At 44.8% G+C, this 53,914-nt stretch overlaps 3 protein-coding genes across 3 annotated transcripts; 1 reads left to right on the forward strand and 2 right to left on the reverse strand.

Moving 5' to 3' along the window:
* Positions 1–3,760: 3,760 nt before the first annotated feature.
* SNIP1 (Smad nuclear interacting protein 1) lies at positions 3,761–11,144 on the reverse strand. The gene is made up of 4 exons (XM_008151141.3): positions 10,640–11,144; positions 8,962–9,061; positions 7,001–7,602; positions 3,761–5,218 (listed from the first exon to the last, which is right to left on the reverse strand). The coding sequence occupies exons 1-4, from the start codon at positions 10,858–10,860 to the stop codon at positions 4,954–4,956; spliced, it is 1,188 nt and encodes a 395-aa protein (XP_008149363.2). The 5' UTR covers positions 10,861–11,144; the 3' UTR covers positions 3,761–4,953.
* A 228-nt stretch (positions 11,145–11,372) lies between these two features.
* Positions 11,373–19,508, forward strand: DNALI1 (dynein axonemal light intermediate chain 1). Its single transcript, XM_008151142.3, has 6 exons — positions 11,373–11,876; positions 12,374–12,516; positions 14,840–15,009; positions 16,031–16,209; positions 16,530–16,694; positions 18,969–19,508. The coding sequence occupies exons 1-6, from the start codon at positions 11,796–11,798 to the stop codon at positions 19,002–19,004; spliced, it is 774 nt and encodes a 257-aa protein (XP_008149364.2). The 5' UTR covers positions 11,373–11,795; the 3' UTR covers positions 19,005–19,508.
* Positions 19,509–20,638: 1,130 nt separating this feature from the next.
* GNL2 (G protein nucleolar 2) lies at positions 20,639–43,157 on the reverse strand. The gene is made up of 16 exons (XM_008151143.3): positions 42,986–43,157; positions 41,225–41,309; positions 39,899–39,993; positions 37,645–37,784; positions 34,572–34,756; positions 31,882–31,948; positions 30,837–30,995; positions 30,209–30,322; positions 26,835–26,963; positions 26,010–26,114; positions 25,068–25,226; positions 24,738–24,863; positions 22,577–23,034; positions 22,139–22,221; positions 21,477–21,562; positions 20,639–20,827 (listed from the first exon to the last, which is right to left on the reverse strand). Exons 1-16 carry the CDS (start codon positions 43,047–43,049, stop codon positions 20,675–20,677), a joined length of 2,208 nt encoding a protein of 735 aa, XP_008149365.2. The 5' UTR covers positions 43,050–43,157; the 3' UTR covers positions 20,639–20,674.
* Positions 43,158–53,914: the final 10,757 nt, after the last annotated feature.

Here is a 53,914-nt window from a genome sequence, read left to right on the forward strand (position 1 = left end):
TGGAAATAACTGGAGGGGAATTAAAAAGTCCCTCTAAAGAGTAATTTCACCTATTTCTGACAGACACCTGAAGGCACTACTAGTACAGGGTCATCTTAAATGGAGTTCAAGGCTTTATGTTTCCTGAGCTCCCAGGCTACAAATACCTGGGAGGATTCTATTCCTGATCCCCTCTTTTATTCTGAAAATTACAGCCCTTTGGCATGCCAGCTTTTCATAGGAAACATCTATTATACTTACCCATTGTATGTGGATTTTGACTTCTATCTCATGCAACCTAGAATAAGGTCTGATTTGCTAGTATCAAATGTGGTTTGCCTTTAGATCAAATGTGGTTTCAAAAATAACAGTCCCTCATTATCAGAATCCAGAAGTCACACTCACCCTCTTCTCCCTAACTTAACTTTAAGTACTTCCAAAGCCTCATTAATTTACCACCTCAGGTATTTCCTAGTGCTAGTCTCTCCGCCTAGAAATAGTGTTCCTTTCTTTTTGCATCCCTACTGGCCTCTTAACTGCTCACTCTTCCATGTCTACTGAGGCTTCGTTGAATACTATTTCTGAGCTTCCGTAACTCCCAATGCTTCTCCTATCTAGCACTGTGTGTAGCTCCTGGTTATATTGTTCTGTGAGGGCCAGACCTTATGCATCTCATAACTATAAACGGCAATATAGCCCTAGTCGGTTTGGCTCAGTGATTAGAGCATCGGTCCAGGGACTTAAGGGTCTCGGGCTCAATTCTGGTCAAGGGCACATACCTCGGGTTGCAGGCTCAATTTTAGGAGGCAACCAATCAATGTTTCTCTCTCTCTCTCTCTCTTTTTAAATATTTTTATTGATTTCAGAGGGAGAGGGATAGAAACATCAATGATGAGAGAGAATCATTGATCAGCTGCCTCCTGCACACCCCCTACTGGGGATCAAGCCAAAAACCTGGTCATGTGCCCTGACCGAGAATCAAACCTTGACCTCCTGGTTCATAGTCAATGCTCAACCACTGAGCCACACTGGCCAGGCCACTCTACCTTTAAAAAGGGGGGTGGGGGTGTCAATATATCATAGTAGTTAAGAATGTGGCATCTGCAACCAGAGTGACTAGGTTTGAATCCATTTTACCTACCACTGTGAACATAACCTCTCTGTTCCCGTTTTCCAATCTGCAAAGTGGAACAATGAAAGAAGCCTGCCTCACAGGATTATGAAGAAATGAGTTAACTGTGCTCATACATAGAAAGTGCTCCTAAATGTTGGCCATTTTTATTACTGAGGTCTCAGTTCATAGCACTTCTTAGGCACCCAATTATTGAATATTTATCTATTTTTATTAATCAACATGATCATTTCCAAGCAGCCCTGGCTATGACTTGGTGGAGTGAGGATTTGCCCTGAGCCACTCTCTACCCTTGAAAATCCCACCCACTGTGATTTCCTTGAACACTCTATGAATAGGACAGCCTATTTCTCTCAGGTCTCCCCACTAAGCTCTACTAGGGTGGTGAAAAGCAAGGGTCCAGAGGAAAGACCACTGAACCTGGACTGAGGTCCCTAGCTCTGCCAACTTGCTGTGGGTCTTCAGCTAAACAGCTAAATTTTATAGGATCCTTTCCACATCCTCACTCCAGTCCTGCTGTCCCCTGGACTGCTCGGTGTATAACAATGCCCTCCTCTACTGGTTCAAAATCCACTTAGTCTCTAAGACATACCTTAAATGCCATCTCTTGCCCACGGTGCAGCCCGCCTCCATATTATTGCTCCCTGCTTGTAACTTACAGTTGTAAACCAAATGCTAGCATAGCAAGCTTATGCAACTATTGCTTTAGTGAATTACTTAAACTTTAGAGTACATGTGAACAAATCAACTGTCATAAAATTGTTTACCATTTAATAAGTATACTGGAAACTTCACCCAAGGGATTGAATGAAGCTTTCAATTCCAAAGCTTTAATTTAAATCAAGTAGCCCTTTCAGTTCATATAAACTCACATGGCCAAGAACATTGTGGGCTCACAAGTAGGCACTGCTGGCATGTTGAGTGTGTCACCCTTTGATTAACGTCGTATCTTCTTTCTTCACATCCATAAATTTCCCCAAAGGGAAAGATGTTAAAAAATATTACCATTTGGGCAACATATTGAATGATAATCAACTCAAAATATGTAAGTTCTAAGCCTTTTGAAACCAAGCCATGTTGGATACTAATATACTCGATACAGTAACATAATTTTTTAAATGTTTCAGTTATCTGAATTGATAGCTTTCACTTATCACCAGGATACAATAAAAGTATTTTAAAGTTACCAGCTACGCCTGGCCAGTGGCTCAGTGGTTGAGTGTCGAACTACGAACAAGGGGGTCATGGTTTGATTTCCAGTCAGGGCACATGCCTGGGTTGCAGGATCAATCCCCAGTGGGTCAACCCTCAGTAAGGGGTGTGCAGGAGGCAGCTGATCAATAATTCTCTCATCATTGATGTTTCTTTCTCTCTCCCTCTCCCTTCCTCTCTGAAATCAATAAAAATATATTTTTTAAAAACAGTTACGAGCTGCACTTAATGAGCTGTCCTAGGTCAATGTTAGAATGAGGGAATGAGAAGACTAGGAAAAGGCTTGATGGGGAAAATCTGAAGATCCTGTCCCATACCTCTGCAGAAATGAAGAACCACCACAGAGGTTTTGGGGAAGGGTCCTAGAAGCAAAGGGCTGTTTTACATATTACTTGATTTTGACAGTGATTTACAGACAAACCAACCAGAGTGGAGAAAAGATAGGGAATGAAGAAGTTGCAAATAGCTTAGATGAACATGAGTTTCTAAGCAATAAATGTACTAAAAAAGAAAGCTTTAGGATTATGTCAACTTCAAATGAGAAGCCTGCTGGTGATATCTGGCTCTGGAGATGGATAATGTCTTTCCTTTAACCCTCTTTCTTAAAAAAAAAAAAAAAAAAAAGAGGGAGAGCACCTTCCTAGATATTTGGCATGAGGAGTCTCTTAATCCAGGAAGCAAAAGTTTACTACACAATTGGGACCTCTTATTGAAAATGCAGGCAAAAGTGGTCATCACAGTGCCCACCAGGAGGGCATCTGAAGCAAAGCCCAAGGCCTCCAGGAAGTAGTAGGAGTAGCACAAACTGAACAAGGAGGCCCTGAGGTGAGATGCCAGATTAGTGCCTAAAACCCTGAAAGACAAAACCATCAGTCTGGATCAACATAATAATCCAAAATCCATCACAATAAAACACACCTTTTAGACATGCACATATGTAGTTTGTGATCTATGGCACATATAAAAATTAGAAAAATAGCCATTACAGAAGCCCATGTAGAACACAGTGGGGATATGTTAATTGCTCTTACATGGTTATAGCTTCCCTTCATCTAACCTTCCATCTTACTAACCTTAAGTGTTCACTCTTCAAAGAGGATCTTTTCATTTCTTTTGAGTAAACATTAGTCAGCTGCTCCCCCGAGTACACATGGGTGAGACCTTAATGGAAAAACAATATAAAGACAATCTAATAGTATCGTAAGTTTCAACCCAAGAGGAATAGTTAGCAGCAATGATTGAGTTATATGATCTCTCCTTTCTCTCCATCCCACACCCCCATCACCACCTGAGGGTGAATTAGTGAGGGCAGGGATAAACTGGTACAAGGCCCGCTATGTATAACCTGCCCCAACTCTATTCTGGGAAAGAAAACCCCTTAACTGCCAATACAGAAAGCACTGCTGCTTCAACAGGACCAATACTCACTTGCCAAGATATGGGGCTATATTTACAAATTTTATTATTTTTTTATCCCAAAAATACATATAAATGAAAACCTGCTCTTCAAATGCAGGGAGACTTTACCTATAATGTAGCATTACATTTACATCACAAAACATCCTCATATGAAAATCAGTTGCAGCTCTTTCACACACAATTAGATATATATTCACACTATATATATGTAAGTAGTTATGAATTATCTACTTACACAGATTCCTTTAGTGGAAAATTAGGAAATTCCCATGCTTTCCAGCCTTGGGAAGGTAAATACAACCTCTCTAGATGTTTTTAAAAAGATGAAACATGTAAACTACACAACCTCCTTTAGACATGTACACAAGTTGTTAGAAGAAAGGACCCTGCCACATAAATAATAGTGTGTTTCTCAAAAGAGAGATTAACATTTGAATAAAAATGCGAAGTTGAAGAACAAATAAGATGGTCAAAATTGTTCTGTACATGCTCCATGGAGAAATCAGAATTCTCTCACAGGAAACAGATCCTCGATGCATCTCAGCCTCTCGTGACATTAAATCGGCCCCCACTGGCAGTAGTCATGATCTTCCTGTACAGTCAAATGCTTAATCAGGCTCCTTAAAGCATCTGTTTAAGTCCAACAGTCAATAATGAGGTCATGTGGTAAATTCCCACCCCCCAAAAAAGAAGTGCAAAATCAATTTCTGTGACTCAAGAGCTCAACCAAGTCAAAGCTTTGGTATATACAGGAGGCTGTTTTGGTGATAACCAAAGCTGAGAAAGATTCTGTTAAGGGATTTGCCCCAGGGGAAAAAAAAAAAAAAAAAAACCCAGTCCACAAAGCCTATAAATAAAGTAACTGTACAAAGAGAACAAGCCACAATTCCCCGTTAGATAAGGGTTTATAGTTTCCTAGGCAGCAGTTCTGAAAGCACCAACTAAAGCCACGATGCTTCTACGAGAACACGATGTGTTGGTGAGACTGCTCTGAAAACATATGCCCACAGGCAAGTGGGTGATGTGCCACAGAAAAAAGTTCAAACAAACACGTCAGTTTTCTTACATTATAACATAAGCTGGTCAGCAACCGAGGAGAGACTTAAGGCAATAAGAGGCATTACAAAGAGCGCCCCGGTGCTCTTGAGTCAATCACAAAGCCTTCTCAGAAAGGAAAGGTCTCTCAAGAGTTTGGGTTGTTTATTAGTTTGCTAGCTGTCAGATACTTCTTCCTCTTCCTCCTCATCCTCGTCTTCTTTCCTGTCTACTTCAGAGGTGTCAGAGGACTCATGAAGCAGAACATACTCTCTGCTGCTGAACCCAAATTTAAGTACATCCTTTTCCTTCAGTTCGTAGTATCTCTGTGGCTCAATGCGCTTGTTATTCAAGAATGTTCCATTGCCTGAGCCAAGGTCAATGATGTAGGGCTTCACCCTGCGGCCAACTGTCCCATCAGCACGGGTGTATTCCACAAGCCTAGAAGAGGTAAGAGAGAGAAACCTAAGGGGGGTGATGGTAGGTAGAGGAGGACATAGGGGGGATAATGATGATGGAAGACTTGACATATGGTGGTGAATACACAATACAATATATAGATGATGTATTATAGAATTGTACACCTGAAAACTATAATTTTATTAACCAACTAGAGGCCCAAGACAGGAAATTCATGGAGGAGGGGTGGGGGTATCCCTCAGCCCGGCCTGCACCCTCTCGCAGTCAGGGAACCCTTGGGGATGTCTGACTGCCAACTTAGGGCGGCTCCCCACCGCTGCACTCACCAGCCATGAGCCTGGCTTCTGGATGAGCAGAGCTCTCCCTGTGGGAGTGCACTAACCACCAGGGGGGCAGCTCCTGAGTTGAGTGTCTGCCCCTGGTGGTGAGTGCACATCATAGTGACCCGTCGTTCTGCCGTTGGGTCGATTTGCATATTAGCCTTTTATTATATAGGATGTCACCCCAATAAGTTCAACATAAAAAAAGAACAAGAGAGAGAAAACTGTGGGCCAAATCTTGCCTCAGATCATCCAGCTTTTTGTTAACACTGCCTACATGTGGTAAATACCTGGCTTCAATACAGGTCAAGTTCAAACTCTAAGAAACAAGGAGAAGATGCGCCCTTAAATCTAGAAATTAGGAGCAAGTTAAATAATACTTAGTAAAAAGGTGAGACCTGGTACTTGGTGGACAGGAAATTCATGGTGGTAGATCAAAAGCTTAAAATGCAGTCCCTGCCAGGTAGCTTAGTTGGTTAGAGCATTGTCCTGATATGTGAAGGTCATGTGTTCCATCCCCAATCAGGTTACATATATAAGAATTAACCAATGAATGCATAAATAAATGGAACAAATAAATGTTTCTCTCGTTCTCCCTTCCTCTCTCTAAAATCAATCAATAGCCCTAACGGGTTTGGCTCAGTGGATAGAGCGTCGTCCTGCAGACTCAAAGGGGGTCGCAGGTTCGATTCCAGTCAAGGGCATGTACCTTGATTGCAGGCTCATACCCAGTTGAGAGTGTGCAGGAGGCAGCTGATCAATGTTTCTCTCTCATCAATGTGTCTAACTCTCTATCCCTCTCCCTTCCTCTCTGTAAAAAGTCAATAAAATATATTTTAAAATAAATGAATAAATATCAATAAATTTGCCATAATTACAAAAATTTTTTGTGTTTATAATTAATATTATGTTTCTTTCAACTATATTTCAACATATTTTATCTCCCATCCCAAAGGGAATAAAGCAGATTTAGACTTCAAAGTTAAGGGCACTAGATTTGAGCCAAATTTCTATTATGGGGACCACTTACTAGACAAGTCACTTGGCTTTGCTGAACATTAATCTTCTCACCTATCAGATGGGGACATTAGTACCTATGCTATCCGCCTCACAGGATTGATGGGAGGATCAAATAATAGCAGATATACTACGCAAACGGTCAAGAAAGACACAGCCAACACATTCTCAATTATATTTCCATAACAACCCTGTGAGGTAGGTAGAAACTGAGGCCCAGAGAATGGCTTGTCCCAGGTCAAACACCTGGCAAGTGGCAGTGGCAGGATTCCCAACACCAAGTTCAATGCTCTTATACAAACATAAGTAATTATTTAAAGGGTAATTAGATTAATACTCCTTAAGACGAATATTAGATATGAGAGGTATGGGTTCTTTTGCATATACATGCACACAAAACTTAGTAATCCTAACTGAGACACTAGCTTCTGCTCACACTTGAGTTCCTGTCTGCAAATGTACTTACCTATACTGAAAGACCGCGTGCTGCTTTGAACAAGAGGGATGATCGATTGGAATGTCTGCAATACGGCGGTGTCGCCCCAGGAGGTAAGCGCTTTGTCGATGAATGTACATGATTGGAAGCACCTCATCATTTTTAAATGGGTAGAGACGCCACCGTTTTTTAGGGATACGTGCTTCGGGGGGCTCGCTGTATTTAATGACTACACCTCGGAAGGTGTTCGTGTCCTCAAGAAGTGCCCCAGAAAGTTCAAAGCTTGGCTTTTCCTTGACGGGCACCTCTTTGTTCTTGTTGTTGCCACCAGGCGGAGGAACCAACTCCTGAGACTCGTTACCACTGGTACTGCCTTCATTCTTTTGGCGATGCTCCCGCCTTCGGGCATTATAAAACTCCCGCTCTGCTTCCTGAGCGGGCAGGTTCTGAAGGTCTCGATCACGTCCCTGAGCCGGCCCACTCCCAGGTCTCTCGTTAGAGGTTCTCCTCTGGTGGGAGTGGCCCCTGTGCCTGCCTCGGTCACTACTCCTAGCTCGCCTGTGTTCCTGTCCTGATGCTTCCCGGTGCTGCCGATCTTCCCGTTCTCTCCGGGGTGGATGATCCTCACGTTCCTGAAATTTGAGCAGACTCAGTAAATTCAAGGCAGTCCAAAATCTATGAACAAGCTACATTCAAAAAGTCATTTGTGATTTGGACTTTGGCATTCAAGAGCAAAATGCCGCCCAGCCAGCCTGCCTCTGTGGTTGAGCTTCGGCCTATGAACTAGGACAGTGGTCGGCAAACTCATTAGTCAACAGAGCCAAATATCAACAGTATAACAATTGAAATTTCTTTTGAGGGCCGAAAACCGACTTCTGCACATGGGCGACGAAGTTTCAATCGCACTGTACGTGCGCGCCCACACGTGGTATTTTGTAGAAGAGCCACACTCAAGGGGCCGAAGAGCCGCATGTGGCTCGCAAGCCACAGTTTGTCGACCACTGAACTAGGAGGTCATGGTTCAATTCCCAGTCAGGGCATATACCCAGGCTGCAGACTCAATCCCCAGCTGATCAATGATTCTCATCATTGATGTTTCTATCTCCCACTCTCCCTTCCTCTCTGAAATAAAAAAATATATATATATTTTAATGCAAAATGCCCCACAGAAATAAGGTTATCAGTGGTGATTATGTTTCCATGCAAGGCCACACTGACTGTGTATCCCATGCTGTTGCCCAATTATAGCTCTAACAGTGCCAGCCCATGTTCAGAGACCTAGAAACAAGAGTATCTGCAGGCAAACTTAAAAGGGATCATATACAGAAAATAGAACTAACAAAGAGAGCTAACTAGTCACAAACAGGATAAATGTGTAAAGAAAAAGCTAGCTTTCTCGTATGCCAACAGTAGTTTAAAAATGTCTCATTTCAGCCCTAACCAGTTTGGCTCAGTGGGTAGAGCATCGGCCTGCGGACTGAAGGGTCCCAGGTTCGATTCCGGTCAAGGGCATGTACCTTGGTTGTGGGCACATCCCCAAGTAGGGGGTGTGCAGGAGGCAGCTGATCGATGTTTCTCTCTCATCGATGTTTCTAGCTCTCTATCCCTCTCCCTTCCTCTCTGTAAAAAAATCAATAAAATACATTTTTTTAAAAAGTCTCATTTCAACAGTAACAAGAATTAGTCAATACCTAGGAATATACTTAAGAAATATGTAAGATCTACACCAGAAGATCCCATTTGATTCCCGGTCAGGGCATATTTTTATGTCTTGACTATATAGAGGTCACCATTGCAAGAAACAAGGCAAAGAGTATACGCCTATATTAGTTTTACAACTACAGGTGTATACGCTTTCATTCAACAACAAAAGTCACCGAGTTTTGAGAAAATCCCATTGCCGATACAGGTGAATACATGCATAAGACTTTACTACGGTGGCAACAGGCTCTAGATTCAGACTCTGCACCAAAACACCTCAATCCACTTACCTGCTTCACTTTGACTGTTGAGTGGTGAGGACTTCGGCTTCTGTTACTCCGAGGAGACTTGCTTCTTCTCCCTGAGGACTTTTTCTTTTTGGCTGGGGATCTGTTAAGAGAATGGTACACACAGGATTTTATCTCCATTTCCCTCCCCCATGTAAATTACCTTCAAATATCAGGCTTACCTACCATGCAGACATCACATTTGTGAAGGTCTCTGCTTTTCTCACTGTAGGAGTCAGGAGCTTCACCTTCCTACCCACGGTCTCCCCCGAGTTCCACACCCACAGACATAACTGCCTACCAAACCTTCTCACACTTAGATAACATAACTCTTGATTCCCAACCCTCAAAACTTTTCCTCTCTCAGTCTTTGCCACGTCAGTGTCACCACCATCCACCCTGCACAAGCCAAAAACCTAGAAGTCATCCTTGATCCTTTTTTCCCCTCACCAACAGCGTCCACACCCCTCCCCTACAGTCACATTCAATCCCTCAGCAAGTCCTCTCCCTCTGTCTCCTCCCTCATTCCAACCATTCCCCTTGATCACCACACTGGATTTTTTTTCTATTTCTAAAACAATCACAATTGTCCTGGCCAGGTAGCTCAGGTGGTTAGCGTGTCATCCAAATACACCAAGGTTGCAGATTCCATCCCAGCCAGGGCACATACAAGAATCAACCACTCTATGCATAAATAAGCGGAACAACAAATCGATGTTTCTCTCTCTCTCTCTCCCTTCCTCCCTCTCTAAAACCAACCAATAAAAATAAATAAGATTATCACAATTGATTCCATTACAGGTTCTTTGACACATTGTTTCCCCTGCCTGGGTCCTTACAAGGCCAGATGAGTCTTATCATTCAGGTCTCGGCTCAAATGGCACCTTTTCAATGCGGCCTTCTCCCACTTCCCTCCAATCTCTATCACATTAAATGTTTTAACTTACTCGTAATACTTGTTACTAACATACTTTTTTTTTTTATTTGCTAGTTATTTTGTCTCAGGGTCATAGGACATCAATGCAAGAGGGTAATGTCCATCTATATTTTATTTTATTTTATTTTATTTTTGATTGAGGGAGGGAGAGGATGGGAGGGATCAAAGGTAAGGGGTAAGAGGGGTGAGGGGAGGAAGGAAGAGACATCTATCTGTTGTTCCACTTACTTATACAATTCACTGGTTGGTTCTTGTTTGTGCCCTGACCCGGGATCCAGCGGGAACCACACGAGGCTCTAACCAACCGAGCTATCCGGCCACCCTTTCAGCCTCAGTACCCAGGGCGGTCTTCAGCACAGAACAGGTATTCAGTAAAACTCTGTGGAATGAATAGATGAACGCGTCTAGCAAGAGACAACCCTAGGCGCTCCATGCGGAAACGTTTTGGGGCAGATCATTAGAAAGACACCGCCCACACTCTTATTTGCAAGCAGACAGGGAAAACCTTTCATTTCAACTTAAAATGATCCTTGCCAGCCGCTAAGTGCTGGGCACACAGACATGAAGAGGTGGGATCCTGTCCATTAGGCCCTTAACGCCCAGCGACAACGCTAGTAACAAACAAACAATAACACCAGCACCGCCGCTCCTTCCACCGCCGTAGGGTGAAGTCCAAGCCGCTGCGCTCTGCATTCCAGGCGTGTGTCTACCGCTGGCTGCCCACCCCGGCGGCTTCCCTCTTACCGGCTACGCCTTTGCGCTCGGTTCCCGCGGTGACCAGGGCGGCCAGGCTCGCCGGCTGGCGGGGACGCGCTGCCGCCGGAGTCCGGGCGGCGGTGAGCGGGAGGCGCGGCCTCCGGGCTGAGGCGTTCTTGCTTCACCACCACCGCCGCCGCCGCCGCCACGTCCTCGTCCCGGTGCCTGCGCCGGCTCCCCCGCTCCCGCTCGCTCTTCACCTCTTTCATGATGAGATATCCGCGGAGCGCAGGGAAAACTCGGCCGTTGCGCTCCCCTCCTAGACAGGAAATGACGTGCCAGAGCCCTGGACTTCCGCTCTTGGAGTACACGCTCTCCCAGAAACCCTCGCGATGCAGAGGCTAAGCACGTGACGACTCTGTTGTGGGCGGGGCCGTCAGGACGCAGCTCGGGTGGCGGGAGTTTAAAGTTTCAAAAACCAACTCCTGGGGAAAAAGCTATGCTCCAAGCTGTTGCCGCGCCATTGGTCCTTCCTAAACCCGGAGACAACCTAAAAGCTCAGCAGTCGGGCATTGTTTAGTCAACTGGTGGATGTTACAGCGCCATTGGCAATGCTACCTACAAACTCTATTATGACAAAAACAAAACAAAACCCAGACGTTAAACGAAAGACACAGGATACAAAATTGTGCGCAAACTGGGCTTACATTTATGTTTGGAAATACGAAGACAAGAAGGGAGTAAATGCAATCATAGATAGTATACCGTTGGGCAAATCATTAGTAGTTCTCCAACTGTTAGGTTGTCTTTCCGTCACTTCATTAAAAAACAAATGATTTTTAAAACCTGGGAACTCCAGATGTCTCCCTCTAGGACTCCCATTTTGCAGATGACAAAATCGGGAGTCAGAGAAGGTGATCTGCCACCTCATTCAAATTGGGAGCTAAGCGTGGCACAGGAACTCGAGCCCGTTTTCCCTACTTCCAAGAGTAGAAGAGCGACCCGTGGAGCAGGAAGCCTGCCTGCCAAGCTCAGCAAGGAAGACCCTTTCCCGGATGCTGCGCCGGGAGAAACTCGCGCGATGCTGGCCCCGCCCAACTCTAAAGCCCCGCCCAGGCCTGGAGGCTGGGAGGAGAGGTTTCCATGGTGACAGTAAACAAGGCCCTGCCTTTGAGGGGCTATTGCTGGGCTACTCTCCGGCACCATGATTCCCCCCGCGGACTCTTTACTCAAGTATGACACCCCGGTGCTGGTGAGCCGGAATACGGAGAAACGGAGCCCCAAAGTAAGGATGGGTCTTAGGGGCAGGGGAGCCCGGAACTCCTATGGGGAAAGACAGATTGCCTGCGTTGAAGATCCGGAGTCCCAAGGAATAGAGGCTGAAGCAACTGAGAGTAAAGAGAATTGGGATATGAAAAGGAGGATAGGAGAGCGGAACCAGAAGCCCAGATGTTGGGCCACTCCAGAGGGTAAATTTAGGACGGGGAAGGAAGTCACAGGGAGATGAATGGGATTCACCGTTTTTTCATGGTAGTCGGTGCAAGAATAGATCTGGTAGTGAAAGCAGACGCCTGAGCTCCCGGGCCAGAAACATCGGTTCAAGGAGATACAAGCGTTGGATTGGGGTGGGACCAGAGACTCTTGGCCTCCTTGCGCTCTGAGACATAACTTCTGCTGAGAAGACAGATGGGGAGAGTGTGTGGGAGACCTGGACCAAGGGCCAGAATGTGTGGTGCTTAGTATCTGAATCACCTCCTGCCCTAATGTGTCTCTTCCTCCCAGGCTCGGCCATTGAAAGTCAGCCCCCAGCAGCCTGGACCCTCAGGTCCAATCCCACCACCACCCAAGACCAAGCTCTCAATTTCCTGTGTTCCAGATCCTACAAAACAGGCAGAAGAAATCTTGAATGCTATCCTGCCCCCAAGGTGAGAGGAAAAAAAAATTTTTTTTAAATAAGCAGGAGTAGTGGCCCAGGCTTTTGCATCCCAGAACTTGGGAACATGGAAAGAGGCCTGCTGTCCCTGTTCCTGGCTGATCTTTCCTCCCAGTGTCTCTGAGTTCCTAGAGCTTACAGATGGCTGGATCCTGGGAAGGTGGGGCTCCCTTGTTCTCTATCTACCCTCATTTCCACAGTGCTCGTGGCTTTAAATGCCATCTGTGTGCGGAGGCTCTCAAATGTATATTTCCAGAGTTGTCCTCTCCTCTAAACTCCAGACCCATATTTTCTACTACTGCTTTACTACCTTCATAAAGATGTTAATAGGGCACTCAAGCCATCCCATCCACTTGGCTCAACATGTCCAACCCTAGCTGGTTTTCTCAGTGGTTAGTGCATCCGCCCGTGGACCGAAGGGTCTCGGGTTCAATTTTTGGCAAAGGGTATGTACCTCGTTTGCACGTTTCCCAGCCCTGGTAGTGGCATGTGTGGGAGGCAACAAATCGATGTCTCTCTCTCACATTGATGTTTCTCTCTCTTTCCTTCTTTCCTCCCTTCCACTCTCTCTAGATATCAATGGAAAAAATATCCTCGGGTGAGGATTTAAACACACACACACACACACACACACAAACACACACACAAAATACCCTCAACATGTCCAAACTCATCATTTCTTCCTTACCCCCACCTGCTCATCCCGTCTTCCCTTTGTCCTAGGGCAGTGATGGGCAACCTTTTGAGCTTGGTGTGTCAAACTTCGCCAAAAAACTGAGCATAACTCGGGTAGTGTGTCACTTTGAGGAAAAAACATTATTTCGCAAATGTTTCATCCTCAGGAGCAGCAAATGTTTCATCCTCGGCATGTGGCCGCCTCAGCGGCTGTGTGTCATCAGAAATGGCTACGCGTGTCAGTGCTGACACGCGTGTCATAGGTTCGCCATCACTGTCCTAGGGGCTCAGGCCACCTCTCAGCCCTCTTGGTCTTTCACATCACAGATGTTACCCTTTATCGATTTCTTTTGGCCCCACCTTGAAATCATATCCCAAATCTGACCATTTTTCACCAGCTCTGCTTCCATCCTCTTGTTTCTAGTCACTGCTTATCACCTGTACTACTGCAGTGGCCTCCCACTGAAAACCTGGCTTCCCCTCTTTGCCCCTACAAGCTATGCTCCACACAGCCCCCAAATCAGAAGTCAGACCATGCCAGGCTTCTGGCAGAAACTCATGGCTTCCCATCTTACTCAGACTAAAACCCACAGTCTTTTGAATGGTCTGTAAGACCTGGCATGATCTAGCCCCAATATACCCAGGATCTTATCTCCTGTTATTCTCTTTCTTGTTCACTGTGCTAATGCCACAGGGGCCACCGCTTGCTGTCTCTGAAACACTTCACTCTTCCACCTCAGGGCCTTGACAACTGCTATTCTTACTGCCAAGGATACTCTTCCCCTAATATTCACCTGGTTCCCTTCCTTTCTTTACTCTGACCTTGCTGAAATGCCATTTCTTCAAGGAGGACTTCCTTGAGAATCCTTATAAAAGAGCCCCTTCTCCCTCCATGATCCCTTTACCTGCTTCTTTCTTCTGCAGCCACATTTATCACGGCTGACGTGCCTCTTCCAGTTTGTTTATATAATACGTTGACAGCACAGTTTTTAAGGCTATGATGAAAAGAGAGACTGCAGTGTCCTCTCAGATGGAAGTCCAAGAAAGGGGAGGGGTTGGTTTTCCTGTGGATTCCTTCCCACCAATGCATGGAAGTCCTCTCCCCCATGGTGACTCTGCCCTTAGGCTCCCTCCTTGTGATTCTAGAATCTGGCCACGCCTCTGACCCCAGGTTTGCTATGAGGAGCTACATGCCTTTAAGAACGTCCCTACCCGCCACTGCACACATGCACCTCTTTCTGACTGGCACAAGGTTTATAGTGCTGTGTCTCCCACCCCACAAGTCAGTGGGCAATTTCCACTGGGCCTTCTGTTCATATCAAGCAACAACCATACATTTGTCCTCAACACATCAGGAGGGTAAGATCTGGAACCTGGGTGATGATTTCACAGAGGGCTGTAGGAGAGTGGAGCTTGCCCAGCCCCCTGGTAGGGGCCCTGTGGAGGCAGCTGAGTGGGTGTGGCTTTGGGGCCACACACTCCCTAAGGAAGAAGGAAGGATGGAGGATTCTGATGGGTTGGTGACAGAGCTGCCCCTCACTCCTGCCCAGGCAGAGAGCACAGAGGGCCATCTCTGCTCATGTCCTGAGGACCCTCTCTGGCAATGGGTTTCTCTCAGCCTGGCTGTGTCTGTGCCGCAGGGAGTGGGTGGAAGACACGCAGCTATGGATCCAGCAGGTGTCCAGCACGCCCAGCACCCGGATGGATGTGGTGCACCTTCAGGAGCAGCTGGACCTGAAGCTGCAGCAGCGGCAGGCCAGGGAGACTGGTATCTGCCCTGTCCGCAGGGAGCTCTACTCACAGTGTTTTGGTGCGTGGCCAGGGGGGAGGGTGCACTACACTCTACTACCTCTTTCTCTTCCCCTTCAGCACAGCCCCCAGCTCTGAGTATCCCTGAGCTGAAGCCCACCCCATCCTGGAATCATCTGTGCCTCACTACCTGTCTCCCCCCAGATCTGCTAAATGCACCCTCTTCTCCCTCCCAGCCCTGTCTTTCCCATCAGTCCCCCCACTTGCCGGTCAACCTGACAACTTGGTTCCTCACCTCGTAGCGGATATTGGAGTAAATGAGAACTTCCATTTTAAATCTTTGTTTTTTTCAAAGATTTCTATAATAAGCATGTGTTAATTTTTTAATCAGAAAAATTAATGTGCTATATTTATACCCATCTATCAACATTCAGCCGTTGGTCCAGAAAACACTTCAGGGTAATTTGTTGTTATCAGACAGAAGGACTTAAGTTCTCCCTCCTCAAGTGCAGGTGTGAGTGGCTGTCTGTCCTCTGCCCAATATCACTGGCCCACATGGACTTGGACATGCAAACCACCTCCAAGCCCTGAGGCAGCTGCAAGGGCTGCAGGCTCCCTGCGGTCTGAGTGTGACTGTGGTTTGTCCTCCAGGACAGCATTTATGGAGGAGATGGGTGGGCAAGCTATAGACTGTGGTGTTTCCAGCCCCAAACCAGTCCAGCCAAGGAGACACATGGGATTTCCCAGCTGCTTTAAAGCAGCCACCATCTTCAAATGGAAAAGTCAGGTTTCTTTGAATAGTACCCAGTTCTTGGCTGAAGATGGAAGAGAGGGGCCTCATGCTGCAAGCAAACCTGGGGCTCCTGTCTCTCTCTGCCCTGGGCTTGCCGACTGCCAAACTCCCAAGTGCCAAGTTCAGAGCAGTGGCTACATGGCAAGGCTCGTGGGACCACTGAAGGCCCCTGCCTGAGATCTGTCTCCAAGTGAGATCTGTCTCCAGTAGGAAGGGTGGTTTGCAGTAGCCAGGTGTATTTCCCCTCCTGCATACCTTCTCTGACCTCTGTGTGTGTGTGCATTGGAAGATGAGCTGATTCGTGAGGTCACCATCAACTGTGCGGAGAGGGGGCTGCTGCTGCTGCGAGTCCGGGACGAGATCCGCATGACCATCGCTGCCTACCAGACCTTGTATGAGAGCAGCGTGGCGTTCGGCATGAGGAAGGCGCTGCAGGCTGAACAGGGGAAGTCAGACATGGAGAGGAAAGTGAGTGGGGTTTACACAAGCCTTTGGCCCTCTGGACTCCTCCGTCTCAGGGTCACAGGGTTGTCATTCTGGCACTAAACTCTGGCCTCCTAGGGTGCTCTCCATCACCTCCGTGAGGACCCTTGGTTCAGAGTGTAAGGGTCGCCCCAGGGTTGTCTCCTCCTGGACGCGCTGTCAAGCACTGACTTCCCACTGGGTGGCAGTACAGACCTTGGCAATGTCTTGGGTCGGACAGCTGTGTTCCAGGGCCCCTCCACAGGGCACTAAAGCCGCCCCCTCCACTTGGCAACGTCCCAGGATGACTGGGGTTCTGTCCTCAGATTGCAGAATTAGAAACGGAAAAGAGAGACTTGGAGAGGCAAGTCAACGAGCAGAAGGCAAAGTGTGAGGCCACGGAGAAGCGGGAGAATGAGAGGAGACAGGTGGAGGAGAAGAAGCACAATGAGGAAATTCAGTTCCTGAAGCGGACGAATCAGCAGCTGAAGGTAATCATCGCAGACCCAGGTGGAGGTGCATGTCCACCCGCCCTCCACGCCACATAGGCCAAGCATTTGGTTCTTTTTCCTACGGAAGACTATTGTAAAATCCCCACTGGAGGACATTTCTTTCATTGATTTTTAGAGAATGAAAGGGGGGGAGGGGCGTGGAGAGAGAGAGAGAGAGAGAGGCAACATCAATGCCTCACATGGACTCATTGCCTCCCACATGCCCTGACCCAGGCTGGGGATCAAACCTAGGACCCTTCAGTCCGAGGGCCAACACTAACCACTGACCTAAACCGGCCAGGAGTAAAGGAAGCTGACTTTTTTGGGGGCGAGGGGGAGGGAGAGTAAGGGAAGAAGAGGGTTCATTACCCGGATTCTCCATTCTTCTGGTTTCTGGAGGGGGCTCTGTTCTCAATTCTGAACCCCCATGATCCCTCAGTCTGGCTCTCCAGTATTTTTCCCCCCTTGGAAAAGTTGCCCATTCTTGGGAGAGGTGGATATGGCAAAAAGCGGAACTTCTTCCCCAAGGCAGCTGGTGATCTGGCCCTTCCTAGAGTGAGCGGAGCTCTTAGCGGGCTTCTGCGGGAGTGCTTTCCCGCCTGCAGTCAGTCCCCGCCTAGGCCCTGCATTTGGGGCAGGCAGGGAAGGCCCTTTGAGAGGGAAGAACCATAACAAACCAGGATGTGTGGTCAGAGGAACTAGTGTTTTTCCTCAAAGCCCTCTTATAGATGTATACTTTTATCCAGCTGAGCTGGAGGGAAGGGAAGGAGGGGAGCTGGTGAAGAAAAGGGCTGAGCAGAGGCCAGGCCTCTGAAACTCAAGGCTGTCTGGTCCAAAAGTTCTCAAAGACTGGGTTCCAGCCCTGGCCAGTGTGGCTCAGTTGGTTGGAGCATCATCCCGTACACTGAAAGGTTGTGGGTTCGATCCCTGGTCGGGTGCATATGGGAAGGCAACCGATCAATGCTTCTCTCTCACATCAGTGTTTCTCTCTCTTCCCCTTCTCTAAAATCAAGAATGTCCTCAAGAGAGGATTTTTTAAAAAAGGTTGGATTCCAGACCAGCATTATTCTCATCACAGATGATTGGGCCCACCCCAGACCTACCAAATCAGAAACTTTGGGGTTGAGGTCCAACAATCTATTCTAACAAGGTCTCCAAGTGATTCGGATGCTTGCTACAGTTAGAGAACCACTGTTCTAGATATATGGCCTATTGACATTTAGTGGCTGTCTCCCATGGCCCTTAGCCAGAAGGGGCCCCTGAATTTTTCTCGCTCTCCACCCTAGTCTCATAGAAAATTTACATCCTTGGGACTGACAGGCTTGTTGGCACTACAAACCAAGACAGGCGCTTGAGATAAAGAAGGGCTTGTATTAGCGGCTAGTGCTAGTGCAGGATGACACGGATTTTCTTGTTGCTGAGTTTAACAACAAAAAAGCTACATTCACTGCCAGATGTGCATCTGTTTACTTAGCAGCCTCTGAAGCTGCCTCCCTTATCTGCCATCCTCCTTTATCCTGAGCCCAAGTTCCTCAGTTCCTCTATAGTTCTGGCAGCAAGAGCAAAGCAGAGCACCTTGGCATCTTTCTAACATTAACAAGCAACGCTGTAATCCCCAGGGTGAAGGACTCTTTAGAAGTGAGTTATTTTTATTGGCTCAAAACTGCACTGCAAATAAAGCCGTGTTTGCAGTCCCCAGGATAGACCTACTTAAAGATCTGTCCACACACCATGATAGTAAATCATGTTACTGGCTGCCAGAGGAGCAGAGCAAATAACTCCCAAGTGTCTTCGGCTTTACATGCAAGACAGACAGCTCCCTACTCACTGGTAGCAATTTTCTCTAATTGGGTGTCAAGTTGTCTCAGTGGCTGAAAATTTGCTGTTTCCCAAACCTCTTGTCCCAGCACAGAGCTCCCAGGATCCCAAAGTTTAACTTAGCAGACATATTTGGGCCTGAAATCTGAGCCACGAAAAACCACTATTTCAACAACTTTGATTCAATTTCCTTTTCAATGCTTTATATTATGCACTGAGCCATTATTGTATGGAAACCAGCACAGCTCTGGTTTCTCCTAATGTAGCAAGACAGTATGCCAAGCCAGAAACCAGCTAATCTAGAAAATATGGAGTTGGGAATGAGCGGGGGGGAGGGGGGAGATGTTTGGAGTGGCAGCATTGGGTTTATCCTTCCCAGAGACTTTTATCACCTCTCAGCTATTTGTGTTAGGCTGCAAGTTTTAAATATTAATGAAGTTTGTTTTTGCTTTGCAGGCCCAACTGGAAGGCATTATTGCACCAAAGAAGTGATAATTTCCATATGGGTCCCACAAACACTACTACCCCACCGTAAGCCCTTTGTAATAAAAAGCTAGTTTCCTAAATGAACAAAGCCATACGCTCCCCTGATCACCACCTACATATTTGTCAGAAGTCACACCATTGACCCAGTGTCATGAAACACCTAAGTCTGGCAGCCAGGCTCCTGGTTGGGCAATGGAAGGTGGTGAGGCCCAGGCAGTCTGTCTCTGGCCAGCCTTGGGATTTGCCAAGTCAAATAGTAAGACTTAGCATCCACCCTTCCTGCTGCATCCCTCTTAGGTGAAGCGACTGCTTTCTCATCACTAATCCTAGCAGGACACAGCTGGTTTCATCCCATTCTGGGTCCACAGTTCATCTTGTACCTAACTTGGGCTCCTCTGGCCTCAATCTTTCCCTTATGTCTTTTCACCATCCTGGCTCACAGTTCTAGTAACTCATTTTGAAGGATAGATTTATACTGTATCTGATCTCTGCTTGTCAATTGGACCCCTTCCTTAGACTGCCTAGGTGAGAAGACAGTGGCAAACCCATGGCTTTTAAGTAAATGTTTCCTGGAAAGAACTGTGTCTACGGTGAACTGCTTGTACCTCACCTCTTCCCCCAAAACCAATTTGTTCACTTTCTTCTGCTGAAAATAAACCCTGGCCCTACACCCCTCTAAGTAGCTAAATGTAGTTAACAATGGGAGAGGTGCCCAAACCTACCTGCAGTCCTGATTATTGTCAGGCTATGGCCTGCTGCATTTTACTATTCCTCTTAAGTTAAACTCAAAGTCTGGAGGCACAAGACTCTTCTGGCTTTGTAGACCCAGACTACATAAGCGACAAAAATCTTTAATTCAGGGCAGAACAGGGAGGGCGAGGGCAGCAAGCTGCGTGACTTCAGCACCCTCAGCTGGAATCTTTCCCAGCGCTCTGTATTCCCCTGGAGATGTGAGGGCGGCTCTCGTAGTGGAGCCTGATCTGCCACCATCCTGGCAGGGTTTCCAGGCTCACTGACAAACTGCAGACCAAGAGCTACCTTCACCTTCCACCAAATCAAACGCCCCCATTTGACTCTCAAATTTGAAGGCACAGCTTCCCCTTGTCCAGGGCCCTGAGGAGTTCTAAGACTCCCTCTGCTCTGCATGCTGTCTTTTCCATGGGAAAGAATGCCACTCACTGAGATGTACTAGTGCCACGCCTCCTTAACAGTATAGCACGCACATCCCAACTGGACCCACCTACCAGATGCAATGAGGGGCAAGAGAAACTGCGGTAGCCTTTTCTTCATATTTTGAAGCCCAGGCCATGCCCACTACATCCTTGAAATTTTGTTCTTACTGTTCTATTCCAACAGCTTCTGTTCCATAATGCTAACTGCTGGGACAAAAGAAACACCACCCTCCCCATTCTATACATATCATCCCTGTTTCTGTCAGACATTTACGTGACAGAGCTTCTCTCTGGAGGAACCACACGGCTGATCCCAGTGTCGGAAATGCCAATGGACTCCATCGCTGAAATTCCTGGGGTCGGGGGCTGGCACTGGTGAATGGTTTCAGCTGTCAAACCTCAGAACAAATGCACTGTGGCCTTAGAAATGCCAACTGGGCAGGAAGAAATTGAACAGTTTCTAATGCATACTTTTGTATAATTTAATAAACAGCTTTTAAAAAGTTACTGCTTATGCTTGAATTTTTTGTGTTTGTGCTTCTGTCCCTCTGAGTCATTGGTCTTCTTTTTGTTCCTGTTCCTGTTTTTCACGTTGTGTGTTTCATAGTAGCGGACACCAACTTTTCTGGGTTGTTGCTTCCGTGCTGCTCGCCTCCGCTGTAAAAAACGGCAAAACAAAAAAGGCAAACCAAACCATTCAAACTCTGAAAATCACAAAACAGGCCCCCGTTTCTTTGTGCTCCAGCCCCATGCCACCTCCACAACTACTAGAAGCAGTCAGTGCTAACGAGGGAGGGTCCATCTCCCAGACAAAGTTTGTGCTTCCACTGTGATTTGTGACAAGTCCAAGTTACAGACTCAATTGGTCCAGCCCTCATCCACTGTTTAGATCCGTTCTACTGCACTCCTGACATGTGGCGCCCTGGTCAAAGGCCGGACATTTCCAACAAGCTCTCCACCTCCCACGAGGGCCCATTCCAGCTCTGAAGAGCCCAGTTACGGAGCTAACTTTACAGGGAGCAGAGATCCGTCTGCCTAGTAACAGCTCTGCTCACTGTGTGTCATTTCCCTGGGGCCACATAAAACCAACTGATGCTTCCAGACGATAGGCTACACTTGAGAACAAGACCTTCATGCATTGGGCCAACTCCTGATCCTATTAACTGTCTTCAACTCCATCACTTGGGACAGGGGTTCCTTGAACTCAACTCTAGGTGACTAGTTTTAGAAAGAGTGCCCCATAAGAACTAGGCTCCTCCTCTCTACTTTCTATACCTGGGTGATGCTTAAGATAAAAAACACATACTTCCTTAGATGTCAGCGTCTTTCGAGATTTATTTGAATGTTCCTCTTCCCTCTGTGCCTTCCTCTTCTTTCCCTTTTTGGCAGGTGCTAGAAACATTGAATACACACATACACACACAACACACACAAAAAAAAAAAAAAATTACAAATGTGCCCATGAATCCTAAGATGGGAAGGAACTTGATGCGTTGGAAGAAGGAAAAAGCCAGAGTGAATGGAGTATGGCGAGCAAAGTGCAGAGTGAAGCAGGATAAGAGGAGGGCATCAGGCCAGGAGGGACACCTCACAGGCCGTGGCCAGGTGTGCATTCATGTCATGAAAACACACTCTTGATTTAGAAGCTGTTAGTCCAATGCAATAAAAAATGCATGAACCACCTTGCCCATCACAAAAAATAAAGTCTGCCTGCAGACCCACCCTTAAACTGTAAGGCTAACAATGTACCCTGTTGAAGAGGGTTTCCTGAATTACCAATTTAATCCTAAGAAATGTGCAGAATAAAAAGTGGATAATCCTATTTGTGTTATAGATTGTGGAACCAAGGTAATTTGCCAGATGTAAATAATTGTATGGAAGTGATGGTACAAGAGATAATCTGAAGATTTAGCTTGGATTTCCTGAAGATGCCAATCACATCTAAATGATTTAATAATTTAACTCTACCCGTATCTTCCACATCTTCTTCAGCTGTTGTTTTTTGCTCTTCAGATTTTGCAAAAACCATTTCACTTAGTCCCTTGGATATTCTGAAACAGAAAAGCAAAATGATGAAGCTGTCGGACATTCCCCTCCACGGCTCAAGCCACGTGCTGACTTGAGACAGCCTTACAGGTTAAGACAACCCCCTCCTGTTCACAGTTACCACCACTGGTAGGTAGAAGGCAGCACTCCACAGTTTCGCAGCTCCCTGAGCATTTCTAAAAAACAACCATGAAGCTTCTCATATTTTAGGGAGCTGAATTTTGAAAATCTAACAGACCACTTTTTATAACTGTGGGCAATACCCCCTCACTCCCCATCCCCATAAAAATATCACTCTAGTGCTCATGGCAAGCTTCTTGGAAAGAAAAGAGCAGACTGCAATTTGTGAGATGAAAGTACCTGACTGCTGAGAACTTTTTCGCTTTGGCTTTGTTTAAAAACTTCTGATATTTAGCGATCTTTTCATCCAGGGCTTTAATCACTGCCTTGGTGTCGTTTTCCTGGTGTTCTTCCCGGGACTCTGAATACTCTTCCTCCTCACCCCCCTGTTGCTCCTGTTCCTCCTCCTCCTCCTCCTCCTCCTCTGCAGAGCTCTCTAGCTCCTCATCCATATCTGACATTTCCAAAGGAACCAGGTCATCCCCAGAAAACTCAGGCACCACGTTGATTTTGCCGAAGTTCTGCCGAACCCGCGCAAGGATCTGCTGCATCTCTGAGCTGGCGTCACAGGGACTGTTCACTCCTTTTTCCTTCTCGAGGACAGATTCTGACGCTTCACCTACAGTTTCTGTGATGTCCTCTTCTGGGTTGTTCTGGGTTGTTTCAGTGGCAGCTTCCAAGGATGATGAGGATGGAAGCTATTCGGGCCAAAGGGTGGGGGAGAGAAATCAGAAAAGAAAAATGGAATTTCTGAATTTATACCTTGCTCTCAAATGAGGTAGTCCTCTTCTTAGGACTAAGGGGGAGTGCTGAGAATACCCAAATTTGTGTCATATCACTATCTATAATAATAAAAGTGTAATATGCTAAATAGACCGGATGTCCTTCCTTCCAGACAAAGCCACAGTGGGCGGGGGCCGAGGCAGAGGTGTCAGAGGCCCCTGGCCGCAGTGGCGGCGGGCGGGGGCCGGGACCAAGGCCCTTGCACGAATTTTGTGCACCGGGCCTCTAGTCTATTATAAGCCAATGTGCAGTAAACTCAGAACCCAGCATTAAAGATCAAAGAATTATATTTGCAGTTCCAGAGGAATAACCCACTGTAAAAGTATTTAATCATTATAACCAAACACCTACTTACTGCTAGGTAAGATTCCCTACAACTTCCCTGAGGATTGTAAGGAATGGGTGTTGTGGAGAGAAACACACATCACTACGTAAGAATGAAAGCAGCATTAGTTTAGGGTGACCAGTGCTAAGGAGAGACACTGGGGAGACATCTAGAAGGAAGGTATAAGGTGAGTTCAGAAGGAGCAGGAACATGAAAATGACGAGCCTGTTTCAGATAATGATGGAAGAGATGTACCAGACTTTATACTGATGCTTCTCAGATGCAATATTTTATTCTTGTAACTGAAACTCACAAAACATAAGTGATTTTCCAAAAAAAAGTGCTAAATAGTTCAGAAATCTATAAAACTCAGGAAATTTTATAAATGTATATACCTTTATGTACATTTTTCTAGTAAAGTGATTTTTTAGCTTTTGAATTCTCAAGGGGGTTTCTGCCACCACCACAAGGCTGGGTCTAATGAATGTCAGTTAAAGAAATGAGGCTTGGAAATGCCTCTGTTCATTAAGCGTAGGAAAAGACACAAGTACCAGAAGAGCACTTACATTTAATGAGCCCTCTTTTTCCAAGGCCCTAAAGACTAGTATTTAAATTTGGTCTTCTAGCCGGGCAGGGGTGGCTCAGGGGCTGAGCATTGACTTATGAACCAGGAGGTCACAGTTCGATTCCCCGTCAAGGCACATGCCTGGGTTATAGGCTTAATCCCCAGTAGGGGGCGTACAGGAGGCAGGTGGTCAATTATTCTCTCTCATCATTGATGTGTCTACCTCTCTCTCCCTTCCTCTCTGAAATCAATAAAACAATATATTCTTAAAATTGTTCTTCTGCCCTAACCAGTTTGGCTCAGTGGATAGAGTGTCGGCCTGCAGACTAAAAGGTCCCAGGTTCGATTCCGGTCTAGGGCATGTACCTTGGTTGCGGGCACATCCCCAGTAGGAGGTGTACAGGAGGCAGCTGATCAATGTTTCTCTCTCATTGATGTTTCTAACTCTCTATCCCTCTCCCTTCCTCTCTGTAAAAAATCAATAAAATATATTAAAATTAAAAAAAAAAAGTATCTGGAGATTCTTTCAAAAAAAAAAAAGAATTGGTCTTCTACCATACATCTCCTTTCCGGTTTCCAAATGCCACCCCCTGTAAGGTCATGGTGATGGCATTCTGGACTGGGAGACACTGCAACTGAAATACCTACCTGGTAAAGGAGGGCAATCAAGACACCACACCTAGGCCAGTCACCATGCTTTCCAAGAGGTGGGTCCACCCTATACTTACCTGGGGGGCTGTAGAGGGCTCTTCAGGGGGGTCTGCATTGGGTGGCTTGACAAAGAAAGGAATGCGGCCCCTCTGCCAGTCATTGAGAACCATCTTGCCCACAGTCTGCAAGTCAGGCTCACCGCCCTGAAACATCACACAAAGACTCCCAATTAAATTCGAAGACCAAAACCAGCACCCAGTTTGGAGGCACATTAGCAGTTGCTCATTACCACCATCTACTTGTCATCAGGTTACATGCTGCTCACACCTCCCTGACAAAGGAAGGTCCAGACCACATCACACTGCCTGCAGATGTCCCCGTCTGAAATCTCACAAACCCTGGCTCACCTTTAATAACTTCCCTGTCCGGAAAGCTAGCTTCTCAAGAAAGTCCTCGGCATTCTCCCAAGAATCAATCTTGTATGTCTTGCTGATATACTCTGGTTTTGCTCGTTCGAGTACAGCACCAATGTGGTCTTCAGGAGCCTTAATTTTTTCAACTTGAACCTAAATGTTAATAGGAAAGCTCTTGCTTACAAACCTTATTATGGGAGCAGGAAGCTCACAGTACTGTTTGTAAAATATCCGAAAACAGATTTCAAAACCACATAGCAAGTGGGTCTTGGCAGGAGCCCGTCTCTGAGGTGGCTGGACGTGGTGGGCCAGAAGGAGCGCCGCCGAAAGTCGGCCAGAGCCACGGAGCCCAGGACTCAGCTCTAATCCCAGTTTACCACAAACTAACTGAGTGGCTTCCACAAGCAGTTTAAACTTGGAATGCTTCGTGCTACTCACTGGCAGAAATGGTTAAAAGACTGCCAATCCTAGCACACAAGAACAGAGCAGCTTGAAAGAGGAGGGGAGGAATGTGCACAGGATGTATGGCCAGCAACACTGGTTAAGGTTAAGTGGAACCAGTTAAAGTTTTCGATCATATTCAGAAACAAGTGAGGAAATGACTGAGTTCCAAAATGACTCAACCCGTAAACCCACAAGGATGAATTATCACTAAACATAAACAGGCCCTGCTTCCCTTCGGATCCTCTGTGTAAACTACAAACCCTTTTGTGGGATGACATTAACCAGATATGCCCATGGTTCCACTAACTCCTCAAACAGGCTTAAGGGGAATGGAGAGGGTGCCCTGTTCAGCATCATGCTCCTAAAGTTTGGTAAGACAGCTTGACCCCAAACTGTCTTCCAAAGGAGTGAAAAGCAAAGGTATCCAGTGTCCCCCACAGAACGTTTTCCCCTAAAGGCAAACCAAGAGCCTGCAAGGACCAGAGTACTTACAACTCCTTTCAGCACAATGTCTGTCTCCGAGTCCTCGGAGGGGTAAACCACGCCTGGACAGTCGATAAGGAATATCCGACGCATCAAGGTAATATACTGCCAGACCTGAGACAGAAAAAAGCCAGAGACTTCCCAAGTCAAACACTAGGGAGTCTAATTTCACAAACCCCTGATGCTCATGAAGGGGGCGTGGGAGGGGGAAGAGTGAAAAGAAGCCACCTGCTGAGTAACGAAGCCAGGAAGTCTCTCCTCTACGTGTGCCATGCACGAGGCACTTCACGAAGTATAAACTACAGTTCCCATCAGCTAAGGGTCTAAAAATAATGCAGAGGCAGGATCCTCATCTAGTATTGTGCAATAACACCCAGCAAACCTCTCCCTGATTTTGTAAGTACTCTTGGAAGCTTAATACTCTTTGGATTCTCTTCCTTTCAGCAGAAGTATGCTGCCCCCCAAATATTCTGTGTTCCAGGGTATGACCCCCAAATGCCAACAACTACCCTAAAGTTGATCTTTCCTTCTTAACCCATTGGATATTCTTGAGTTAGCTTTGTGTATTGAAGTAAAAGGTTGCAGTGACAATTTAAAACAGAATTAAATATGAACAGCACTTACCAAATGCCAAAGCCTCATAGTAGCATACAAAGTACTCTTAGTCTTATCGAAATGGGCAGAAACCTCTCAGCACATTTCAAACTATTATGTTGAGACTAACCCTTCAATGGTAGTCTTCATTCAAGAGCAGCAATAGAAATCTCCATGTCCTACATAATCACCCTCCATGGAGATAAAATTCTTGGAAGACCCCCCTCAAACCAGACGTACCTTTGTTTCACCTGCAATGGGGGCCACGTTGCACACTTTCTTGGAGCGTAATGTGTTTATCACAGAGCTCTTGCCAACATTTGGATAGCCAATGAACCCGACACTGATCTGTTTCTTGTCAGTATGCAACTGTTCAAAAAAAGAATACACACTGCATAAGCGCAGTCATGAAAATCCCTTTGGACAAACAGGTTGTATTACTTTGCTAATATAAAGAATATAGTGTGAAACTGTTGCTAGAATTTTATTTAAAGCATAGACACACACCACCTACATAGTCTGAGCAGGCTGGATACATATGCTTATTAATAAATCAGAGGTGAGTCATTTCCTCAATCATCCATGTGAAATTATTCTTGAATGTTTTAAGGTTAAAAGTATGTAGGTCAAGAAACAAAGGAAGAAACAGTTTGTTAGTCATCAATTTAGAAGAACACCAACCACTGATAAAATGTCTTCAGGGAAGAGAATCTTAGCAGATGCACCAACTGCCAACCCCAGACCCATCCCTTTTCTCTGCACAATACATTTTGTGTTTTCATTGCCAAAAAGAAATGAAGGAGGCAGAGCTCAAGAAGAGGGTCTACAAATGGATGGGGACTCTGAATAAGGTGGCAGAGTAAACATCCATGTCTACCTCACTGCTTCCCCCAACTCTCCCAGAATGACAGCAGTGGGAACGAGTACCCATAGAACCAAACATTTAAAGCCAAAAATGAGCTGGAGATGAGACAATAAACACTAACATGCGATAGTAACAAAACACTAGCAGCTAAAAAGTAGTATCTAACTTGGCCCAATATGAAAACTAAGTGGCTACAAAGGAAGAAAAACTAAAAATCCAGCAAAAATAGTGTCCATGAATCGCAAAAGATCTCGGAAATTAGCAATGCAGATGGCTCTGAGGGCTGGACTAGTGGAGAGTTTGTAAAAACAGTCACTTCTCCACCCCTGCCCTCACTCATCATGGGCACAAAACTTCCCTAAACCCGAGCCTTAGGGGATAATGATATTTTTGAAACCTTGCATTTCTGAAAAGACCTTTAATTTTCAGACCTGAAAGGGACCCTAGATTTAGAGTTAACAGTGGCTGAAAGCAAGTGTTCCCTAAATGATTAACTGAAAACTTAAATAGTGAATAGTGAGACCCTCAGGCTCTTACTTTTATCGAGTTCCCAGAACCTTGGGCCAAGCTTATCCACCCCTGAGCTGGAGATCAAAGACTTCTTTCTGGGGGAACTCACAGGCTCAAGAGTAAAGACCCATAGACACTGACATCTAGGGTGTCCTTCAACAAACTATTGGGTTTCTATCCAATCACCCTACAGTGAAGTCTATCATTCAACAACTTCCCACCCCCAACAAAACTATATCAGCTTTTTGTAGTGGCTCTCTCTTCAATATGAATGGAGAGCCAAGAATAACCAAACCTTTGAAGTGTGAGTATAGCAGAAAAGACAGAAAAACACATAAAGAAACTGGAGGAAAGAGAGTCAGTGTAAGAAGAGAGGAAAATTTCAAAACACCACTATCATCCTCAGAGAGATTATATTCCATCTGTGAAAAAAGAATAGGTTGTAAAAGGGGGCAGGACAATTCAGAGTTAAACAAGAGGTCTCAGAAATTAAAAGTGAGAGGTAAAATTAATCTTGCAATAAAACAGGTAGATGATCAATTCAAAAACTGCCAAAAAAAAAAAAATAGAGCAATATGTCATAAATGTACTGAAATAAAAGATAAAAAAATCCAAGAATTAAACCAGGAGATAAAACCAAATTCCTGAATGAGACAGAGATGACTGGGGGGTGAGGATGGGGATTTCCAAAAAATAACATAGGACAATATCAGACTGAAAGTCCCATCCAATGTCTGGCTCACTGAATAATAAAAGAGGATAATAAAAGAGCCATCATAAAGCACATCACTATGAAATTTTAGAACAGAAATTTTTAAAAAATTCCAGCCACAAAGGATTAGGAGTCAGAATGGCCTGATTTCTCCACAGACATATCAAAAGACAATGCAGCAGTACCCTAGACTGCTGTGGAGAAATGCTGTAAGGGAAAGATATTTCCAGAATGCAAGGTCTCAAAAAATGTTCTTCTAAACACTGCTACTCAGAAGTAAACCAAGAAAGAAGAAAAGGGATCAATGCATAAGGGACCCCACACAAGAAACAGCAGATGGTGGTGAAAGGCAAGCCCGGAAGACCCTGCAACTGGCCGGGAGCAGCCGGTGCCCCTGGAAGGGAGGAGCCCGCTCATCCTAGGACAGTGGTCGGCAAACTCATTAGTCAACAGAGCCAAATATCAACAGTACAATGATTGAAATTTCTTTTGAGAGCCGAAAACCGACTTCTGCGCACGGGCCACGAAGTTTCAATCGCACTGTCCGTGCGCGCCTGCACGTGGTATTTTGTGGAAGAGCCACACTCAAGGGGCCAAAGAGTCACATGTGGCTCACGAGCTGCAGTTTGCCGACCACTGTCCTAGAAGGTCCCACTCCACCAGGGAATCTGCTGGGTCATTAGTGACATATAAAATAGAGCAAGTTAACATCAGAGAAAACAGAAGGTTTGATTAGAAAGCAATTATAATCACAGCACTATGTGGATCAACTGCAACTGATATTTCAGTCATGATGCAAACACTGAATTTAGCCAACATATAATGATATAGGCAGAGCAGAGGGAGGGTAAGTATGCGTGCAGGGAAGATGTAAGAAACCTAATTCTCATTTTCCATCATAGGAACTTAAATAGCTAAAACTGTGGGGGTGAGGGGAAGGGGAATCAAGAAATAGACTTATAAGCATGTGTTCAAATATGGAAGGGTAGGACAGAGGACATGTGTCTTTTGTTAGAAGCCAGGTAGAATTAAATACGCAAAATTGCAAGTTCAGAATATGAAGCTTTGAGAACATTTGCTAGGGTGATCCGATGGGGTTTCAGGGCTTCCCTGAGGAACTGACATCTGACCAGGAGTTTGGCAGGGTGCCTTCCAGGCAGAGGGGACAGAAATAGCTCAGGCCGTGAGGGCAGAGGAAGCGTGGCAGGCCTTGAAAGCCCAGGGCAGGGAACAGAGTGTGAGCTCAGGGGTCCATCATCAAGTAGAGGCTGGGCCATAAAATGCAGAGATATGGCAGAAAGGGAAGCAACGCTGGTCAGGGTGGGAGCCAAGGTTGACCTAGAAAGTATTTCAGAACCCCTTATAATCATGAGGCTCTATGGCTTTTTTACATCACCAGAACACACGTTTCTCATTACAAAGAAGATGTAGGAAGTAAGGAGTGTAACTTTCTCTCAGACTGGCAAGAGAAATTATTAACACAAACCCACAGCTTCACAACTGGAGAAACAGATCAGGTCTGAATACCTTTCCAAACTGCCGTAGAAGCTGAATAAATGCTCCTTTTCCAAAGGGGTTAGTAAGACTTGCATGGAAAGCAAGTGTTGGATAATCCTGGGAGAGGACAGCAACCCATCGTTTCTAAGGAGGGAAAAGAAAAGATGCTGGTAAATTGTAATTTGTTTATTTACAATACAGGAAGAATCAGAGCTTGAATTACAGGATTGTGCTTCAAAAATACACAGCTGTCTATGGAAAATGTTAGCTATAATTCTTTGAAATGTTTTTTTCAAGTATGACAGTTAATGCTTTGTCTTTTGTCTTCTAAATACAAAACAATATTCCAAAAATGCCCTCATTGCTACTAAATGCAATTAATGTGACATGATGTGAACAGGCCAGTGGCTGTGGCAGCCGCCTCCTTCTGAAGCTGCCCTGCTACCAACCATCAGAGGAGAAAAGGTAAAGCTGTCCAATCAGTGAAGCCCGTTTCAGTTGTGTTTTCAATGAGAACACTTCAATGACTATTATCGCAAGAGTACCATGCTTGCCCCAAGTCCTAGAAGCCACAAAACTATAATAATTTATGGACACTCAAGGCTTACACAAGTTGAGTAGCCTGGGAAGTCTGTTTTGCATTAGCAGCTGTACTCACTGTTGCCCAGGTTGGAACAAGGTCACATTTGTTAAGAACAAAAATGAGGTGTTTCCAAGGCTTTTCCTTTTTCAAGTAAGTCTCGATGTGAGGGGAACGGGTACCCATTGGATCTCTAGCATCAAGAACTTGAACAACAACATCTGATGAATCTATCACCTGCAAATTCAAAGAGGTGAAAATGATTTGTTAACGTACAGGGGCAAATGAAAAGGGCTAACATTTAAGAGGACATGGGGAAAATAAAACTACAGCAATCTTATGAGAGTTGAATCTAGACAATCGCAATGCTCAGTGATCAGAATCCCAACGTGTTTTTTTTTCATCCTGGATATTTGAAACTTGTCGAATTTCAAATAGGAAAACTAGTAGCTTAGATGAAATCCATCTTATTTCATGACTACTATGCATTACTGAACAGAATCATTTATTTCTTAAGACTTCTAAAAGTTTCTACCGTTATAGGTTTTGTATATTTTACAAAAAACTAAAACACTTAGTTTGCTCTCACTATACTATTACCTATTATGTTACAGTTTAATGATGCAACTATGCTTGAAGGCCTTTGTTACTGAAATGTTACTAGTGTGTAGATAAAACTCAGCCAGCTGTAAAGCACTGCACCAGGACTCAGGACACACAAAGACTTCACTAGCCAGCTGGTGAGCTGGGTAAGGTATTCAACCTCTCCAGATTTGTGTTCTATGAAATAAAAGGCCTGGACTAAATAACTTAAAAATTCTCGCGCAGAATGGTAAATCTAAACAGGACTATCATTTTAGCAGGTAACCCAAAAAAATATTGACAGAATATATGAATGTATATAAGGTACTATTATACCAGTAATAAAAATGCAGTTATTTAGACAGATGATAGTATGTTCACAGCTATATCAATTCTAGTTTCTCTGAGGGAGAAAGAGAATGGAATAGGTAGGAGATCCTGCACTTTATCTGACAGAGTTTCAATACATCAAAATCAGTTTTCTCATATAAGACTGTAAAGCCAACGGGACCACTCAATGAGGGAAAGTTTAAAGTCTTACCTTGTAGAGCTCACCCCATATTCTTTTGGACTGTCCCTTTTTATAGATCTCCTCTTGGGCTTCATTTCTAAAGAAGAAAGCACCCAAAGTGAGCAATTGGAGCACTGTGAAGAGTAAAAGGATTTTTTGGGGAAAGTCATCCATATTCCAAAGGAAAAGGGTGTCACAAGTATTTGCAGATGGACCAAAAAAACCCTTAATTTTACTATGGTTTTGTTTTTTGTTGTGTGTGTTGTTGTTTTTTGTTTGTTTATTTTGAGAGAGAGAGAGGGGAAGGGAGAGGGATAGAGAGATAGAAACATCAGTGAGAGAGAAACATCTATTGGCTGCTTCCTGCATGCCCCCCACATGGGATCAAGCCCAAAACCCGGGCATGTGCTCTGATCAGGAATTGAAACGGTGGCCTCTTTATTCCTGGGTTGATGCTCAACTTCTGAGCTACACCGGCCGGGCAAAATAAACTTAATTTTAAAAGTGACTCTAAGCCATAACCGGTTTGGCTCAGTGGATAGAGCGTCGGCCTGCGGACTGAAGGGTCCCAGGTTCGATTCCAGTTAATGGCATGTACCTTGGTTGCAGGCACATCCCTAGTAGGGGGTGTGCAGGAGGCAGCTGATTGATGTTTCTCTCATTGATGTTTCTAACTCTCTATCCCTCTCCCTTCTGCTCTGTAAAAAATCAATAAAATATATTAATAAATAAATAAATAAATAAAAGTGACTCTATCCACATGTCCATCAACAGGTGAATGGATTAAAAACAATGTGCATACTATTCAGTAATAAAAAAGGATAAAGTACCGATTAGTGCTATAACATGGATGACCTTGAAGACATTATAGTAGTGAAATAAGCCAGACACAAAAGAACAACTACTGTATGACTGTACTAACATGAAGAATTACTCATAAGAGCAAACTCACAAGAGACAGAAAATAGAATGAATGGTGGTTGCCAAGGGTTGGGGAGAGGGAGAATGAGGAGTTAGTGTTTAACAGTTTCAGTTTGGGATAATGTGAGAAATTCTGGAGTGGGTAATGGTGATGGTTTCATAACCATGTGAATGAACTTAATGTCACTACATTATACCCTTATAAAAGGTAAAGTGGTAAGTTTTATTATGTATATTTTACCATAATAAAAATTTTTTTAAAGTACGCGTAATCAGGGAATTATGAAAAGGAATTGGCAGGACATGAACCATAATCTATGCTCCATCGCTCCTATGTAAAGTGAATTTTTTCTGATTAGGTTAAGAATCTGTTTATTTACTAGCTTAAATGGCTTTGAAATAAAAGTAGTTTTGTGTCCCTTTCCCTCCCCCCCTCCCCCGATTACCTACTGTACCTTTTGGGGGAAGAAAGTAATTCAAATCCGCAGAACACAGTCAATTAAAAAGTCCAAACAATTATAAGAATAAATGAACTTGCTGCTTTTTGCTAGGCCTCAAATGGCTTGACATTTCCTCTGGGAGGCCCACAGCTTGGCACGGGCTAACAGCACCACTGATGTGGCATTACTGCACCCAAGGACAACACCTCTTTGCTAAGGCACTTAAAAGACATGAGAGCCCTGGCTGGGTAGCTCAGTTGGCTAAGCATTGTTCTGATATGCCAAGGTTACCAGCTCTATTCTGGTCAGGGCACATACAAGAAACAACCAATGAATGCATAAATAAGTGGAACAAATCTCTCTCCCTCTCTCTCTAAAAATCAATTTAAAAAAAAAAAGAAGAAGAAGAAGACACAAGAGAAAGAATGGGGACTATCCGGCACTGCGGGAGAAAACTAAACTGGTGACCCCTTTCTGGAGGGCAATGTGTCAACCGCTCAATGCAGGCACAGTCTTTGACACAGTAACCTTCACCGTAAGAGTTTACCTCTGGGTAATAATTAAGGATGAGAATTACTCTAATAATAAACAGTGTAAATGTCTAACAGTGGGACTGGCCACAACAAAGCACTACTCTGACATTAAATATTACATTGACATGAAAGGACTGACATGAAAACATACTCTTAACCATTTGAAAAATGTATTAAAAGGCAAGTTAAAGTACAGTCTTAGGATATTATATTCATAAATAAAAATTGAGTGTAAGAAAGATTTAGAAGAAAATAAGTACTGGTGACTGATTCTTAACCTTCTTTGGGATATGGAATCCCTATGAGAATATGTTAAATGTATGAACCTTTTGTCTCCTCCCACCTCCCCAAAACAATACAAAACAAAAATAAAAATCTCACACCTTTATATATGTACATAAATCCTCAAAGGGTCACAGAAACCTCAAAGGCCACTCATGAATCCCCAGTGGTCCAGTCTTCTGGTTAAGGAAGCCCTGATCTTCACAACACTTAACAGAGGTTGGGATTATGAATTCTTATTTTTTGCTGCATTTCAACCTTAACTATACTTCCTAATTTGCCCATGATAGAATATACTGGTCTTAAAATGAAGACGAAATGTTACTTATTTTTACTCTGGGGACGAAGAGACCTGTAGTAAACAAGTCCTCTTAAATTATTCAGTCTGGCCTCAATTTCACTATATTTTCTAGTCTAAGGGAAGAGGATAACTCTCCACCTATGAGTTAAATCACCGAGCTTCACACAGGCAGAATAAGGGTAGAGAAAATGTTTTGTTGCGGAAGAACAAATGATGAGACTTATGTGAACTTCAAAACTGTACCTCACACCTGTGTCTTCAGTTACCAAGTCCCGATCCTTGCCCTGGTCATAGCTCCCAGTGGACATTTCTGCATTTGCTACAAGAGACTGCATGTCACTGGCAAGTAAATTTGGTCGCTTCCTCTGAGACTTAGGGCCAAATGTAGTTTCAAAGCTTTCAGTATCGAGAATGTGCACCTTTGAGTTCTAAAGAGAAAGAATTATTGGTAAAACTAGGGAAAGTACTAAAATAAAGCAAAAATTAAAAACCTACCTAGGAAAGGCTTTCTGCTTTTATTATCCCTAAGCTCAAACCACACCGAAATCAACATGGATGCAGCCCGATTTCAAATCAGAAATGCTTGTTTAAATAGCAAAGGCACTTGCTCCTCTACTCTGAAGTTCTGAAACTTCCTTGGAGATATACAAAAGTAATACAAATAGTCAAAGCAAAAAAAAAAGTCAAAGCAAATATGAATAGTTGTGCAAGACCTGCCAAAAACTCTGCTTTATTTCATTTATCATAAACTTTAGTCAAATGTAATTAAGGCTACAATACTGAAAATTAACTTATCTTTTCTGACTTTTTTTTTTTTTAGCTTTCAAACAAGTGCATAAAATATGCCAAATTCACAGATTTTGTCAGGGTTGATCATACTCAAATTTGTGTTTTTTTTTTAAACCAAGTGTAAATGCCAACTTTTTCTTGGAAGTTCATTTCTTTCATGGCTAAAAGGAATTGCTTGTTTTGTAAGATGCATTTTAGTTTCAGATAACATTTTCCCTAATTTAGGTAACGTTTTTATTAAATGCACATGGAAAGCCTTCAGATGAAAAACATCTAGCAAAAGTCCAAAATAATAGTTTAGATGTGATAAAAGGAACCTGATACTAACTAGAACTTGATGTGACTGTAAGGAGTCACGGGCATAGGAATTTTTGAAGCCGGATAAAAGTCAGAGTTTGAGTTAGCGTCTATCACGTAACAGAATGTTAACAGCTGGCCGATGATATTCTCAAAAAAAATCCACCACCCTCTGCCCCTCAGTAAGCACAGCTACTAACACAGATGAAGGAACAACCCAGTGACTTCTGAACTTTAACAGATCCTCCCTCCACCTCCTAAAGACCCTTAAGCTGTTATCGTTTTCTCAAATCCTCCAACACAGCTCTTAGTTCAGTTTTACTTGCTACCTTCCAACAAGGGAACATCTCCAAACATGGATGCATTTACACGGGAAGTAGGTTCTAATGTCACTGGGGAAATGATGATCAAAATTATCATTGAAAATCTCTTAAATAACCTAAAAAGTACAGTACACATGGACTTGTGTGTATAAATCTACACATTAGTAAACAATAGTAATATGTGGTACATAATGAAGCACACACAAAATAAGTATTTTTAATATAAAGCTACAGAAATATAATAATTATAATGCTCATTTAGCTAAATGTGCAAAAGTGAAAACCATATCTGATTTGACTACACCCTGCAGCAATTTCTAACTTAGATTTTATAACATGTAGTAGATATCATGCTAACATAAAAGAGGTATGGTTTCGCCCTAGCCAGTGTGGCTCAGTGGATATAGCGTTGGCCTGCGGACCAAAGGGTCCTGGGTTCAATTCTGGTCAAGGGCATGTACCTCAGTTGCAGGCTCCTCCCTGGCCTGGGCCCTGGTTGGGGTGCGTGCAGGAGGCAACCAATCAATGTGTCTCTCTCACATTAATGTTCCTCTCCGTCTCTCCCTCTCTCTTCCACTCTCCCTAAAAATCAATGGAAAAATACCCTCGGGTGAGGATTAACAAAGAAAACAACAACAGAAAAAAAAAAAAAAGAGGTTCGGTTTCTTGAGACGAAAGCAGAAAACTCATCAATTGCTCTGACTGCCTATCTGCATCAAGATGCAAGCTGACTGCTCTGGCTGAAGAGCCTTCATTCTTCAGATCAGATAGTTAAGCACTGGATTTTGAAAGCACTGAAAGACTGGAATGGGCAACAAATCAGTAAATCCATAATAGAACCTCTCTGTTCTTCCCATAAACAGGATTCAATAGTTTGTTGAAAGATGGCTTTAGGGAGAACAGACAAAGGGAACAAGGGAAATGAGCAACTTGTCTGTGGTTCATGAATTACACTCATCTGTTTCCCTGAAAGAAAACAGTCATTCCCCTAATAGGTGCCATTCTTCCAGTCTGTCATAAAACAAAGCATAATTGATAAAACCTGAGGCAATAACCAGGCCTTGGTTTTTATTTTGTTCTGCAAGTAAACACTTTTCTTTGAACTGTTAATCCATGTATGCATGTCAATGTTTTCTTCCCCTCCTTATACTGGAACTGAAGCTTATGCACTGGCTCTGTTTCTGGGAATTATTATTCAATGTAAGTAAAAATGTGCAGGAAAACATTAGGCCACTTTTTGGATTCTGTGTGAAACTCATTCTACTCAAGCCAGATTCAGTTCTTACTGTACTTTGAACTTCAATGATTAACAATCAATCTAACCAGCATCCTTTCCTTCAGTTCAAAAGAATCTCCAAGGATCTTACAAAATCAAGTACACACCACCAAAACTCTCCCTCCTAACAACCCAATCCTAATTCTACATTTCCTCAAAGTTTGATGGAATTGCCACTTAAACAAGTTTGCCTACAAAAAAAGTTTAAAACAGTATTAGTGATAGCTATGATCTACTGAGCTCTGATTAGGTGGCGGGCTGCGTGCTCACTATGTGCCAGGAGTTTTACTGACGTCTCATCTGCATCCAGTCACCCGAGAAGGTGGGTTATCTTGATTTTACAGCTGGGGAAGTGAAAGCTCAGAGAAATGTAACGGAAGGCCATAGGAAGGGGTAGCGCAAAGATAAAATCCAGATCTCACTCCAAAGCTGGGGCTTTGATCAACATACTACTGAACCTCCCTGACAGAATGCGATTCATTCGAAAGGTGAAGAGAGAAGTCTCAGAAAGCTCACCAATTCTGCATTAAAGTCACTATTCTCTATGGAAAAAACAATAGACAGATATGGTAGACAGAATAAGCATGGCTCTGCCAATGAAATTCCATTGCCAGGGATATCTCCATCTTACATGAGGCTGGATTCGATCATGGAGAAGAGACATAGGTAACTTGCTCTGCTTCATGACAACTTTATAAGGATCCTTCATAACTGTATCCATTTCCTCTTGAAATTTCTGTAACGATGACTGCTTAATCACACGTGTGTTTCCTGTTTTACAAAAGAATGTTGCCATTTACTAAACAATTCCTTTTTGCTTTTGCATCCATCTTCCCAATGCAGAGTGAAAGGCAAGATTTACATTACCCTTGCTCACCTAAACACCTAATACATTCATCCATGCAGTCATTTTTAAAACTTAAGAGGAGAAAGCCCTGTCCAGTGAGGCTCAGGGGTTTATTTATTTTTTATTTTTTAAAATGTATTTTATTGGTTTTTTACAGAAAGGAAGGGAGAGGGATAGAGAGTTAGAAACATCGATGAGAGAGACACCGATTCAGCTGCCTCCTGCACACCCCCACTGGGGATGTGCCCGCAACCAAGGTACATGCCCTTGACCGGAATCGAACCCGGGACCTTTCAGTCCGCAGGCCGACGCTCTATCCACTGAGCCAAACCGGTTAGGGCGAGGCTCAGGGGTTTAGACTATCCGCCCACGCACTAAAGGGTCATGGGTTCAATTCCCGGACCTGGGTTGTAGGTTCGATTCCCTGGTCCCAGTGGGGGTTCATGAAGGAGGCAATCAACCGATGTGTCTGTCTCACATTGATGTTTCTCTCTCCCCACCCCCTTCCACTCTCTAAAGATCAATAGGAAAAATATCCTCGGGAAGGATTAAAAAAAAAAAAGAGGAAACAACAGCAACAAAAACTGCCTCTCCTGCACTCATTACACTATGAACTAATCCACCAACCCAGACACATAAAGGATTTCAATAGATTTCCAAGCCCAATTTCCTGACTGGATGAAACTGAAAAATAAACATCACTGAATGGAACTCAGATTTGACAAATGTCCTATTTCCTGTTAAAATTAAGGAAATTAAAATTTCCTTAATTTTAAGGGTCACTTAAAATTAGATCTGACAAAGAAATTTAGAGCCAATCACAGCTGATTAGTTAGAATACACAAGGAATCCCAAAGCACAGAACCTAGGAGTCGGTTGCTGTTTTTAGGGTTTGAAGAGACTAGTAAATGAACCAATAAATCACTGTATGGGAACAAAATAAAGGTATATAACACCAGTTGGAGAACACCTTGTAAGTGAGAGATCCCAAAGAATGTATTCAATTAAGCAGTATGGTGCAGCACAACACAAAACTGAAGATGTTGATTATGACAGTGAAATGCTGACGTGATAGTGGTTCATGCTTACATATATATATATTATATATACATATTGTACTTACAGATAGCTAGGCACTATTCTCAGCACTTTACTCATTTAATTACCACTAAAAATGGGTACCATTTTTATCTTCATTTTAGGTATGAGGAAACTGATGACCAGACAGACTTAATAACGTGCCCAGTCACAGAAATGGTAGCATCCAGAGGATTCAAACCCAGGTGATCTGGATCTAGAGTCACAGTATACAGCCACCATGCTGAAGACCTCTCTATGGAGGTTTTTTTTTTTATGCTTTTCTATGTTGCAGTTTCCTAGGGGGAATCCCATCCCAAGATGTTAGAGATATTCAAAGGTAGTTGCCATCGGCCTCCAAGCAGAGAGGTCAAACAGGAGACAGACAAAGGGGTCCAATCACCTGCAGGCCCACACACCTTGCAGTGGCTAAGGGAGAGCCTGAAAGCCCGGACTGAAAGGAAGGTGGACTTTCCAAAGGAAGCCTGAGCCCTCTGTGACTGCAGATACTCTACTCACTCCTGGGAAGAACCAACGTTGTCACTCAGTTCAAATACAGCTCCATTATAGACAAAGTGTTTCAGAGGAACTTCAAGCTAATGCACTCACTCTGCAAGCAGCAGCCCAAACACACCCGCAAGGCACCTCTCAAACAGTAACCTGTCCACGTGACCAGAAACGAAGGGATGACAGTTCTAAGGTCTATGAATGGTGGTCATTGGGGTGGTCTTATCTGCTTAAGAGGGTCACTTAAAATTAACAACCATGAGTTCTTTTAAAAAGGAAGTTATGTGTGAAATCTACCACCTCTACTTTTCTATGCACTTTTTCTTATTCCCTTTCTCATCCAATCCTTGACAGTTCCACTCACCCCAAAACTCCTGCCTTCCAGACACCTGGATATCTACCCTTCTCCACACAGCACACATTTTGTAGAGCAAAAGTAACAGATAATACTCACCAAACCATTTAATATTTGGCTCCACTCTTGCCACTGTGCCAGAAGCCACCGATGATTGATACTGCAGAGGCTTAATCACTTTACCACGACTGTTCCTAAATTGAGGAAATTAACAGGCTTTGGTTGAGGACAGAAGAAAGGCAACAGCAAAGTTTGGTTTACAGAACACCCTTTCCATCAAAAGGGCCTTTTCTTTTCTTTCTTTGTTTTAAATGATCATGAAATACAGATTTCAATAAACAAAAAGTACTTCTACATTTGAAACAGATTGTCCAAAAGCCATTTATCCTCTTGCAACAGAGCACGTAATGATTTCTGCTAGATGAATAACAAATAATGCCAATGTTTAAAAATCTGTTTACTGTTTCTTGCTTTTTTTAAAAAAAAAAATCACATACTTGAGTTTTTTTGAGTAATTATTCGAAGGCTGCTTTAAATGAATTTTAAGTAGAGGGTGATTTATGCTGGAACTCAAAATTCTAAAACAAACTACAGGGTAGGTGACTAAGGCAGATTAAGTTCATTGACATTTGTGTTTGAGACACATCTTTTAGAACGGATGGAGAGTCTTATTACTAAACAAATTAAGCCCAGCCAGCAAAATGCCACAACTCAGCAAGTCTCTCCTACAGAGGCTGCCTCAGCAGAACTGAGTTGTGATGAATTTTCAAGTGCCACAACGTTGTGATCAAAAGTTTGGCACTAAAAAACAAGTTTTCTGCCCTAGCCGGTTTGGCTCAGTGGATCGAGAGTTGGCCTGCGGACTCAAGGGTCCCAGGTTCAATTCCAGTCAAGGGCATGTACCTTGGTTGCAGGCATATCCCCAGTGGGGAGTATGCAGGAGGCAGCTGATCGATGTCTCTCTCTCATCGATTTTTCTAACTCTCTATCCCTCTGCCTTCCTCTCTGTAAAAATAAATCAATAAAATATATTAAAAAATAAAATAAAATAAAAATAAAAAACCAGCTTTCTGGCTGCTTTTATGACTACAGTCCTATATGCTTTGTTAAAGAAAACCAGATTTCTGTCCGACAGATACTGAACCTGAGATTTAATATGCCACGCATGGAGGCCCAGGCTGTGAGAAACAAAACCTCTAATTGTTGTAGGGCACTATGACACAATCACAATCACACCACCCACTACCCTCATCCTGAACCCAAAATTCACAATTTATCATAACCATACCCATATAAAATGATAGATGAAAATATACTCCGCCTATTGGGGAAAGAAGGGGTGAGAATATCAAAGGTTTAATGGTCTCCAGCTACAAGTCAAGGGCATGGAGGAAAGGGGAACAGATGACAGTGCCCGATGCTCACCTGCGCTCCTTCTGCCTGTACATATTCAGGCGCCGGATTGTGGCCCGGTCCCTCATGTTTTGGCCTCCTGCTCCCTGTACTCGATCTAGGAAACACAGAAGTAGGCTGACGGCACACTATTTGATAACCAAGTCTAAGGATGAACATTGCTTCAAGCACACCAATTAGTTCCCTTAAGAGTAGGCAGGCTGACACCTCATGGCAAAGTCTCTCCTTTCTCCATGTGTTGTGCCAACAAAGTCATTACTGGGAGCTACATGGTATGACAAAGCTGACCTAATCTCTGATCCTCAATAGGACTGTACTTGATAATGATCATGGCTAATATTTTTGAGCATTAACTATGGCACTGTGCTATCCGCACCACAGGCACTGTCTCATGCAATTCACACAACAATCCTAAAGGACGCACACATTATCACCATTCTGCAGGCTAAGAAACGATGCACAGCGTTCAGACGCTTTGCCCAAGGTCACAGAGCTACTAAACGGCAAAGCCACAATTTGAACAAAAGCATTTGACCACCATCTGTGGTCTTACCTTCTAAGACACCTACCTCTGGGTCTCGGCTGAACAGAAATAGAGTGTCTGCTACATGAAAAGCACCGTGGAGACTCTAATTTTGATGCAGCCATGTTCCTAATATACCGGTTTCCTAACTTTCTAATGTTTGATTTTAGTTTGAGCAACAGCTAGTAGTTCTTGCCTTACGTCTCAGAGAGAAAGAGAAGGACAAATAAGCATGGTAATACTAGCCTAGTTTCTCATTTTGGGATCCCTTCAAATCACCCGTCTACTCTTGAAGCGATGCAGTGGGGAAAAAAAAAAAAAAGGCTAAATATCACAGAACTGGTGGCCCTACTGCTCACTAACTGTACCCATTGTAACAGCCACTTCCCCTATTTTGGCTCAGTGTCATCACCTATAACATCATGATCTCTAAGGGCCTTTTGGGGTCTCACATTCTAAGACTCCAGTCTACCCAAATGGAATAATTTATCGGTAATCCAGAGAAAACATTGGACATGAATTAAAATCATCAAAAACCTTAAGTCATATTTAAAAACAAAGTTTTACTGACTAAACCTGAATGGAAGGGGCTCCCCCAAAGTCTACCTTGTTCATCCGATAGGTGGAACCTCCACCAAACCCACACACCGCTTCAAAAACACCTTTCTGTAGGGTTTTCTCTGAGCTTTACTACGTGGGGTGACTCCAAAAGCCAAATCTACAATGTCTTTCTCGTTTAAATGGCCAAAGCTTAGGTGGCAGGCAAGTGTGGTCGCGTATAAAAGGCCAGCTGGGTAGGCCTACAGCACTTTTAACCGGACTTTAATTTACTTCCGGAAATTCCTTGGGCTGGACAGGTGGAATCATCCCGAGACTGAAACACATTGGGGGCGGGGCTTCAACACCTGATCCACGCCGGAACACAGGAGGAGGTCAAGGTGAACTGCCCCTTCCCACTCGGAGCTGCCGAGTCCCAGCACCTCACCCCGGGGGCCGCCCCCCGGCTGCCAGGCCCGAGGGTCCCCGCTTCCCCGGCTTCAGCCCCGGGGCCTGACACACAGCCCCGACAGGCGTGCGGGACCCTGCCAGCCCGCTCCCGTGCCCCCGAGAGAAGCAGCCACCGTCTCCCTCCCCAACAGCCACCCGGCTCCAAGTCCTTCCGAGCAACACCCCTCGCGTGTCCCCCTCCCCTCGGAGCCTCGCCCTCGGCCGCCTCCAAGCTCCGCCTTCCGCGAGCCCGCCGCCAGTACCCGGGTTTGTGCTGGCCTTCGACGGGTTGATGGTGCTCCGTCCTTTGTACTTGGGCTTCACCATCTTTGCCGAGGGGTTGAGGACCGGAGCGCTAGGCTCGGCCTATCTCAGGTAAAAGAGCTCGTAACTTCCCGGACCCGGCCGAAGGGACCCGCGTGAACTACGCTAGAACACGTGTGCGAGCGCGACGTCACTTCCGCTCGCGCCCCGTCTTTCCCCAGAGCGGCTTCCTGCGAACGCGCGGAGCGCGCCGCCGCACTGCGGGCTCCACCCCCGCCCCCGCCGCTCAGACCAGGACCTGCGCGGAGGCCGTGCCCCGCTGTCTCCCTAGCAACCGCCAAGCTGCCCCTCCATAGCAACCGCCTAGATACCTTCTTAGACTGAGTCCAAGGGCCCAGAGCTCCTAGTTGGGTCCAACCCCAAACACAGGGGTCTCGCCCCAGGCCAATGCACAAGCTTAAGTTTAATGATCTGAATTTGTCTTGTAAGCCCTTCTAAAAGTGACTGAACACACAGCAGCCGAATACCAATCAGGTTTTGTCACTCTCTCCCTAAAACTCCAATGGTTTAGAGTTAGAGAGAGACAGACACAGAAATTTTGTCATCCCTACAGAATTTTGCGTGATCTGGCCCCTGCCTATTTATTTGACTTCATCTGTACCTCCCTCCCTCTGATTATTCTGACATTTACACTGGATGTTCCCTCTGCCGGAATCACTCTTACCCTAAGTCTTTGCTTAGTTAGTTTCTCCTAGTCATTCAGTTCTCAGTTCAAATGTTACCTACTGGTAGGGTTGCAAGATTTAGCAAGTAAAAATATGCCCAGTTAAGTTTGAATTTCAGAAAGACAATGAATAACTTTTTTTAAAAAAATTGATTTCAGAGAGGGAGAGAGAAATGGAAACATTAATGACAAGAGAGAATCATTGATTGGCTGCCTCTTGCACGCCCCCTACTGGGGATTGAGCCCACAACCCAGGCAGATGGGTCTGGAACGGGACCTGTAACCTCTTGGTTCCTGGGTGGACACTTAATTGCTAAGTCACACCCAGCTGGGTGACAATGAATAACTTTTAGTATAAGTATGCCAGATGCAATATTTTGGACATACTTATACTAAGAAAAATGTATTGTCTGAAATTCAAATTTACCTAGGCATCCTGTATTTTATCTGGCCTCCCTTCCTACTGGGAGAAGTCTTTCCTGTTGTTAAAAAAATAAACAACAGGCCAAAATGGAGTCACTTTTTTAAAAAATACATTTTTATTGATTTTAGAGAGGAAGGAAGAGGGAGAGAGAGATAGAAACATAAATGTTGACAGAGAATCATTGATCAGCTGCATCCTGCACACCCCACATTGGGAACTGAACCTGCAACCTAGGCATGTGCCCTTGACCCTTGACCAGGAGCAAACCTGGGACCCTTCAGTCCACAGGCTGATGCTCTATCCACTGAGCCAAACCAGCTAGGGCTGGAGTCACTTTTGCTAAGTTACATCACTAAACCAAAATTTAAAAGCTAATCTAATTGCAGTTTCTGCCTTTCCCAGGAATGGGATTTTAAACCAATCAATCTGATCAACAATAGTGAGATAATCTGCCTGAAATAATCCACTCTTTTAATTTCTTAGTTCCTCTCTCTTTCTGCCTATAAAAACCTTCCATTTTGTATAAATCCTTGGAGTGCCCTTCTAGTTGCTAGATGGGAAGCTGCTTGATTCATAACTTAATAAAATCAATTAGATCTTCAAATGTACTTGGTTGAATTTTGTTCTTTAATACTGTCTCATCTATCTAAATCAGCCATCTCTCACCCTTCTGCAGTTATTCTGTTACATATTGTTTTATTTACTTCATGGCATTTATTAGTAGCCAAAATTATGTTATTTACAACTTCATCTGCTGCTTCCCCAAAACTAGAATGTAAGCTTCCTGAGAGCAGGGACTTTATAAGCTTGTTCACTGATGTATCTCCAAGATTTGGAAAAGCACTTGAAGCTTAGTAAGAACTCAAAAGCTATTCACTGAATGGAGGAATGCATAGATGGTGTCTTAGCTCATCCTGCTGTAACAAAATATCAGACTGGGTGGCTTAAACAATATTTTTATTTATTTTTCACAGTTCTGGAGTCTGGGAAGTCCAAGATCAGGGTGCCAGCCTGGTTGGGTTCCTGGTGAGAACTCTCCTCCTGGCTTGCAGACAGTTGTCTTCTCACTGTGTACTCTCATGTTGGAGAGACAGGGAAGGCTCTGGTCTCTTCCTCTTCTTACAAGGGCACTAATCCCATCATAGGGACTCCACCCTCATGACCTCATCTAAACCTACTCACCTGCATAAGACCTCTCTTCCAAGTAATGTCACACTGGGGATTCAGCCTTTGAATTTTAAGAGGACACAAACATTTAGTTAATAGTAGAAGGGAATGCTTCTTGCCCCGAGTGGGGATGAGGGTGGTAAGACCCAACAGTTTCTGTTTCTACTAGTCAAAATAAAGTTTCTAGATGCCAGTATTTCAACCAATAATCCCTCCCTCTTTTTTTTTTTTTTTTTTTTGGCACCTCAAATTGCCAGGAAGTGCCCACCACTATGCTTTCAGGATAAGCCAGAGAAGAGGTGGTTAGGCAGGAGGAAGGTGAATTCCAGCTTGTTGTGAAGCTCATTCCGTAAAAACAAACAATCTCGTATAAAGTGAGTTATCCTAATTGTGGGAGGTATGATTGAGTCTATTTCTCTGAGTCTGAAACAAAAAAACCCCAAAACATTCTTCCTAGAGCAAAAGAAGGCGGTGTCCTAAACAAGGGCGGGAAGTACCTTCTCTCCCTTGAGACTCACGTTTATTGCCCCCAGGGCAAGTATCATGAGATTAAACACAATTTTGCTACGAACGCCTGACCCTGACATGGGGTCCCAGGGAGTCTTTGAGAGCTGATCAGAAACTTTTTGTCCAGTGAGGATCCAGAGATGTCCTCCTCTGCCTCACACTGTCCCTTTGATCCCCCAAATGAGGGTGCAATAGCCCACTCCCAGAGAGAAGACCAGGATAATGTGTTTCTGATGCCTCAATTTGGTTCAAACCAGAATAAACACGAATGGCAAAAATCAGCCCATGAGCTCATTCAGGCTTTGATCAGAGACATAATTTCATTATGAAATTTTGAATCAAGCTGTTGTGAAGTCTTGCCAAGGAGTTTCATTTTCCCAGATGATATGGTGGGTTGTTTCTCTCCTGTTCTCATACTCAGCTTGCATTTATCATACAAACTTTCCATCTATTTTTATAACCTGGTCCATCAATCCTTTTACAACAGTTATTTGCTGATCCTGACAACCAACCTCAGTTCTACTAGCCAAAAATAAGCTTGATCCTGGTGGGTCAAGCTAAACTTATTGGTTTGGTTTGCCTTCCCTGCTTACCACAGTTGAAATACACTGACTATTTTTCACTCCCCTCTCTGATGTCGTGGTAACTAGAGGAGGCAAGATACACCTTCAAGCCTACGATTGCTCAGCTTTAAAATAGACATGTCGCCAAAGCCAGTTTGGCTCAGTGGATAGAGCATCGGCCTGCGGACTGAAAGGTCCCAGGTTCGATTCCGGTCAAGGGCATGTGCGTTGGTTGCGGGCACATCCCCAGTGGGGGGTGTGCAGGGGGCAGCCGATCGATGTTTCTCTCTCATCGATGTTTCTCTCTGTCCTTCTCCCTTCCTCTCTGTAAAAAATCAATAAAATATATTTTTTTAAAATAAAATAGACATGTAACTACCCTGAAAGACTGCTGAACGCATTTGTAGACATGACACAGATGGGCTGCTTTCTCCTTTCCTACGGACTCATGGTTCGCCCTCATTCCCTGGACTCCTGCTTCCAGGAAGCCACAGGTTAGTGTGAATGGAAAGACCCCAAAGGAACTGCCCGGAAATGCCACTTTTCTGAAGCAGCCTCATGCCAAGTTCTGATAGGAAACTAGGGGCTGGTGTTTCTACAGGCAGCAGAGGCTCCTGACCTCACTGTCTTCGCCATTCTGTAACAACACTTTCATTAGGATCTCATGGGCAAGGAGCAGCAGCTTCCAAAGCGACGTTTTTCCAAGTGTGGTCTGAGGGCCCTCAGCATCAGGATCACTTGGGGGAAGTGGTTAAACATGCAGACTCCTGGGCTTCGCTCTAGAGCTACTGAACTTAGACCCGCTGAAGGTGGGGCCCAGAGAATATGCATTTTGAGGAGCTCCTCACATGCTTCTTGCTTTCACCAAACTTGGAGATCTGAAAAGCAAAGTCTTTCCCAAAAGTTGCCCTGAGGCTCTCAGACCCGCTGACCAGAAGGCGGCCCTGGTAAGGCCCAGCTCCTTCCCCACCTATCTGAGATCCTCTCGTTTTTCTCGGCAGAGCCAGGGTGAGGAAGGCTGCAGCAGTGTCTAATGTACTCTGAAAATATATGTCTTGGCTCTGCCCCAAATGCCTTGATATTTATGCTGCAGCTGGAGGGTCGTTATCCTTTGGCAACGCTCCATTGTAAGGCCATTAGCTCTTAATTAGTGCCAGCTTGTTGGTTTAGCCTTCCCAGTTGAACCCAGAGCAGAGGCTTCTCTATGCAACCGCCTGGGTCTCTCCTCTGGCAAGTCCATGAGGAACTGACCCCTGCCTGCTGGGGCCAAGAGCTGGGCCCTGGAGGGGCTGCCGCTCAATGTGAAACAGTTACTGGCCCCCAAGCAGAGGCTCTGGGACCCTAGAAGAATAGGGAAACCACTTGGAATATGTTTTCAGGGTTTTGTTATTGTGTTCCATTTGTAGAAAAAAAAAAGATTAAGAGTGTCCTTGGCCTTACAACCTCAACAGTTTACAAGGGAATCTAAGAAAAATAAGGTGCATAGCTCTGCCTGGGTAGTTCGGTTGGTTAGAGCATCGTCCCAATACACCAAGGTTGCAGGTTCAATTCCCAACCAGGGCACATACAAGAAGTAACCAATGAATGCATGAATAAAGTGGACCAATAAATTTCTCTCTCTCTCTCTCTCTCTCTCTCTCTCTCTCTCTCTTCTCTCTCTCTCTCTCTTTCTCTCCCCTCTCTAAAATCAATCAATAAAAATAAAAAAGTAAAGTGCATTGAATTGAAGCTTTGTGGACCAAATGGCCCTTATTTTTTAGTCTAGGATGCCTGGGAAGTTTTGGGACAAGGATACAGCAAGCTGGTGGCCTGGATGGCTATGAAAAATGGCTGAGGGACTTACCTCTGGGAACCCTAAGAAACTTCTCTTCATGGATGATGTATCTGGTCACCACTTCTAAGTGGGGAAAACAGTATGTATTGGTCTTGGCATTGATCTCATTGCTGGGTAAGAAGCTCTTCAAAAAGATCTCTAGATTAAACTTTGGAAAAATAACTAGCAGCATTTTGCTCCTTCCTACCACCGAATCCCCGTGGGCCTTAGCATATGCCCCTTAAAAAAATCTGAGAAGTCATTTTATGAGATGCTATTAATGGCCTTTAATTTTCAGCCTGGCTTAGATAACTCAGGATTGCTGGCTGCGTCCTGAGAAATGGATCCAGAACACACATCAATGTGGGAATTTAAAGTATAATTCCAAATCGTAGATAATTGTTTACGCTCCAAGACAGCTGGAGGGCCCATATTAAGTCATCTCCCCAGGATCAGTGTGTTTTCTATTATACTTGATACCTATCTGTCCAATGATCCTTTTGATTTTTAAGCCTTTAGACTAAATCTTTGTATAATTCTTTACCCGCTCATCTCCTGCCTACCCCCCACCCCCTTTTCCTTAGGAAAACACTTTTCTAAAATGTTAACCAGGCCCCTTGGATTGTTTCCAGACGAATAATGTCACATTAAAGAATCTGAAAAGTCAACTCCCAAAACCAGTGTGTCAGGGGGACTTCTGTCTGTCAGAAGGTCAGTCTTGCCCGAGAGGCAGCTCCTGCCCAGCAAGATGCTCAGGTTTTCATGGGCTCCTGCACCCCTCTTGCTCTCTTGTCTGGTCTAGTCTAGCCTGGGAACAAAGTCTTACTTCCCGAGTAGATACTCAGACTGAGGTGTGGAAGAAAGGTAGGACGAGTACCTTCTCAAGCAGCAGAGGAAGAAGTGGTCAGGACCTACATTCATGTGCCTCTATAGAGCCTTGATTAGAGAAAGACAAGTGTACCACGCCTTCACCTCAAAAAAGTAATCCTTCCGACTGTGTAACCAGGTTCAAGAAATCTTCTAGGGGCTTTAGATGTCTATTTGAGCAACTTCACAGTTGTCCTTTTTGCTTCCAGCCAGAGCTCAGCATATCCCCAGGATACCTGGCCACTGTACCCAGGACCTGGGGACGTGGGATTTTGCTGTGCTCTCCCATCCCCACCTCCCCAGTGCACAGGCATAAACCAAGTAGTTTATCTCCAAGGACAGGGGTAATCAACCTACAGCAATCCCTCCAAATCCCACCAGCCTCCTGTTTTCATGTGGCCCATGAGCTTAGAATGGTCTTTATGTTTTTTTTTCAAATGTTATGTAGTACTTTATTTTTTTAAATGTTTTTATTGATTTTAGAGAGGAAGGGAGAAGGAGAGAGAGAGATAGAAACATCAATGACGAGAGAATCATCAAGTGGATGCCTCCTGCACACCCCACACTGGGGATTGGGCCCACAACCCGGGCATGTGCCTGGAGTATTAGGGGGAGGAAACAGCTTGAACAGCCTGTGGGCGGCCCAAGGGAATCGAACCATGATCTCCTGGTTCATAGGTCAACACTCAACCAATAATGAGCCACACTGGCCCGGCAGTCTTTATGTTTTTAAAATAAGAACATTTTATGACATGGGAAGATGACATGAAATGCAAATTTCAGGGTTTATAAATAAAGTTTTATTGGAACACAGCCACGCCATTTGTTTACAGATGGTCTATGGCTGCTTTTGAACTACAGTGGCAGAGAAAAGTAGCTACCCTGCAAAGCCTGAAATATTTGCTACCTGGCCCCTAACAGGAAAAGCTTGCCCACAACTCTGGCCTATGGCTCTGGTGTGTGTTCTGTGCATGGAATAGGTATGTAACTGACTATCAGCTGACCCTTTATTTTTTTTAAATATATTTTATTGATTTTTTACAGAGAGGAAGAGAGAGGGATAGAGAGTTAGAAACATCGATGAGAGAGAAACATCGACCAGCTGCCTCCTGCACACCCCCTACTGGGGACGTGCCCGCAACCAAGGTACATGCCCTTGACCGGAATCGAACCCGGGACCTTTGAGTCCGCAGGCCGATGCTCTATCCACTGAACCAAACCGGTTTCGGCTCGGCTGACCCTTTAGTTGCCCTTGTCCTCTGAGAGTGAACATTGCCTGTCCCGATGTGGAGATTTGTTTGTTTGTTTATTTATTTATTTTCTGCTCTGAGGATTCAAATGAGGGGTCCACTACATATCTGAGTGTAGCTGATACTTTAGTGGACCAGCAGGGGGCACTCTGCCAGGTTTAAAATTGCATGGGGAGAAGACAGAGGGAGCCTGTGAGAAGGAGAAAATAGGGTCTGGGAAGAGCAAGACTGGTCTGTCAGTCCCTGGCTCAGCCCTGGGATTTTCTTTTTTCTTTCTGAGCCCAAAGAAGAAGGGGGCTTCAGACAGAAATCCAAAAAGCTCCTTGGTCCCGAGTCTTTGTGAGACAGGTTTTGGTGACCTTGAGGCAAAGCAAGACACAGGTAGAAAAGAGACTCTTGGCTTTGCCCAACCTGGTTCTGGTGCTTTGGAGCCTTCAGGGGCTGCACCAGGGTGGGCAGCTTCCAAAGTGTCCTGAGGCCCTCCTTGTGGCCTGAAGGCTCACATGCTGACAGCCATGCCAGGGTCTGGAGCAGCTTCATGAGTGAGGGATGCTGACGAGGGACTGGAGTGGAGAGGGCCTTGTGGATGCCCATGAAGACCTTATGGCATTATTTGTGAGCACATGGGATCTATCCTCTGGCCCCCCTCCTCTTCCCAATAAATGAGTGAAACTCTGAACAGGCTGGGTATCATGGCACGCAGGTAGGGAAAGGACATGCAAAATGTGAGTTTTCACACAGCTAGGCAGTAGTGCAGAGAAACTAGCTGAGTTCAAATCCCGGCTCCACCATTTAATAGCTGTGTGCTCTTGGTCACATCACTTCACTTCTTTGTGTCTCAGTGTTCTCTTATGTAAAATGGGCGTAATAACAGTATCCACCTCTCAGGGCTGACTTGAGAAATGAGTGAGGCAATGGCCAGTAAAGGGATTAACAGTTTAAGTGCTATATAAACGTCTGCTATCTGTATATATAAAAGAGTAATATGCAAATTGACCGAATGGTGGAACGACCAGAACGACCGCTTGACCAGTTGCTATGAGGCACACTGACCACCTCCCAGTCCCTACCACCTCCCCACCCCCACTAGCAGGCTCCAATCCCACGATGGCGAAGGGGAATGGGGAGTGGGTGATGGCGGGGGGGGGGGGTGGCTGGCTGTTGGCAACTGGGGAAGATGGCCTTGATCACAGGCCAGGCCTAGGGACCATACCCGCGCACGAATTTTGTGTGCCGGGCCTCTAGATGTTATTATAAGTCATGTCTCCAACTGCACACAGAGCTTTGAGACTTGAGAAAGCACAGGGAATGCAATAATGAATCCCACAGCCCCTGTTCTCAGGAGTTGACATTAGGCTGGGGGCAGAGACTTAGATGTGATAAAAGTGTACAGACCGTCCATAGAATCACAGAGGGGGGAGCAACTGCCAGTGAGGGGACCTCCCCTCCTTCACATAATAATTTGATCTAGGTATGAAGTATGAGTATTAGGGGGAGGAAACAGCTTGAACAAAGACACTGAAATTTGAAAATTCATTTATATTGGGCACCATCGAGTAATTCTGAGAAGTTTAGATGGGACGGGGGTGGGAGTGGTAGGAGATACTTCTGGAAAGCTGTGTTGTCACAACCCGTTGTGGCCAAATGACAAAAAGATCAAAGTCAAGTTGCTTTCAGTCCAGTGCCCTAATGAACTTTGATGCTGGCCTTGTTTTTCCTCCCAGAAGGCAAAAGGAACAGGCCCTATCAATAACTATGATCTCCAGGAATCATATGAGAATAAACCCATGCCGGTGGGACCTTTCCATTCATTCAACAAACATCTGGCCTAAAATGACAAAAGACAAATGCAGTTGGTCAAATATACAGGGGAAATGGAGACGGGGCAAGCCATGGTTATGAAGAACCTGTGGCTGCACATGAGGAAAGGAAGACAAAGGATGGTGGTGGGCGGGGGTGTAAAGTTCTCAGGAGTTGAGTAGAAATGCCTAAGTTAGCCAACATGGAGAGAATCCGAAGGACCAGAAGGGTGAAACAGGTTTAAAAATAAAAAGAGGGAGTTCAGCCAGCGTGGCTCAGTGGTTGAGCATCGACCTATGAACCAGGAGGTCACGGTTCAATTCCCAGTCAGGGCACATACCCGGGTTGTGGGCTCGATCCCCAGAGTGGGGTGTGTAGGAGGCAGCCGATCAATGATTCTCTATTGATGTTTCTAGCTCTCTCTCCCTCTCCCTTCCTTTCTGAAATCAATAAAAAAAATATTTTTTTTAAAGAGGAAAACAGGAGAAGGGTAAACCATGGGAATGTGAAGAGAGTATGTTTGTGAGAAATTGAGATGCAATGTCTGTGGACATTTTGTTGGTTTGGGAAAAGAATTGTAAATATGCATGGTAGGCAAATACCTTGTACAATAAAATACCTTGTGAAAATGAATATGAGGGCTCGAGAGAAATCAAACACTCTATCGGTAATGGTCCTGCCCTTGGGAGAAAGGCCAAGTATATATTCAAGGCAGTTGTTGCCAGTCTCCCAGCCCTGGGGGCAGATCCAAAGTCTGAACCAGATGGGTTATGTGTATCTCAACTGGCACAAGCAGCTGTGGGGCCATCATCTGGCTTTTCCGTCCAAAGTGGGGAGGTGCTGCTCCCCTCCCTCCGCGCGGTGCTCAGGCCAGGCCCAGAACGGGACTCATTTGGGGCTTTGATTGCCATTGGTCCCTCAATCCCACTGTGCATCCGACCAACTGAGTTGAGAGCCATCTGGTGCCCTTTGTGCTCCTGGCAACAAAAAGCACAGAAGTGAGACTTGGGCTCAAATCAGGAACAATTATTCAACTGCAAAGCCCTCAGAGATCAATCTAATGATTGAGACGGACACATTAAAATGCTGGGCTCTGCAATCATGAGCCTGCTCTCCACGTGGCCTTAATATCTGAGTCCTCCCTCCTTGAATCCTCGAAGACGAGACAGTGAAGTTCAACTGCCCAAATGGCCATCCTCATGCGCCCAGGCCTGCGGCCAGCGGAGCCAGAGCTCGCGGATCTACCAACCCAACTGGCCCAGCCTCGCTCCATGTCAATGTCTTGCTCCAGCTCCCAATCCTTGAGAGGACACTTCCCATGGCCCCTGGGATTGTGACACCCTCCTTGTCACCAACTCTGCCAAGTGAGTGTTCCAGGGCTGGCCTGGGAAAGCACTTTTCTTTGTTCCTTGAGCTGCCAGCTTGTTTGACAGGCTCTGGACCTGGTCTGGCTGTTCCAGCATCACTGAACCCCCTCCACTGCCCCAAACCCCTGTTCCCCCCTCCTCCCATTCCTCTGCCCTGAAGGCTGCCGGCTTATGCCTTTTGGAGATGAACTCATTGTTGACTTTAACTCACTTCGATGTTTCCCAGGGAAGCATGCTGGCGGGAGGCCCACCGCAGCTCCTTGAAGAAGACAGCAGGTCCAGTGCCAAGACTGGGTGCCAGGGGCCTTGGAACTGCCAAAATGCCTCCCATTTTATGGACAGGCCTGGCTCGACCTGAAGACATTCCAAGTATTTAATCAGCAGCCCATGGTACATATTGGGTTGCAGAGGGAGCCCTCAGAAGCTAGCCCTTCCAGGAGATGAAA

This window comes from Eptesicus fuscus, chromosome 9 (assembly GCF_027574615.1).
Source record: "Eptesicus fuscus isolate TK198812 chromosome 9, DD_ASM_mEF_20220401, whole genome shotgun sequence".
Taxonomy (NCBI): Eukaryota; Metazoa; Chordata; class Mammalia; order Chiroptera; family Vespertilionidae; genus Eptesicus; species Eptesicus fuscus.

What these genes read in the sequence shown, in the direction of transcription:
- SNIP1 (XM_008151141.3), bottom strand. Translation starts at nt 10,860, where the DNA reads ATGAAAGAGGTGAAGAGCGAGCGGGAGCGGGGGAGCCGGCGCAGGCAC. An exon ending in CGAGCGCAAAGGCGTAGCCG is followed by an intron (nt 9,062 to 10,639) that starts GTAAGAGGGAAG and finishes TTCTCTTAACAG; the next exon opens with ATCCCCAGCCAAAAAGAAAA. An exon ending in CAACAGTCAAAGTGAAGCAG is followed by an intron (nt 7,603 to 8,961) that starts GTAAGTGGATTG and finishes CTCAAATTTCAG; the next exon opens with GAACGTGAGGATCATCCACC.
- DNALI1 (XM_008151142.3), top strand. Translation starts at nt 11,796, where the DNA reads ATGATTCCCCCCGCGGACTCTTTACTCAAGTATGACACCCCGGTGCTG. An exon ending in GCTCTACTCACAGTGTTTTG is followed by an intron (nt 15,010 to 16,030) that starts GTGCGTGGCCAG and finishes GTGCATTGGAAG; the next exon opens with ATGAGCTGATTCGTGAGGTC. An exon ending in GGACGAATCAGCAGCTGAAG is followed by an intron (nt 16,695 to 18,968) that starts GTAATCATCGCA and finishes TTTGCTTTGCAG; the next exon opens with GCCCAACTGGAAGGCATTAT.
- GNL2 (XM_008151143.3), bottom strand. Translation starts at nt 43,049, where the DNA reads ATGGTGAAGCCCAAGTACAAAGGACGGAGCACCATCAACCCGTCGAAG. An exon ending in GCCAAATATTAAATGGTTTG is followed by an intron (nt 37,785 to 39,898) that starts GTGAGTATTATC and finishes TTTGTAAAACAG; the next exon opens with GAAACACACGTGTGATTAAG. An exon ending in TTCTACGGCAGTTTGGAAAG is followed by an intron (nt 26,964 to 30,208) that starts GTATTCAGACCT and finishes TTTTTTGAACAG; the next exon opens with TTGCATACTGACAAGAAACA.